Raw genomic sequence first — 72089 nt, 5'->3', positions numbered from 1 at the left:
AATACTGCTGGACTCAGTAGAACCAGAACACAAAGTGACTCTAGAAATTGTAATGGACAGCTATCGTGTTGCAGAAGGAGCCAGTGTTTGGGACTTGGAAGGATCTAGGAGAGGACCCTGGGAGCTGGTCACTATTGTGAGAGTTGTGGGTGAAGGGAAACCCTACTGAAGACACACAGCAGCGGGGGCTAAGAAATCCAAGAATTCAAAAGATTGACCCTCCTTCCCACCATGGCTTTGTGTTTGCAAATAACAGTGTCCCTCCTGTATTCAGTGGAGGAGTGAAACGCTATGGCCTGTCAACTTTTCATGGAGGAGGGTCAGTAGTCATTTTCTAAAATTAAGGAATAAGCCAGTTTAGAAATTCAAGCTAGAATCTGGTCAGCGACATTCTAAAGGATTATGAGTATTTTGTCTGGGCTGGATGCAAAAGTTTTCTTTTCACATGCTCAATGTAATTAGTAAAGATGATGATAATGATGTTCATTTACATATGTTTATACACATCCACATCATTTTTATTCTAGTAGTACTTTGGCAATAAATAATGAGAACATATTAGGTGGCCTTAAGTAATATAAATTTTTTCCTCAAAACTGAGAACAGTTTCTCAGTTCAAATCTTGGTTCTAGCACTGAATAACTTTTCTCTGAGTCTTAATTTTGTCATCTAAAAATGAAGTGATAGAAGCAGGGGTTCTCAAGGTCACCTCCAGCTCTCATATTTTCTCCCTCTCCCTCCTTTCTCCCCTTCCTCTTCTTTCTCTTCCTCCTTTCTTCTCCTGCTTCTCTTCCTCCTTGTCCTCCTCTCTCTCTCTATCCCTACCTCCCACTGGATTTGAGCCCAGAGCTTTATAATGACAGGCATGTGTTCTCTCACTGAGCTATGCCCCAGCCCTCTCAGCCTCTGAGCAGACCACTCCATGACAAGGACATAAAATGTGGAAGCAAAGGCCTTTCCTGTTCCTCCTCAAATGTCTTTGGAATCTCTTCATATTTTACCTTCTTGTGTTTCCTCCACAATGAAATTCACCAAGGCTTCTCCCTCCCTTCACTTTGGCAATTTACTAAGGATTTAGATTCTGATACAACTCTGTTTTCAGACTGGTAGGTCATAGTCTCTGAGAAGTTGGAACTCATCTGCCTTCATTTAGCGAGCTACTCTTTAGACTGAAAGTGGATACACATACTCTCACAGTTCTGTTTTCCTAAAGCTTGAGTTTTCCTACAAAACATTAGCCCATATTTAGTCATTTCCTTCTTTAATGATTTGTCTTATTTTTCAACAAATGACCCTTTCCATGGTCATTTTCTCACATAAACTTAATTTTTTCTGAATTTCTTAATAAAATATTCCTTAAACACTTTTATTTTGTAAATTTTCAAAGTTATTTCAATCCTTTCATTTCTTTTCTTCTTGATTACACACCAATAACTGAGAGGAAATGGGAATAGAAAGATATTATTTGTTCACCCCAAAATAACCTTACATATCAAACAATAAAGACCTCAGAAAGAATACTACTGCTTTCCTATAAAATCAAGATTGTCAGGTAGAAGTGGATTATACATGTTTGTCGTGGAACTAGAGATCACAATTAGGAAAAATAAAAGTTAGTGTTCTATTGTTTACAGTACAGGGAATACCTACATTAACCATTATACCTACATGCTTGAAGAGTTGTTTCATAGGCTCTTCAAGCGCAGAAGGGGGATTTGAATGCAATGACCTTCCAAATCAGTCTGCAACAGCTCAGATAACCCAAAGCAGTTTGACCTAATAGAAAAGAAGAATAAATAGATGAGTGATTTAAACTTACCACTCAGAGTTTCTTTTTCCAGTTGGAAGAAAATCATTGTAGGATTGGACACAGGATTCAGGTAGATTCAATATGATCATCTGAGTTTATGTCCTAAAAGAAAAAAAAGACTATTGGTTGAAATGTGCAGATCTCCTGAGAATGACTGAAGAGAGGTCAGTGAAGTGATGACGCAGGAGCAGTGAACAAGCAGGGAGCACTGATGTGGGTGAGGCTCTGGAGATGTTGGTTACGGCTGTTGGATGTGGTTTGCCCCAAAATGTTCGTGTGTTACCATTTTGATTCCCAGGATGGGGATAATGAGAAATGATGTGGATCAAGGCAGAGGTTTTAAGTCATTAGGGGCCCTTGGTGTCCCATAATTATAAATATGTCTTAGAGTCTTTATTCTCAGCATGGGTTGCACTAAAAGTGGTAGATTGGAATTTCAATGATATTTCCATGGGATTACAAATCTAAACTTCCTTCACCATGATGAGGATGGGAAAGGGCCCTCTGTAATATCCTACACATAGCACAGCCATTGTGATGCCTTTGACTATGAGGTCTTTACCAGACCCAAGATGTTGGGGCCATGCCCTAAAGTATCCAGAACTGTAAATTGAATACATCTCTTTTCTTTTATAAAGTTAGCCTACTTCCAGTACTTCATTTCAGTAACAGAAAAAGAATCATACAATAGAATCCACTGTAAAAGCAGTATTTAGGTAGAACACAGATAACCTAGTGGCCAAAGGCTTTTCAAAACCTAGAAGATCTGCCAAGCATGGCAGTGCACACCTGTAATGCCAGCGTTAGGAAGCTGAAGCAGGAGGATTGCCAAGAATTTGAGGCCAGCCTGGGCTACACAGTGAGTTTAAGGCTAACTTGAACCACAGAGCAAGACCTTGTGTCAAGAAACAAAAACAAAAAAACTGAACAGAATCAAAACGTAGAAGATCTATAAGCAAGAGAAATACAAGGTCTTCCTATGGCCATGAAATCAAAACAAAGTGATAAGTGTGTCTTGATTTTAGTAGGCAATGCCACTCCACTTGCAACTACTTTTTACCCCTTCTCTGAATCTTAAGCCACAAACAACATCTTTGAAAGGATTTGTGGGAATTAAGAGAAATTGTATATATAAAAAACCTTGCACCTGACAACTGCTCAAACTGAGAGTTCATGCTGCATTCCCTCTCTTGGCTTCTGAGGGTTTGAGTGTACAGCCTTCACTTACATGAGAAAAGTGCTCAACTTGGTTGGTTTCTCAATGTCACCAGTAACGTCTCTTGCTACTGAAATTCAGTCTACCCTTTGCAGTGCTCTTCACGATCTCCTCTCCTGCCATTCTGTTGCTTCTCTTTCCTAGTTTATCTCTACCTCTTTTCATCTTCCCCTTCTCTTATTTCTGGTTTAAATATTAATACTTCGGCCGGGGACTTAGCTCAGCGGCATAAACGCCTGCCTGGAAAGTGGAAGGAAGGTCTTTAGAGTTTGACCCCCTGTACAAAATATATATATATACTTCCCAGAGCTCTGTGCTCATTTTGATTACACCCTCATGACTTTCTTTAAACCTATGAATTCAAACACTACTTCGACAAATTTCTATACCTATATTATCATTAAGATTGCCTGTCTCTGGCCTATGAATTTAACTGCCAAATGGACAGATCGACTGGAATGCCCTACAAACAACTCAAATTTACTATATTCTCAAATTCTCACCTCCTCTGTGTTCCCATGGCCTTTTGCAGATGCATCACCCTAGCACTTAGCACGCTATACTACCGGAGTTCAGACATTCATTACCATTATTATTTCACTAAAGATAAGGACTATTTCTGAGTAAGCCTGGCATACAATAGGCACCTACTAGCTATGACTGAGAAGCACACTGTTGTTATACCTCTGAATTAGCCCCAGCAGAGCACAGTCCCTGGAGTGCTCCCTCTTTCCATAGCCCCATGTTTGTAGGTGTATGCTTTGGTTACTGAGTTGCTTTGTTTTTTACTTTCTGATTGCTGCTGGGTGATTTTCCTGTACCTCTCTCCTGGTTGCCATGCTTCACATACTCTGTGATTCTCATTTGTAGCAAAAGGGTCACATTTTTTAAATGAGCCTCTGTGGTGGCTAACAGGGCTACAGCCACTAACGTCACCTGCAGTTCTACCACTTTGTCCCGGCAGAGGATAACCCTGACCCTACCTCACAGGAAACAAGAAACCACCAGAAGCTCTCAGGAACTTCCTCACCGTCCTAATAAAAACCAGCAGCCTACACATACGCTTTTTACTCTGTTCTAGTACAATAAAGGAACTATTCTTTTGTTACACAAGGCAAATCCCCATAGTCTGAAGGAGCTCTGCTCTCTTCTCAGAATTCTTTTTTCTCTTTTCAGAATTCTTTAACAGAGTTATTCTTTTTCTTCTTTCATTTATTTATTATTTTTTAATTTTTTTTAGTACTTGAACCAACATTTGCACTGAACTATATCTCCAACCTTTTTTATTCTTTGAGACGGGGTCTTACTAAATTGAGTTTGGCTCAAACTTGCAAACACCTTGCCTAAGTTTCCCAGAGTGCTAGGATTACAGATGTGTGTCATCACACCAGACTGGGTTACCTATTCTTTCTCCAGAATTTCCTAATAGTTTTTATACATCTTCAAAACTTGCAATGAAAAATCACTTTTCTCTTGTCCAAATGAAAGCGGTAGTGGTGTATTAATATCAGACAAATGAATTTTACAAAACTTGTACCAAGAGGTAAAAAAATTGCTATTTAGAAATGATGAAAGGTCAATCCACCAGAAAAGGCAACAGACACTTACATGTACCAGAAACTCTATATAGGAAACAGAAATTGATAACTTTGAAGGAACAAATACATAATTCAATGATTCCAGTTAGGGATGGATGATTCACCTGCTATACTTGACAGACAAATAGACCAAACACTGTATACTAACTAGACTCAACAAACTAATATTCTGTTTCACACAATGACAGCAGAGTAACACTTTTCTCAAACGCTCATAAAACATTCATGAAGATAGGCTATATTTTAGAATATTAAACAACTCACTATATTTAAAATGGTTGAAATCATAGAAGCTATGTCCTTTTGACATTTGAATGAAGGTGAAAATCTAAAACAGAAGGAAATTTGGAAAATTACCACATATGTGGAAGTTATACAACATACATCTAAAGAACCAGTAATTCAAAGCAGAAACCACAAGGGAAATTAGAAAATACTTTGGGATAAATGAAAGTGCAAATACAACATACCAAAACTTATGGGGTATAATGAAAGCAGTGATCAGAAGGAAATTTCTAGCTGTATTTAAAAAGAAGAATTATTTTCATTAAATAGCCTAAACTCACACTATGAGAAGTCAGCAAACTGAACTTAAAGCTGGTAGGAGAATTAAGCAACAAAGACTAAAGTTGAAATAAACAAAACACAGAACAGAAAAATATCCCAGAAAATGAATAAAACAAAAAGTTCTTCGAAGACAGAAAAAGAACTGACAAACATTTACTATACTGACTAATAAAAAAGGAACTCAAATCGCTAAAATCAAGAAAAGACTTGGAATTGCAGCTCGCTGCTCTTGCTTGCCTGCTTGCTGTGAACCATTTCTCCTTTGCAATGTCCTTCTGCCATGACACCCTGCCTTGGAGCCAACCAGCTATGGACTGAAACCTCTACAAACTATCTTGTTATAGACTTCCGGGAAGATGGCAGGGTGATGAATAGCAGAGAAAAAGCCTCTCCAAGACTGAGTATCCAGACACTGGAAAATGGCAATGTGAGGAATAAAAGAAGGAAGGAAGTGGGTTCCCTCGATCCAGCAAGGAACTGAAGTGAGAACTGAAGCCTACAGAAAGAATGAATAGAGATCTCAATGCAGAAGGCAGAGGTGGCGAGCCATCTCCCAGAGCGCTGACTCACTCACTGCATGGGAGGGATGGTTCAAACTTGCATGTTGAGTACTGACAATCCCAGAGACCTGTATGGAGAAATGCACTAGTGCACTGGAGCACTGAACACAGCGGACTGCGGTGGCTGCTAAGTTATTCCAGTTCAAACAACCCCCACGAAAGGGCAACTGTCTGACTGCATCTTGGTGAAGGGCAAGGGAGCTCAGAACTTACAGCCGATTCTGGTTAACTCCTATCTAGTGGCTCCCAGGATTAGGATGAGGTAGAACCCAGTTCAAGTTGACAGGACATCAAGGAGTCAAGTTCAAGCCTCTATGGAGTCAAGTTCAAACAGGCAAGAGGCACACTGAGTACTGCAGGGTAAACAAATGACATTCTAGTCTCACAGCCAAAAACCAGCCTGAATTTCACTGGAACTAAAGGAGCAGGCTTGCTGGGATTACTCAGTACCACCACACACATCTACAACTGGTTCCCTAGAATTAATCAACATGGATCTGGGAAGTACCAGTGACAGCAGAGACATGCCCTGAACTAGATATTTTTTCTACCTTTCTTTTTTTTGCTCCTTTTTTCTTTATTGTTTCTTTTTTTTATACGAATGTGAATATTGTTTCTAGTATTTTTGATGTTTTTATTTCTTCTTTATCTCTCTCCCTCTTATCTTTTGAATCAATTTCAAAAAGTTCATGTAACCGTTCTTTGTCCTTAGTCTTGCTTTTAATTACTTCCTCTTTTTCTATTTCTCAATTTTTCCTTTTAAATTTTCTCCTAAAGGTAAAATCACCAATATTGAGGCATATGTACTGTATACAATTTTCTGGTTGGTTTTAGATTTTTTTATATAACCACAAATCTAATTTACAGTTAAAAGTGGCAAATGACTAGTTATCATGGTTTGTCATTTTCCAGGCTGTGTGACTGATGTTACTGTTATTATTATTTTACTGCTATAGCCAGTGGCATAATTGTTCTAATCAGTTGTTCTTCCCAGTATGCTGAGACTGAAATTGCCTCAGGGTCATAAACATACCATAGTCTGGTGCCAAAAAAATCAAAGGCTAAGCAAAATAGGTAGTAACTTCTCATTTCCAATAAATTGAAGATAGGAATTTTGTGACAGACTAAAATCCAAAAGCCAGCAACACCTGGAAGACATCTCTGAAAAGCAGTCATTTCCTAATGGTTCTAAATGCTAGTAATAAAGCCGTCTGCCACAAGCAATTTACAAGAATCCACCCAAGAATGAAACTTGAAAAAAAATCAAAAATGAGAAGACACAGAAGCAAAATGCAACCCCAGACCTCAAGCTCATGCAGTGCAAACCAATGGGCAATGAGGTGGAAGAATTTGAAAGTTATCCAACTGTACATTCTTAAATGGTAACAGCAGAAGTAACAAAGCAGATCAGTGAGACTCTAGAAAAAAATCAAATTAGTAATAATTTCTCAGATAACCATTGAGACAATGACCACAATGAAGGACATGGTTAGTATCAGATACAGATACATAGTCAGAGTGGCTACCGATTTAAAATATTGAGAAGCTTGGGAAAATGATGGAAACCATGAATGCATAGGGAAGAAATGGAATCCATGAAACATATTCAAATAGATATGCAGGAGATTAAAAATTCCACTTAAAGTATATGCAGCAGAATGAGGCAATGTCAGAACAGAATATCAGATCTAGAAAACAGGATTGTGGTTGGTGACTTTGAAAAGAAAAAGTTCTTAAAAATAGAAGAACATCATAAAATCCACCAGCTGCAATATGATGCAAAGAAAAATAACACAAGGTTGATCAGAATTGAGGAAAAATCAGGATAGCACAAATGATATAAAACTCCTGTTCAAAGAAGTAATGGCAGAAAACTTCCCAAAAGTTGACACAAACATAAGTGAGGGATATAGAATTCCAATTAGCGATTATAAAAAAAAATCTACACCAAGGAATATAATATTCAAGATTCCAGAAATCCAACACAAGAACAGAAAATTAAGTAGGGCATGGTGGCACACGCCTGTAATACTAGCACTCGGGAGGCTGAGGTAGGAGGATTACTGTGAGTTTAAGACCAGCCTGAACTACAAAGTAAGCCCAAGACTAGCCTGAACTACAGGTGAGACCTTGTCTCAAAAAGACAAAAAAAAAAAACACAGAATATTCAAAGCTGTTGGAGAAGTGGAGAAGTATAGATACAAAATATCCATAAAGGAAAGCCCATAAGAATTACAACAGATTTCTCAACACAAAGCCTCAAGTCAAGGAGACCTTGGAGTAAAGTATTTAAAGATCTAAAACGAAAACAACCTCTGACCCTGACTGGTGTACCCCACAAAGCTAACTTTCAAAATTGGAAGGGAAATAAGATACTTCCATGACAAAGACCACCTGAAGAAATTCAGGACCACAAACCACCATTCCAAAGTGTTCTGAAGGACATTCTATAAAAAGATAACAATGTATACCATTCTAGAACCCCCATACAGTAAATCTCAAAGGCAAACCAAGCAATTAAACAGGGAGAGAAAAGTAGAACTAACAAAATAAAAAAAGCATGACAAGGGTAAGTCAGCACATATCAGTTTTCACCATCAATGTAAATGGTCTCAATTCCCCAGTTGAAAGAAAGAAGCAAGCTAGGACAATCACTCAAGCAAGCTCCAGTAATATGATGCATACAAGAAACACATTTAATTCAAAAAGAAGTTCAAAGACTGAAAGTCAAAAGGTAAAAAACAATACTCCATACAAAAGGAACCCAGAAAAAAGTAAGTAAGGCTATTTTACTTTCATATAAAGTGGATTGCAAGCCAAGACTGATTAAGAAGCACAAAAGTCACTACACCCTTGTAAAGGGAACAATTCAACAGGAAAATATAACAATCATAAATATATATGCACCAAATACCAGTGCACCCAACTATATAAAACAAGTATTAATGAACATGAAAAATCAAATAAGCATCAATATCATTGTAATGGGAGACCCCAATACCCAACTGTCACACACAGATCAATTAGACAGAAAATCAAGAAAGTAATATCAGAGCTGAACAAAACTCTTGAACAAATGGATTTAGTCGAGGTCTACAGAATGTTCCACTCAACATCAGAATACATGTTATTTTCAGTTGCACATGGAACATTCTCCAAAATAGACCACATACTAGCTCCTAGAATATGAGCTAGTAAATGCAAAGGAGTTGAAATTATGCCATGCATATTATTTAACCATACTGCAATGAAACTGGAAACCAATGATTAAAAGAAAACCACACATGGAATTTCCATGGACACATGGAAATTAAATAATACCCTCTCAAACAACCAATCAGTCAAAGATGAAATTGAAGAAATTAGGCACTTTCTACAATTAAACAATACTGCCAATACAACATAACAGAACTCAAGGGATGCAATGAAAGCGGTCCCATAAGAGAAATTTATAGCAGTGAGTTCCTATAACAGTAAAACAGAAAGTTCAAATAACCTAATGTTGAACCTCAAGCTTCTAGAAAAAGAAGAACAAGTTAAGTCCAAGGCTTGTATGAGAGATGAAATTATAAAAATACTAAGAAAACAATAATCAATGTATTGAAGAGTTGTTCTTTGAAAGATTAAATACAATTGACAAACCATTAAGGAACCTCATCAAAAAATGGAAAGAAATGACTTAAACCCATACAATTAAGAAAGAAAATAATAGGTCCAGCAGAAAATAACAGATCCTGCAGAAATTCAGATCATCAATACCTACTTTGAGAATCTGTACTCTAATAAAATGGAAAACACAGAAGAAATGGACAGATTTCTAGATACATATGAATTGCCAAAACTAAATCAAAAAGATATAAAAATTCTAAATAAAATAATATTAATCAATGAAACTGAAATTAAAAACCTACCAACAAAGAAAAGCCCAGGTCCCAATGGATTCACTGCTGCATTCTATGAGAAATTTAGAGATGATCTAATGCCACTATTTCTCCAATTCTTTAATGAATTTCAAAGAGAAGCAATATTCCCAAACTCATTCTTGGAAGCAAGTATTAATCTTGATATGAAAACCAGATAAGGATCCAACCAAAAAAGAGATCTATCAGCTAATCTCCCTCATGAACACAGATGCAAAAATCCTCAATAATATACTAGCAAATAGAATGCAACATAACCTCAATATTATACGCCATGATAAAGTAAGATTCATCCCAAAGATGCAGGGATGCTTCAACATACAGAAATCAACAAATATACTACACCATATTAACACAGCCAAGAATAATTATCTCAATAGCTGCAGAAAAAGTATTTGACAAAGTCTAACACCCATTCACGACAAAAAAAAAAACCTACAGGAAATTGCAATAGATGATCTTTATCTTAATCTGATTAAAAGCCATCTATGACAAACCAACAGCAAACATCATACCAAATAGACAAAACTGAGAGCTTTCACTCTAAAATCAGGAACAAGACAAGGATGTCCACTATCACCACTCCTATTCAATATCGTTCTGGAAACATTAGTCAGAGCAATTAGAAAAGAAAAAGAAATAAAAGGAATAAGGATAGGAAAGAAGTTGTTAAATTACCATTGTTTGCAGATGACATGATTCTCTACATAGAAGGCCCCCAAAACTCCACCAAAAGACTTCTAGACTTAATATTTCAGTGCATAGCTGGATATACAAGTCAACCCTCAAAAATCAATAGTGTTCCTATATATGTATAATATGCTAGCTTCGAGAGAAATTAGGGAAACAACACATTTTATAATAGCATCCAAAGAGGGAAAAAAAATACCTAGGAATCAATCTAACGAAGGAAGTAAAACTAAACGTCAAAAAACAGTACACTGAAAAAGGAGATCAAAAATCAGATAATAGGAAAATACTTCTTGTTTCAGGGTAGGAAGAACAAATATAAATAGTGCTGTATTTGATTCATTTGAGGATATAGACAACTACTTTGAAGGCAATAAGATTCACTATGATGCCCATTCTGGTTTGACTATTATCTTCTTTTGAAGTCCTGTAATGTTTACAATGTTTAAGTTTTATTGGTCTTGTTCTGTACTGTTTTGTTCAACTTTATTATACCTAATGATATAGGCAATTCTTTTTAAGGAAGCAAGAGGCATTATGGTAAACATTGTTGATAACCTTGTACTCTGTTTTTACATCATGTGCTACGTCTACACTTGGTTTTGACTGACAGCTTTGTTTTGTCATATTTGGTTTTATTCTCTTCCAAACAAAAATGTAACAAGAACTATGGGAGCAATAAAACCCAAAATGTGTAAATTTTGTTGTAAAAAAGAGAGGGAAAAAAAAGTGCTCTAAAGGATACAACTACAAGTGTGTTTAGGTGTGTTAGGATAGATGACCATATTACGGGAGTTTTTGTTGCATCATTGAACACAACTGTTTGCAGTCTCACTATTTGAATGTCCACTTTGTATGCTTTGATCCTGTGACTTGAGCAACTATTTCTAAGATGACAACGTGTAATATATTAACTGGTGATTTCTTACTGTTTTGAGTTTGTTGGGTTTTTTTTTTGTTTTTTTTTTTTTTTTTTTTTTTGTAGTTCTGTATTACTTGTACCCACTACACTGTTTTGTTTTGGTCTTTCTTTTTTTCCTTTTAATAAATAAATAAATAGTGCTGTAAAAACTGGCTTTCTACATGCTAAAGACTGAAACTAGACCCATATGTTTTACCATGCACTGAACTAAAATTGAAATGGATCAATGATTAAATATTAAAACAGAAACACTAAATCTGCTGCAAGATAGAATTGGTAGAACTCTTGAAGACACTGGTATAGACAAAGACTTTATAAACAAAATCCCTAATCACACAGAAAACATCACAAAGAATCAGCATCTGAGATGTCATTTTTTTTTAACTTTTTTTTTTTTTTATTGGTACCGGGCATCGAACTCACAACCGCCTGCTTGCAAGGCAGGTGCTTATGCCGCTGAGCTAAATCCACAGCCCCAAGATGTCATTTTTTTTTTAAAAAAAAACTTTTGCAGGCCGGGGATTTAGCTCAGTGGCACAAGCGCCTGCCTGGCAAGAACAAGGTTGTGAGTTTGATGCCTGGTAACAAATAAATGAATAGCTTTCGCACAGCAAAAGAAACCACTAACAGGGTGAAAAAGATAACCCACAGTATGGGTAAAAACTTTGCCAGATGTTCCTCAGACAAAGGACTAATATCTAGACTATATAAAGAACTAAAAAAAAAAAAAATCAGATTCCACTCAAAGTTAAAGACCCAATCTAAAAATGGGCACTGAAATGAATAGATGATTCTTAGATGAAACAGCAGAAACAGCAAATTTAAATATGAAAAAAATGCTACACATCACTGGTCATTCGAGAGATGCAAATTAAAACAACATTGAGATTCCATCTTACTCCAGAAAGAGTGGTTGGTATCAAGAAAACCACCAATAACAAATGCTGGAGGGGTTGGGAAAAAAGAACCCTTCTCCATTCATTGTTGGTAGGAATGTAGACTGGTGCAACCACAGTGGAAATCAGTGTGGAGATTCCTTAAAAAAAAACTAAAAATAGAGATTCCATTTGATACAGCTATTCCTCTTCTTGGTATCTTCCCAGAAGAATTAAAAACATCACATTGCATCAATATATGCACATTCATATTTAAAGTAGCAGAGATTATAATAGTTAAATGTTGGACATAGCTCAAAGTCCCATCAACTGATAAATGGATAATGATGTGGTGGTGTTTTTTTGTTTTGTTTTTTGTACTGAGGATCAAACTCATGACCTTGTGCTTACCAAGTAGGCACTTGTGCCACTGGCTAAATCCTTGGCCCAAAGATGTGGGGATTTTTTTATATATACAATGAAGTACTGTTCTGCCATAAAGAAAGATAAGCTTGAGACATTTCTAGCTAAATGGATGCACCATAAGACTATACACTAAAGTGAAATAAATTGCATGCACCTGTTTAAATACAATATTATTTCTCAGTATAAGAAACCTCTATCTCCTGTACTTCCAATGCTCTCACTCAACTTGACCCTTGTCCTTTGCTTTTAAATATGTTCAAGTCTTGCCTGTTGGGACAAACAGGCCTGTAACAAGAACACAATAAAAAGCTTCCTCTCCTTCTTGTTCCTTTGCCTTCTGCCTTAGCTGTTTTCAAGTGTGCGTAGCCTCTGTGGTCTCACCTTGCATTCATTCTGGCTTCTGCAGCTCTAGATACCAGACATGGACATTGTTAAAGCCAAAGGACACATCTGAGTAGTCATCTGACTTGTGCCTACAGAGGAGGTCCTGGAGGCCACACTGGGCTTCTGATTCGGCCCTTCCCTTGGGTCCAAGTCACCACATCCTCCCGCACTGTCACTTCTCTGCTAGCCCCCCTTCACCTTGGCTGTCTCCCCTTCCCAGTCTAATCCGCGTATGTAGCCATGCCTTTACACACAGCTACTCAGCTGAAGCCCTTGTCTCTCTGCAGCTGATTTCACCACACCACTGGCTTCCTGAGGTCTCAGTCTAGGGGCTGACGGCTCTGTTGGTTTGGGTCTGTAGTGAAGCAGAAATCAAAAAGGAAAGCAAGGCTGAGCACAGCTGCGCACTAAATGGAAGCCATCAATTTTTCAAATATGTCTACCAATATCTGTCTTTTAACTGGAGAATTTAACTCATATATGCATTTAATATATCAATTCTTCAAATAGCAGTTACATATGGTATTCTATTTGTTTTATATATGTGATTTTTTTGTTCAATTCCTTCATCATTTCTTTATGGTATATTAAACAGACAGTTCCAATATACTATTTTAATTCCCTTGTAGCCCTTTGCTTTTACCATATATTTCTGAGTTATTTTCCTAGCAGTTTTCTTTGTGATTGATATTAGTATCATAAAATAACATGACTAAGAACATTAATTCGATCTGTAACTTTAATTTCTCTTTGCTATGCACAATAATTTATTCACAGGTTCCAGACCCCAGATATGGACATTATTCTACATATCGCATGTATCTAAAAGTCATGATGTCAATGACCTTTCATTTAATGTGTGCACACAAACACATAATCATGTACAGCTTATAGACCCCACAAAATAAACAAACAAATGACAAGCTCCTAGTATTCTTCCAGTATTTACCTTTCTGTGTTAGACATCTTTTTGTTTTTGTTGTTGCCAGGACCAAATACCCAACACACACGACACAAAAGAGGAAGGATTTATATTTGCTTTTGGTGTCAGAGGACTTAGTTAGTTCATGGTGGGTGGCAAGCAGAGCAGCAGAACAGCACCACAGAAGAAGGGACAGGGACCAGATATAGTGTCCAAGGTCACACTTCCACAACCTACCCAGATACAGCCAAAAGTGTGCTTTACTATCACTAGGTGAGACCCAAACCAATCAAAGAGACAATTAAGCTTTAATGGTCACATTCTACCCTTGTCAACATGACATCTAAACACACCTCCTTAAACCATACTACACTCCTTTAGCACTGCTCTTCCTCTCCCTGCACCACACTTGTGCTACAGGGACTTTGTACACGCTGTCCTGCTGCCTGAAGTCTCCTCCCTGCCTTTCTTGGCTAAACCTGTTTCTCCAGACGTGGTTAATCACTCTTCACCAAGAAGTTGTTTATAACCCAATTTTATCAAATGTGCCTTTAATAAATTAATACTGCCAGATCTTTGCTTCAGTAGCATTCACCATAACTATAAATTAATATTTATTTGTGCTGTACATTTTGTAAATTCTAAGCTTTATCATTTCTTCTACTAATACCCTTCTACTATCTAGCACAGATTGGCACATACTAGGTGTCCAATTAAGTTTCTGAATGAATGTGTGATTGATTCACTATGTGTTTTTAAAAACTTCAGTAGTACAAAACAGAGTCATTGACAGCCATACCATGATAGTAGGAAAAGTAAAACAAACTACCACAAATATGAACTATAGTAACAAGCAATACGATTCTAGACCTCGTCTTCCAGAAATGTTATTATAAAGTCCAACTAAATAAGTCATGTTTGATTGACTGTTGTCATATGTCACCTGACATGTAGTAAATTGTTAAAAGTGTTCTGAATATGATTACTTGCTGATACGTCAGATCACAGCCCAAAACTTGCAGTGCCTTGGGGACATCACTGTGAACCACAATCAGCACAGCACAACTCAGTAGTCAGACAGGCTTTCAGGGTCTGTCAAAAATGCTGTCTCAGCATTTTGCTTCCCAGACTTCCATCTTCTGGGCTGAAGACAAGCAGGCTGGCCCAAGTAGTCTCATAAGCCTCAAGGTGTGAAAGCAACCACTAACTCCTACCCATAGAAAATACCTTCATGCCACAGAGCGCACAAGCATTTAATGTTGAACATGCTGAGGACAGCAATAATGTACTGAAATGTACAGAAGTTTTCGTATGAAGTTTGGGATTAAATGTTAACTCCATCATTAGCCAGTTGCCTCATTTTGGAAATCCATTTGACCCCTTTAGATCTCCATAGGATACTAAACTAGTAAGTAATTAAAATATTTTCACTACTTCCTCTCTTCCTAACAATCTGTAGCCATGAACCTTGCACAATATACTACGTTTAGAAATATGTACTTTTTGAGAAACAATTATTTCATTTTGTTTCATTTAAAAAAATTCTGACAAATTTCTAAGGAGGATTAGGAGTGTTAGGTGACCAAAAGGAGGCAGGCAAATGGCCTAGGAGATATTAATCTAATGTACTGTTTTTATGGAACAAAGACCTATGACTGAGACGATTTTAAGAAAAAAAAATCTAGCAAGTGTATGATTTTGTCTAGACTTTTTTGAAATACTGAAAATAGCTCACAATACCTCATTCTTACTTTTATAACTACTTAAAGACCTCAGGCTGAACATCAAGAGCACAAGATGATCCCTGAAGTTCCTATGAAGTGTGCCCCAAAGCAAATTCCTCTAAGATGTGTTGGCTTACTGTCCTGTCATCAAATTAGGGTAACCGGGGGCAGAGGGTTTACCCTTTGTGCATCTAAAATTCCATGTAAAAAGGCAAAAATTATACAACTCAAGGGCAAATATATCCACTATGCAATATTCAAAAAATTAATTTTGTAAACATTTGCTATCAATTACAGTTGTAGCTTGGTTCATTGATTCATTCTATGATTCTTTAAAAAATGGTCATATTTGTGTTTGTGTAAGAGATGGCCATGTTCATGTTTGTGCAGGAGAGATGGATATGGTTACGTTTGTCAATATAGAACTTGAAAACAAAAACAGAAGTTTGCCAAATGCTTCCATTTGCAAACCAAATTGTTCACACACAAAAGCATTTGTAAACTAAGGTAGCACTGTAGTGTTTAAATTACCAGTACGCATTCTCAGTGGGGCATAAATTATGACTTTGGAGATGTTTTTTAAAACCCTCAGTATTACAACTGTATGTGGTCCTCAAAAGCTCAATCCTATCTGATAGTGGGAGTGACCGCCTGTAACAACTTTTCTACATTTTATCTACAGTAAAAGAGCCATTATTTTAATTTTGCCATGTTGATGTAGGAGAAAGCAACAGGACACAAGGATTTACATGTCTGGCATCTGAAGCAAGACTGCATCTCCAATCTAAGCACACTGACCTATCATATACTTCACATTGAAAGAGGTCTCTATATGGGGAAAGGAGACAAAATAAATATTTTACAAAAGGGCGACCACAGTAGAGACAATGCTGATTCTCAGATTATGGACCACAATGCTGAAGTCCCACCTTCAAATTAAAATTTCTTAGTTTCTTTTAAGGTTAAAAACAAATGTGAAACTTCATTAGACTTTTTTTCTACACCAGGAAGAGTTGTTAAATAAACTAGTGTAAAATGCTGAAGTAGATCAAAGATCTGCGAAGGCGCTTAAGTTTCAAAGGCCCATGTTTGTAGTCCTTGTTTGGGGCACAAGTTACAAATTGCATAGAGCAAAGCAAAACATGTCTCTTTCTAAAGTGGTATGTTCTCACAAGTGACAAGTGAGGGACCCTTGTAGCAGAGGGGTTTGAACAGTGAAATACATGAGAAATAGAAAAATAATGATCTTTATTATTCTGAGGTAAATTTTTGGTGATTAGTCAACTACTCAACACTGTGATGAAATACTTGACACAGGCTACATATAAAGAAAAAGAGGTTTAGTGAACTTATGGTTTTAGAGGTTTAAGGGCACATATCTTCACTAGCCCTGTTCTAGAGAGGACAGCATGGAGAACAGGGGATGCCGATGGCAGAAGCATGCTTTGAAGCAAGTGTTGAGATCCTGAGCAACAAAACGGAGAAGACACAGGGGTTTCACAATCCCTTTGGAGGACGCAATCCCAATTAACTAACCAAAGGAATCCCCGTCAGGCCCCACCTCTTACAAGCTCCACAGCCCTGCCCAATACCACCGCCCAAGGATCAGGCCTCTAATCTCAGTGAACCCTTGGGGGACACTCAAACCACACTTAAACTATAGCAGGTAATACAGTAGCCGTAGTAGCTGTGACAAGCAGGACAAATAGGAAACACGTAGAAATTATCTTAGATGCTTTTAGATGCTTCCTGCTGCGTTCAGCAAAGTCAGATGAAGAGAAGATGACTTTGGTTAGAACTGAACGTAGAACTGAATGTAATGGGAGTGTAGGAAGAAAAAACTATAGCTTGGCTAAGAGAGACAGGGCTCTACCTGTAGCTTGCAAACTAATTTGGTAGAGTCTGTTCAAACACAATTTTTGCAGTAGTGCTCGGCTATGAATCAACGGTCAGTTCTGAAGATGAAACTATGGCCTCGAGTCTTAATTTTTAAAGAAATTTCTATTAAGAATTATCTTCCATGGCTGGGGATTTAGCTCAGTGGCATAAGCACCTGCCTTGCAAGCGCACGGTTGTGAGTTTGATCCCCAGTACCGATAAAAAAAAAAAAAAAAAGAATTATCTTCCAAACAATGAAAATCATTTCATCAAAAATATCCAAATGAGAGTACTGTATTTTCTTCCTACCCAAGTCTGCTGTTTCATATATTCTCCACATAGCTATCATTTTGAGAAGCCAGAAAGACAAGAAGAGTATAAAGGCTAATACTTTTTTAAGGAAAAAAAAAAAGAGATAAACTTAACAATGAAATTGAAAGCAATCAGCTTTTTTTTTTAAAGAAAACAGAAAACTCCAGAAACAAACAAACATAACAAAAACAAAATGGTAAGGACCACAAAAACAACAAAACAGTGGCAATACAGGATTTCAAACCAAGATGATAGAATTTAACATTGGTTGTTATAGTGGGATATATATATATATATATATATATAGTGTTATATTGTTAACCTCAAAGTAATTGCTCAAACTGTCAGATACAGACAGGTAAGACTGATCAAACAACAAAATTTCCCTTTGAGTAGTTTCCTTCCCTTTTACTATATCTATAGTTTTTTATATTAGCAAGGCAATACAGTGTTTACACACACAATCTGATTTTCAAAACCGTTGGACCATTACAATAGTTGATACGTTGTGTAGAGTCTTTGTAGTTGTTCAGAATGTAACATACAGGCATGATATCTTGTCCAAACAATATTAGCATAAACTTTTCCAAGGAACTAAGAGAAGCTAGTTGTATAACTATCTTACCCATCTTGTGTATACACATACTTTCCCCTTTCCCCATAAGAGTTTATCTTTCCTTACTTTCCCCTTTCCCCCATAAGAGTTTATCTTTTCTTTTGAATTTCTTCCCAATTCACAATATCTATACTTTTTCATTCTATTTGTTCAGTTTTTCACACAAGTGAGACAATATGAGGTTTACACATATTGGTCTGATTAATTTCACTTATGAGGATGGTCTAAAGTTGTATCCATTTAACTATAAAAGTCTCAAGTTTATCCTTCTTTATGGTTGAGTAGTACTCAATTATATTTTTTAAAAGCACAAGGAAAAGTCAGCATCTCCTGAGAATCTGCCACGCTGGGACCCGGGGAAACAACCAAGAAGCCAGCCTGCCTGGTAAGCTGCACAAGCCTTGCGTGCTCCAGGGAGAGAAAAGTTACTGTCTCTCAAGAATCTGCCATGCTGGGACTTGAGGGACCAACTAAGAAATCAACCAGCCAGCCTTCCTGGTAAGCTGTGCACACGCTGCGGGGAAAGAAAGAACAGCACCTCCCTGAGCCTACCAGCGCATGGGCTTAGAATCGAACACCATTCATATCCAACCCCCACCCTTAGCAACCGGATGGTTCTGAGGACAGGCAGGAGTTGACAGCAATTAATGTACATAAAGCAACTAAAGGCTTGTATTGTTTGGCTGATTATGCTGACCTGGGGCCAGCAGTCTGAGCATCTCTTGGGAGGATGACAGTATGCAATATAGCAAATATAGGGGATTTCCTTCTATCTTCTCTTTGAAGGCAAACATTGTTTTCACTGTTTTGCTGTGTTCTGATTAATTGTTTTGCTTTATTCAATACTCTGTTTTGATTGGTTTTATAGTGTTTTGTTTTTGGTTTGATTTTGCTATACCTGATGGAATGGACAACTATTTTGAGGACAACAAATATACTATGGTAGCTTTTATCATTTTCCTGGTACCCTGCTCTGAAGTTCTGTACCAAACTTGCTGTTTTGTTTTGATTGGCTTTGTTCTGTCTTGTTTTGTTGGATTTTACTATCTTTAAAACAAAAACAAAACACATCTTTTTTATTCATTCTCAGTTGGTGGGCACCTGGGTTGTTTTTAAGATTTAGCTATTACAAATTGTTCCAGTATGAACATGGATGTACATACATCACTGTGATGTTTTTAATTCTTCTGGGAAGATATCTACAAGGGAAATAGTTGGTTCAAATGCAACCTCTAATCCTAGTTTTCTTGAGGAATCTCCACACTGATTTCCAGAGTGGCTGCACCAGTCTACACTCCCACCAACAGTGGAGAAGGATTCCTTTTTGTTCCCAGCCTCACTAGCTTTTGTTATCAGCCGAATTTTTTTTATGATAGCCATTCTTTCTAGGGTGACATGGAATCTCAGTGCTGTTTTAATTTGCATCTCTTGAATGTCCAATGATGTTAAACATTTTTTTATGTATTTATATGCCATTTGTATATATATTTTTTTTAATCTGAGAAGTGTATATTCATCTGAGATGCCCATTCATGGATTGGGTCTTTGAATTTGTGGGGTCTGATTTTTTTCAATTCTTTATATTTTTTCGATGTAAGTTCTTTGTATGAGGAGCAACTGGTTATAGTTTTTCCCACACTGTGAGTTGTCTTTTCACTCTGTTGGTGATTTCTTTTGTTGTATAAAAGCTTTTTAATAACCTAAGATCTCATTTGTTGATTCTTTGTACTATTTCCTTACCAGTCTGAGTTTTATCCACGAAGTCTCTGCCTACATGTATGTCTTAGAAATTTCTGCCAATCTTCTCTTCCAGTAGATTTAGTGTTTCTGCTTCAATATTTAGATATTTGATCTATTTTTACTTTTAGTGCATGGTGACAGACATGGCTCTAGTTTTAGTCTTCAACATGTAGAGCGCCAATTTTCCCTGCACCATTTGTTAGAGACTTTCTTCCAGTGAACATGTTTGGCTCCTTTGTCAAAGATAAGGTTCTGAGTATGTTTGGTAATGTATCTGCATCTTTTATTCTGTTCCACTAATCCTCAGGCCTGGTTCTTTGTCATACCAAGTTGTTTTCATTACAGTAGCTTTTTAGTATAATTTCAGGTCTGGGATTATGATGTCCCTTGATCTGTAAAGGCCAATATTTAAAAGAATCCTATGCCTAGTATTCTTTTAATACATAATAAAAATTATTCTTTTAATACATAATAAAAATTATGTCTTGACAAGATCTGGCTATTGTAATTACGCAAAACAGGCAGAAAGTAAATTAACTGGAAGCATACCAAATTTGGGAAAGGGTTATACTGCCAAAGAAATCATGAACTCAGAAATTTTGGAAATTTCAAAACTATTTCCAATCCTCAAAGCAATCCTTGGGCACTCAAATCCGGTGTGATACCAGTCTGGCAGCTTCCAAATTGGAAGGTCTCTTCAATGCCCACTTCATACTGCCCAGGAGGATACAGGACAAGAACTCCAAAGTACAGAGGAAAGGGTACGCAGGCAAGTGGACATGTAAAACATCATCAGGGCTACCCGATGAATGTGTCTGATGTCCACAAGTCAAAGAACTTCATGTTGGTAGAGACTCAAGTCAAGGAACTTCACGATTGTTGGGTTTTATACCTGATGGAAATGACTAAATATTTCCTGGAGGTCCTAGACTTTGAGCTGGACACTTTAATTGGGAAAAAAGGACAAAATCTGAAGATTTTCTCTCTTGAAAGAAAATAGATCCATAGCACATGTGAAAAAAACAATGTGCCAGTATTTAAATGAGTGACCATTAGGGGGCACAGTGGCTGAGACTGCTAGTAAATTAATTTTCTATTGCTTCCATAACAAATTACCTTAAATTTAATGGTTTAAAACAACAAAAATGTATTACCTTTCAATTGCATACATTATAAATTCAACACAGCTCTCATTGGGTTAAAATGAAGGTGCTGGCTTGACTGTGTCCTTGTCTGCAGACCCCAGAGAAACCTGTTCCTTTGCTTCTTCCAGGTTCTAATGCCACTTACATTCTTTGGCTCATGGCTCCTCTTCTTTATTTTCAAAGGCAGCAGTGGTGGGCAGGTCCTTCTTATATGTAATTTCTCTGCACTTTCTTCTATATTGATGTCTCCCTTCTGATCACAGATGAGAAAAATCCTCTGCTTTTACGAATTCATATGATTAGATAGGATCAACTTGGATAACCCAGGATATATCACCACCCCAGAATTCTCACCTTAATCACATCTTCATAATCCCTTACTCACATGAATATTTTGGGAATCACAGTATCTATCTCTGGGGGATAGTTATTCTGCTCACTATAGATAGTTACAGTTCAATAGCAATTTCCTTCTTCGAAAGTAGAACCTTCCTGTTATTTACTGAAAGCTGAGAACACCACTGCCCAGAATAAAAACTATGTTTCCTTAGCTTCCTTTGATGTATCTAATGTGACTATATTCTATTCTAGGATGTAAAGAGAAGTGATATATGCAGCCTCTAGAAATTGTCTTAAAGGCTGTTTCTTTTTCTTCCATCCCTCCTGCTGGCCAAAATGTACATATGAGGAATGAAGGATGATCTGGCACTTTAACCGTGATACAGAAGGTACATAGTAAGTGCAAGAGTGCAATGAGAGAAGAAACTGTTCCATCTGGGCATGAACCACCATGTCAATTATCCTAATGAGGAAGAGGTAACTTCTATCTTTTTAATCACTGTGAACTAAGAGTTCTGATGCTTATAATCAGACTTCACACAAAGTGCAATGCAGTTCACAAGTACAGAAGAAAAAAAACTAGATGGGTAGGAAATGAGACGGGGAGGTTTGGAATTTCTCCAGGTTTTGGGCAGTTAAAGGAGAAGCTATGGATATGGCCATGACTATACACACTAAAAACCAAACCAGGAAATCTCAAAGAAGATATAACTGAGCAAGGCACGGGAGGACATACAGCGCTCAGGTACAGCACCCCACATCCTACGAGTCCTTGTTAAAGTTCTTCTCTACAAACTTTAGAAGAGTCCAATATTAATTTTGAACTTTTCCTCGGTTTTCACTGGGAAAAAAGAACTTCCAACCTCGGCAGCTTAAAGCAAAGACTTGTTTCTCACAGGCCCTGATCCCATAATTACACAAAGGCACACACAATCTCCATGCTAACATCCATTTCAGTAGTCAGCTTCTAAAGGGAAAGAGTACATCTCTTATAGCTGGACACACACAGAAAGCAGTTCCAATAGAAGTTCCACTGCCCTGGGCTCCACTGAAGAGAACAGAAATCACTCTATCCAATGTAAAGAGGCCAAATTTAAGAATTTAATGGCTTACAGGCTAGTTGGGAGAACTAAAGAAACAGACTCCTCTAGATTAAAAGGAAAGTAATGAAATAGACTTTAGGTTATAGGGAAGTCTCCCAGAGACACATCCAGAACCAGCTCATTGGAGGAGTCACACCTCTTTTGTGATCAGGAATCCAGTAGTTGGTAGGACGCTGAGAATAAAAACACTTTCTCAGTAAGCAAGTACTACCATTGCGAGTTCCAAATCACACTTGCAACAGTCTGTGCCTACAGAATGGATGTGGGGAGATTTGTCTCTTAAAACTCAACAAGATGGTTCCGGTTTTGCGCTGTTATTATAGAAAACAAGAAGCAGCAGACATAGCAGAGGTAGCTCCAGTGCACCTCTCTCCAGCCTCCATTTACTAATCTCATGCTTGCCCAAACACAAATCCCAGCTGCGATAGTATAAGGAGCCACACAATGTATGACAAAGACAAATCTGAACAATAATCCAACATTTCCCTTAAAATACAGCAATAGGCTATTATTGTGAAGCACTACATTCTGCAACAATAAACCCTTTTGTAAAAAATCAGTTTTATTCTTGGCTACTTTAAATAATGTAATCAGGGTGGGTCTCAGGGATTCAGAAAAAGCTAAATTTTTCTGGACTCTCCCTCTCTTATCAAAAGATGTAATACGCTTCAGACAGATGTGGATCCCAGATTTGCATTCCCAGGTTAGTAGTGGATCACCTTCAGTTCACCAGTTCTGTAAAGTAGTGCATAGATTAGGGACTGTGTTTATTGCTATCATGTTTAGCTGCACTCACAGTGACTTGATCAGGTAAAGTATTTATTTTCCACATAAAATCAGTGGTCTGAAGCCAGGACAATGATTCTTTCTGTCTTTTTGTTCTTTTGTCCTTAATTTGTAGTCTTCCTCTTTAGGGATATAAAATGACTATTCCAATTCCAGGCATTGTGCACAACTTTCAGGATGTTTGAAGGGAAAGAATACAGGGAAATAGTTGGGTCTGCCGCAGTTATAAGCAGTGGTTACCACTTAGTGACCTCCACATATATCTCTTGAGCACAAATGTTATCACATAGCAACTTCTATGGGGAACTAGGGAACTAAAGGGTTTTATTTTGGCCAGGAGTACTGATGAAATCAAATTTCTATTAGAACGGAAGAAAGTTAGCGTGAATATCAGGCAGTAACCAGCAGTATCTGCCTCAGATAAACATTATATTCTTCATTTTACAACAAGAAAACCAAAGTTCAAAGAGACAAAGTTGTGTGATTACACCTTATCGACTTGGATTTGAATTCATTCCTGTGATTACAAATCCAGAACATGTGATAAGCATTTACTTAACACATAGATAAAACTTTTAAAAACTTTTTGACATATAACAGGTTAAGAGATTATTTTTATAAGTTTTTTTTCTTCAGATTCTGGAAAGCAGTAGTGAGAGTAGGAATGGAAAGAGTGAAAAAAAAAAGATGAGATTTCCTTTGGGATATCATGATCTCATGTTTAAAAAACAAAGCTAAAAATCCTATGGTTAAAAGCAACTTTAAAGATTATGGCACAAGGGAGCTGGGGATTTAGCTCAGCGGCATAAACGCCTGCCTTGCAAGCAGGCAGTCGTGAGTTCAATCTCTGGTACCGAAAAAGACAAAAAAAAAAAAAAAAAAGATTATGGCACATTTTCAGACTGTTTTCCTTTCCCCTGTTGGTTAACAATATAGATATAGTCTTGTGTCTAGAATTTGTTTTGACCCAGAAAACTCATTTTATTGCCTCTATTAAACTCTTATCCAGGGGTTTAGAATTACAATACCTATTAAAGAGCTAACTGAAAAATCAAATCATCTCTGGTAACTATAGGAAGGTTTCCAGAATGATGAATTTGATTCTCATATTTATAAACCTGGGTTTTGTTTTCTCTTTCATGGAGAAAAGGGAAATGGTACCCTCTCCTCTGAAAGGCAGGGTGGCTACAAACAGTGACAGGGATGGAGCTCTTACAAGCCTCCTTCAATCACAGAAACTGGGTAACCGAGACTGCCAGCTTGGAAATCAAGGTGTGACTGTGAGGAGGGTAAGCTGGCAATGGCTGTCATACCCAAGAAGGTATAACTTAGGCCCAGAGCTTTGAAGCAACTACTAACTCACCTTTGGCATCTTGTGTATTTTTCCCTAGGACGATGGGAGTCTTCCTTACTTTGATGTGTCCTCACTGTGAACCCTGGGGATTTCCCTCCCTTAATTTTGCCTCCTTGAACCTGGCTGAATCTTGACACAGCATATGTCAGCAATCTGGCAGAAAGAGATGGTTAGACAAATATAGTGCAATCCCTGGTTCTCGCTACTGATAATATCTAACTCATCCCATAATACAGTAGTCATTTGGGAGCTATAAAAAGCAGGTGAATTACACTCCTATGAGTTTAAGCAGCAACAAGAAAGAGGTAAGCAACATAAAGTAACCCTAAAAGACTGAGGATGGGAAAACTGTGTAAAACACTGGGGGTAAAGAATCTGCACATAGATTAAATTTGATTAAGCCTGGAAAACAAAGAGTTCCTGTTGGAAAGTCACAGAATAATCTAGCCTTTCTTGCTATTTATAGTTATAAAGCCAGGTGTGGTGATGCATGCCTGTAATCCAAGCACTCAGGAGGCTTAAGAAGGAAAATAGTCACAAGCTTGAGGTCACCCTGGGCTGTATATACACAGTGAGTTCAAAACCAGCCTGAACTACATGGCAAGACCTTGTCTCAAAAAAAAAAAAAAAAAAAAAAAGAGTTATGTCCAGTTATTCACATAATACTGTGAAAGGGAGTGGCTTACAGGATTTTGGCTTACTTTAGGTTCCCTTAAAAGATTTGGGGATCAAGGATTTTATTTTATCTCATGGGAGCTCAAGAAGTTGCCTGGAGCAGTTCTTGGATAGATGAAAGAAGTGCTCTTCTAGGTACCTGCATGGTTAAAGCTTTTAATCACCCTTCAAGGAAGAATTAAAATAACGAGCTAGTGCCCAGCAAGCAGACTTCAACTGAGAGATGGAGCACAAAGTCAGGTCTCTGGGGAGAGTTCTGCCTAAGGAATTTTGTTTCTGCTTTGGAAGTATATTAAAAAATCAAAAAGATTTCATAGATCTATATCATCAGAATCTAAGTACAGTTGGCCCTTTGTACCCACCGTTTCCACACTGACCATTTCAATCAAACAAGGACCAAAAATAGTAGGAAAAAACTATCTGTACTAAACATACACATACACACACACACACACACACACACACACACACACACACATATATACCTTTTTTCTTGTTCTCTAAACAATATAATATAACAACTACTTCATAACATTTACATTGTGTTAGGTACAAGAAGATGATTTAAAGTATACAGGAGCAGGAGAAGCCACGTTGAACACATCAAGAGGGCAGTTTGCTCTACTGGTAGGCTGTGCAAATCATGAGGGGTCCAGGAAGACGGAAGCCAGGATGCCTTCCACTTGATTTGGCAGCAGCTGGGTCTGGGAGGAGCACATCAAGAAGCCAGTTTGCCTTTCCCATAAACTGTGCAAACCATGCAGGGCTCAGAAAAGAGAAACCAGTTCACCCTTCCTGTGAGCCAACTGGTGCATGGACTGAGAATCAAGAACCCCCCAACATCCCATAAGCAACCAGCTAGTTTAGAGGACAGGCTGAATTGCTAGCAACTGAGGTACAAAAACAATTAAATGCTTGTATTGTTTGATTGAGTCTGCAGGCCTAAAGCCAGTAGTCTGAGCATCTATCTACCAGGTGGAGAGCCGTATGCAATATAGCAAATATGGGGGATTTTCTTCTGTCTTATTTTTTAAATCCAATATTGTTTTCACTGATTTGTTTTGTTCTGATTTATTGGTTTGTTTTATTCAATGTTCTGTTTTGATTGGTTTTATTCTGTTTTGTTTTATTTGATTATACTATGTCTAATGGAATGGACAACTATTGTTACAACTATTGTAACTATTGTAATATATATTATGGTAGCCATTGATTTTTTTTAATTTCATTTTAAAGAGAATAAAACAAAGCAAAAATAAAACAATAAAGCCAATCAAAATAAGACAGTGTAAGTGACACAGCATTTCAAAACAATAGGAAATCACCAATGGTTACCATAATGTTTCTTGTTGTCTTCAAAATAGCTGCCCATACCTTCAGATACAGTAAAATCAAACAGAATAGAATAAAATAGAACCAATAAAAAATAAAATAATGAATGTAATAGGACTTCAAAACAAGGTAATAGTAATCCGAAATGGCTACCAGAATTTATCTTATTATCTTTGAAATGGCAAATATCAAACAAGATAAAACAGAATTAAACCCAACCAAACAAAACAAAGAGAATGATACAGGGTTTCAAAACAAGATAATAGGGAATTAATAATGCCTTCCACCTTCAGAAGGAGATTCCTCATATATGCTATATTGCATATTGTTATTCTCTTAATAGATGATCAGACTACTGGGTTTAAGCCTGCAAAGTCAGTGAAACACTAAACTCTACAAGCATTAAATTGTATTGTACCTCATTAGCTATCATCACAGCCTGTGTTACTCTGGATTAGCTGGCAGCATGAGGGAAGGGGGGTTTCCCTGCCTATACCAGAAGGGGCTGGCATCTGGCTCTCCCCCAGTCAGCCTATACATGGTACCAACTCACTGGAGGTCATAGCTTTTGTTGACTTCTTGTTCTCCTCTCTTTCGCAGCCCACAAAAGGTGCCAACTCACAGGAGGGCTGGTGTCTGGCTCTATCCCAGTCAGCCCATGTATGGTGGCAACTTACAGGTTTTTAATTTCTTGTTGACTTCTTGGTATCCTCCAGAAGCCATTGTTGATTTCCTATTATCCTGCTTTGAAGTTCTATACCATTTTCACTGCTTGTTTTGATTGGCTTTACTCTGTGTTGTTGGGTTTTATTCTCTTTAAAATAAAAAAAAATAAAAGTACTCAAGAGGATACACATAGGTTACATGCAAATATTATCCCATTTTATAAAGGGACTTTGAGTATCCACAGATTTCAGTACTTACAGAAACCCTAGAAGCAGGGAAGACTGTACCAGTATTGAGCATGCATGTGTTGAGATCAGAAGCCTACTTTAGTAATCTCAAAATCTACTGTAAGAATAGTGTAAAACACAGGTTCCCCAGACCATTCACACAATTCTGATTTCGTATTTTGAAGCTGGGACAGAGGAATCTGTATTATTATCAGGTAGCCATGTGATTTGAGAGCAGTAGCTCTTGGAACATCCTGATTGCTTTGTAAAAACTAATGCTGGTCTTTTCAAAAATTAGTAAATAATCAAATTAGAAACTATGATAGAATATAAACAAAATAGAGTATTAGTATTCTCTTGCCACCTCTTATTTGTTGTTGTTCATGCTGTTTTGTCACACTCCTAAATTCACTTTGGAATTCTTTGTTCTATTTCCTGAGGACTCTGGAATTATAAAGCCATCTATCAACAGCAACAAATTCTAGATCTGACTTCTCCAGCAAGTTGCCATTATTTAGAGCAAAAGTCTGGGCATTCCTCAAAGGGAAGCGGGGAGGATCATATGAAGGGGAGATGATTTGCAAAATGTTTTCCTTTCAAATTTTCGAGACTTGAAGAGTACCTGTTTTCCAGAAGGACAAACTGCTGGAACCACAAAAATCATCTACAAGGTTTATTAGTATTATGTAGAAGCTTTAAATTTTTTTTCATGAGTATCAGTGGCAAAACTGCATTTCATATCACAACCCAGCACACACACACACACACACACACACACACACACACACACACACATCCCTCACATACATACCAAGTGTGTTTTTGCCCATGGAAATAATCATTGTATAATACCGTACTTACCTCTACCAAGTGAGATGCACTAGTATTTTTTATGCTCAGCCTCTTCCTTTCTCTTTCCCTTGCCTTGTTATTTCTTTCTCTACTTCTTTCTCTCTTCTTATCTCCATGATAGTCAGGACACTGTAAACGAATGCATCATTATTTGAAAAATGCTGGGGTAAGTGTAAGACTCCAACAGCTTTGAGGAGAAAAGGCCCAAGAAGGGAATGGAAATGGAAAAGAAGTTTGTTCAAGTTTCCTCAAAATCAGCTTTATCTTAGTCAGAAGCTTCAGTTGCACTACAACCATTTTATTATGTGCAGTAAAAATGATCATAATTTTGTTTGCTATTGTTAGTTTAGCATTTGGCCTTGAAAATTATCAACTAAAAGGTCAATTTTGAGTCACTTTTCATCACAGAGCAGTGAAAATTTACCTTAGCCCTATCTTTGTCCATCACTTTGAATTTCCATGAAGCAAAACAATTTAATGTGGATTTCAAATGCTGTCCAACATATTTCCCACATATATTATTTAAAAATTTCTCCCTGGCTTTTTTAAAACTATCAAGCACTTGAGCAAGTGAATTAAAAAAAACTCTTCCAAGACATCTTCATTACAAATAGTATTTTTTACTAATAAAGCCTCTATATTTTTATGCAGCTGTAAACCAATGAGCTGGTTTTATTTTACTTCTTTTCAATACAATATACTATCATCCACTGAATGCCTCAGAGCAAGGAATGTATCAGAGACAATTTGGAAGCTAGGTGTGGTGGCTCACATTGCAACTCCAGCAGTCAGGAGGCTGAAGCAGGTTACCAGTTCAAGGCTGCTCTGAGCTCCATAGTGAATTCTAGGCCAGCCTGGACTACCAAAAACAGTAACAACAACAAAACATATCTAAAACATAAAAAGACAATTTGGATCAGAACACAGACACTACTTTGACTAAAGGTAGGGAAATATGAGTATGAAAAATAATAATGAAACATGGAAAACTGAAAACAAATAATCGAAATTTTGGTGGAATGACCAAGTAAAGCAAAGCATAACATTCAACAATAAAAAAAAAAAGATGGTATTTCCTAAGTGCACCAACTTCATAGAATGTTATGAAGTTTAAATAAATCACTGCATGGAAATCAGAAACTCATAACTCACATAAAATGAATAAAAGCATCATAATTGTGCATGACAACAGATGGTCTGTAGAAAAAAGAACAGGAATGATTGTAAGCAAGGAGATATGAAAAAATAATAATATTCAGATCAAAATTTTTTTTTCCTTTATGTTGGTATGAAAACCAGGAGCTTGTGCATATTGTTTCAACAGATACAGGATGGGTAAACAAATTATAATAAGAATACAATTGAACAATAACAATATGGTTGATTTTCAGATACTAAACCAACTTTGCATTCTGAGGATAAACTATTGGTTATGTATTATCTGTTCAAGTGGTGTTGCGTTTGATTTACTAAAATTCATTCACTACTTACTTCTGTGTCTATATTTATATGGAATATTGAGCTGTAATTTTCTTTTCAGGTCTTTCACTAGTTTTGGTATCAGGGTAAAACTGGTCTTATGAAATCAGATATTTTTGCAATGTAGAAATTTGAGAAACATTAAATTATTTAAAAATGACAAGATAGGGTCATTTACATATGTATTTGAAATGTAAAATAAACCATTCTTGTTCATTTTCCCAATTTCCTTAAGAAATATACTCTATTCAATTTTACACCTAGTTTAAAATTGGATAAATTACTGAGTGATATTTTAGAACATCAGAGATAAGCGACTTAAGGGATTGTTGTCACTAAATTTACAGAGGAGAAAACCCAGACCCTTAAGAGATAGGCATACGCTTCCAGAAGAGTATTTTCCTTCCTTTACAGACCTCCATTACACAGCACACAAGATTTTATGAGTAACTGTCTACTCTTACCCTTTCTCCTTCCTATGAAGATACACACTGCTCTGCTTGAGACCAGCCCAAACAGGAGGCTTCATACAATGCACCTCCAGGAGCGCGCGGCCCAAGGCTCCAGTGGAACTGGGCATGCTCAGTCGCCAGGCAGATTTCTCAACGAAGTGCAAACTCCAGCCGCACGTCCCGGGAGCACGGCGGTGAGGCGTTCCCTCGCGGAATTTAGAAGGCCGCCTCAGCCAATGGAGCGTCGCAACTGGCTGGCGGGGCTCCTGATTGGATGTCTCGGAGGCGGGCCGAAGGCGGCCCTGCGCGGGAGAGGCGGCGCGGCTAAGAGGCATCCGGGGGGCCACAGTCCCAGCCTGTCGCTTTACTTTCCGCTGACCCGACAGTCATTATGCCGAAGAGAAAGGTTAGTCTTTCCTCGAGGATGTTGTTGGGTGCTCGGTAGCGCGCAGAGCAAACCCTGACCTCGGAACGGGCTCGCGGCGGCCGCCGGGGTGCGGGGTCTTGGCGCGGCCGCCTGTTGCAGCTGTCCCTCTCCCCCTCCCTCCCCTTCTCCGGCTTCTCCCCCGCTCCCGGGTCTGTGTCCGGGTCTCCCTCTTCTCTCCGTCCTTCACCCCCACCCGCGGTCCCTGGGCACCCTTGCGCGCAGCTGAAGCCGAGTCCCTGGGCGTCCTCTGGCCGTGGACAGAGCAGCGTGGGTCGGCGATAGGGGAGGCCCGGGCAGGTGATACGGAAGGCCCGCGGGCAGAGGCGGGGACAGCGCGGGTCCGGCGGGGTTGTGTGGGTCACCCTCTGCTTCGCGGGCTCTCGCCGCTCCCCCGGTTAAGGCTGGACTTGGTACTGTCTTCCAACACATTTTTAAGGAAATGCTTGGCATCTTCTGACCCCGGGGTTGCAAGTCAACCAGAGTGCGTATTACATTTAAAGTAAAACCAAGAGTAGTAACCTACTCTACCTGTGAAAGACGGTGGACCCATTGGTGTGTGCGAAGACTACATTATTGTAAACTATTGAAGTTTTAACGAATCAGAGGCTTTTTCTTTAGCGCTAATAATTTGGTGCAAATATGTCTCCTCTCTAAAAATCAGAACGTTATTTAAATCCTTTCGAGTTTAATGCACATATACTGTGCACCTCGTGCTGTGCACTTGACTTGCACTGTTTCGTTTAATCTGTACACGTGTTGAGCAAGTGGTATCCCATCGAACCTGGTCTTCAAGTTCCACCAACCATAGCTAATAACAAAGGTTGAATCAGATGTTGTAGAACGGGGAGTCCTTACTCTCTCAATCTTTATTTACTTACTTAGGAGAATCCAGACTGACTTTTGGATTGTACAGTGCTTTAAGAATACCGATACTTGAGGCTTGTTATTGAAAGTAATTTTTATGGCAATATTGTCTTCCTAATACTGTTGTGCTAGAAATGAGGGTGTTCAAATGACATCACCATTTTCAGCATTTTCTCTGAGGATTAATGATGAGTTGGAGATTCTCGTGGAATCAAGTGAACTAATCATCAAGAAAGGGGTCACAGAGAGTTGTAGAATTAACATGTTTAGATAGAACAACTGATTAAATGTGCAGCCTTTATGTATAGTGGAGCCGAACTTGGTAAAACCAACAATCCTGCCTTTCCGTCACTGTCTCCTTCAGTTTCAGAAAAGAGCTATTGGAGTCACTGGCTTTAGATCATGGTTTTATTTTTCTGGAAACTAGGGAACTCACAAGAATGAGCTAGCCAAGACTCCTGGCACTGATGACAAGCCTTTGAACAGACACGTGTGTGATCCTTCAAGACACCTGAGAGTTCTTTAAAGATTGGAAAACTCTCCTTGATTAATAGGAAGGCTTTGTAGGTAGGTGTGGAGCCCAAAAACCAAGTTGGTACCTGGGCAGGGATATCCACAAATGAAACATGGTTGATAGTCATTTCATCTGTCAAACCCTAGAGCTAGCTGTCTCATGAAATCTTGAAGTTCATGTGACTTTATGTTAGGAACCAATGTCATCAGGAAAAAAAACATGTAGGTGGAAAAAAAAAACTGGAGACAGTCCATACATAGCATTTGGAGATCTGTAGAGCTGGGGTAACTACCAAAGCACTTGTGTACCACTCCATAATATTTCCATTGATTAAATAACTGCCTGTTCTACATCACAGTCAGCTTTAACAGTTCCCTTTGGCCTTTTTAGCTGTTTGTTTCACCTTTTCCTAGAAATCAGGAAATCTTCAGGGAACTTCTAAATTTTGCAAAGCAAGAAGTGGTACTAAAAGTCAATGAAAATATCTAGAGTCCGAGGACTGTTAATGTTGTGGGAACACAGTTTGTTCTTTTGGAACTTACGTTTAATGCAATGACTTGTTAACACTAGCAGGCACAAAACAATTGAATAACATTTAGGCTGTTCATGTTCCAGAATGTATAGCTAAAGATTCCCAAAGTTACAGGATAAAGAAATGAGATTGAATTTGGGCCGATCTTGAACATGTAGGTAGGACTCAAATACACAAACATGAAATTACATATTCTATCTGGCATTTAATACCTCTTCTGAACACTTGTGGGCCTTAAGTATACAAATTTAAGACCATAATCTCATCATATGAATATAAAAGTCTTATGATACTTCTTTTTAAAGTTTTATTTATACATTTGTTTGATAGTAACAGTTGCATTAAATCTAATGGGATTTTTTTTAAGTAATTGCTGAATTCTTTTTTAAATCTGTACAGTATTTTTGGTTTATAAGATTTAAAGTTGAGTTGCCTATGTTACGCAATAAGTGACTGAGTAAGTGAGTGAGTGAAGTAGGGAAAAGAAAACATTCATGGACTCAGGTGGTAGGGAACAGTGAATGACTGAATTCTAGACTGTTCTGGTCAAACATCCACAAATGCCGGCTGTCGTCCTGTTTTTATGTGATGATTGGATGTTGTACAAAGAGACATAAACCAGCAAGGCCTAGAATCACAGTCCTGGCATGATTAGCAAACACATTTTTATATCTTTTTTATTTTTCCAGTTCCTGATCAGATATTCTCTAGTGAGGCAATTTCCATTAATTTGACAAATAAACAGTAATGTCTCTTTCCACTGAGAGGCTTAAGGAAGAAAACTCTGTCATCCTTTAGGCTTCAGACTTTTGAATGAACTTGTTTTCCTCAGATGGAAAATCCAGGTGCATTAGGTGTGGTATAGGGGGAATATCACTTATAGCTGAGCATATGCTATAATCCCAGCTACTCAGGAGGCCAAGGCAAGATGATTGCAAATTTTAGGCCAGTCTAATAGCAAGTTTCAAAATATAGCACTTAACAATGTAATGTTTTTCTTAGTTTTTGAGATTTAAATGAAGTTCAGTTTCTTGTGCTACATAATGAGTGGTGAGTGAAATAAGAGAAAAAATAATACTCATTTTAGTTCAGAATGAAACCAAAGGGACTGGGGATATAGTTCATACTCCTTGGGCTCAATCTCCACTGCTGGGGTGGGATGGTATAGATATATAGATAGAGATAAATGTATGTGTTTACATAAGTATACATACATATACTTTTCATAACACCAAAGACGGAAATTGTAAAGGAAACAGTTAAATTTGGCTGCATGAAAATGAATATTTCAGTATGACAATAAAGTAGTTAAAAATGTAAAATATATGAAAATTTTTATATAAGATATCATTAAAAATGTTTTGCTATTTTAGAGTCTCACATGTCCTTATTAAAAATAGATACTTTTATTAGACAAATAACTGACTCAAAAGATGAAAATATTTATCTTTTCTAGAAATCAAAGATGCACATTATTAAGAATAATGAGGTTTTTTTTTTAACCAATCTGGTTTAAAAAAGATTGAAAGTATCACTGCCTACTCTTGAGGAATACAGATTCCTCAAGCTCTCTCAATCTGTGTGGGTAGGAGTTAAATTTTCTTTTAAAAATGTATTGAAGATGCTTACCACAAGATCCATTCATCCATTTAAAGGATGCAGTTCAGTGATTTTTGTTAAGTTACAAAATTGTGCAACCATTCCCATAATCTAGTTTTAAAGCTTTTCCATGACCTCAGAAACATACCTTATCTAGTTTATATCCAATCTCTATTACTACCTCTACCACCACTTCACAAATCACTATTTTTTTTATTTTTCTCTTAATTTACCTTTTCTGGAAATTTTATATAAAAAGAAATCATACAATGTGTATTTTGTGTCTAATTTCTTTCACTTAACATGTTTTTGAGGTGCATCTATGTTATAGCATGTATCAGAACGTCATTATTTTTCTTCCCCAATAATATACCATTGTACAGATAAACTTTTTTTTAATCCTTTCACATATTGAGAAACATTTAGATTTTTCTAGATTTTGAACTTTTGTGAATATATGTAATCTATTATAGGGAGATATATTTTTACTTCTTTTGGGAAGATTCTAAAGAGAACAGGTAGGCGATACGGAAATCTACACTTGACATTTTAAGAAATCTTCCAACTATTTTCCAAAATGTATGAGGATTCCAGTTTTTCTACACCCTTGCTCATACTTGATCTTTGTCCAGGTTTTTTGGTTACAGACATTCTAATGACTCATTTATATTTCTGTAATAACTAATGAAGATGAGCATCTTTTCAGATGTTAACTAACAACGTTTTCTTGTAGTTTGTAGCTTTACAAATTTTTTCCTGTTATCTTTAGAAGAATAGAAGTTTATAATTGTGATACAATTTACTTAATGTCTAATACGTTGTTTTTTAATCCTAGGTCACAGATATTTTCTCCTAGAAATGCCACAGTTTTAACTTATCTTTAGGTCTGTGATTCATTTTAAGCAAATTGTGTGAGTGGGATAAGGATGTAAGTGGGTTTTTTTTTTTTTTTTTTTTTGGTTTGTTTCTTTTTTGTGAATACCCAGGTGTTTTAACACCATGTGTCAGAAGGACCATCTTTTCTCCACTCAAATTGACTGAGCACCTCTGTCAAAATTCAGTTCATTACAAATACAAAGCTGTCTTTCTGGGTTGTCAATTATGTTTCACTATCTGTAAGTCTATCCTTACACCAATACTACAGTACTCCTGATTACTAAGTAAGGATACAAAAACAGTACTCTTGATTACTAAGGTTTTGTAGTAAGATTTTAAATCTGATAGTGTCAGCCCTTTACTTTGTTCTCCTTTTCAGAATTATTTTTCCTCTTTGATGTTTTGTGTTTTCATGTAGCCTAATGAAACAGCTTGTAAATTTCTACAAAAAAGGCTGTCATGATTTTAATAGGGGATGAATTGAATCTATAGATCAGTTTACCTACCAGTCTGAATATGAAAGAGCCTCCATAAGTGCTTGCTGAGTTGGAGTTAAATATTGACGTGGAACCTATATTGAGACTAAAAAATGGCAGCACTGCACAGTTTTCTCTATTCACTCCATGTAAACATACATTGAACATCACCTTTGTGCAAGGTACGATCACCTTGGGAAATTCGGTGAAGTATTGTTTTTCAATGCTTTGTAGAGTGAGTGAGTGAATTTCCCTTGTCATTAAAAATCTTTTAGTCTAACAAGGTATGGAGACACACACACAAATATTTATAATTCATAGAACAAACTAATAATGATGTACAAAAATGCTGTGAGCTATGAGCATTCAGAGATTTGGCCAGACTGAACTTTCAAGGAAGAAGAGCTCACGAAGAATTGTTTGGCTAACAGCGTTAGGAGTTGTAACTCTTAATAATTCTCTTATTTTCTAAAAGTTGTTACCTGGCACCATGCTTCTAAATCAGAATATTACTTGATTATCCTTTTTTTTATAGTCCTGGAGATTGAACCTAAGACTTTCCTACTGAACTACATCCCCAGGACATTTATAAAATTAAATTTATGTACTTATATATGTATTTATTTTTATTTTGAAACAAGGTTTTCCTAAGTTGCTCAGACTGGGTTTGAACTTGCGGTGCTGCAACAGCCTCCTAGAGTGCTGGGATTACAGGCATGTGCCAACACGCCCAGCCTTTATTATCTGTTTTTCAATTAGCTTTGTTTCATAATTCTTTTGACCTGACCATGAAATCAATGATGGTTCTGATCTTTCTTTTACTTCCCATAGTACCTACCAGAGAAAAGCACTGTAACTGTTAGACAAGGAAAGAAATTAGTAAGTTTAAATATTTCACATGCTCTTGAGGAAAAAAACATTCAGCATGATTTGGCACTCGCCATTTACAAGCTATATGAGTTAGAGCTTACATCTGTGTTCCTAATTCTCTTGAACTCAGTTCCCTCACCTGTATAGCAGGATATGTTCTTTCTCACTGAGTTGGGGGAATGAAGTGAGAGGGTGAATATGGAAGGCTCAACCATAGTACCTGAAAGGAATAAAATAGCCAATGGACAGTCACTATTGTCATGCTATTAATTACAAAGAAAACCACAATGAAAGAATAGGCTTACAATAAACCACAGGCTTCCATTTTGTGGAAGGACAGATGGCCTATTTAGTGGATAGGCAGCAAGTAGGTCCTACCCCAATGTCTAGTTAACTGCATTTGTGTGAATAGGTATTCCGTGGTCGAATAGCAAATGTAGTGTTTTTGAAAGAACATAAGCTTTAATCTTAAGCATTTTTACACAGTTGATTTTTCTCACTGAAAAATATGTTTAAAAATATCTTCATACAGCATTAAAATTCCCTTGGCAAATCAGTTAAGTGTCTTCTTTTCCTGTGTCTCCCCCTAAAACACTGCTTTTGTTTACATCGAAGTTAAATATATTTTTCTTTCCTGAAGGGTACAGTTTGGAAATGGTGACTGAAATAAATGCCATTTAAGCTGTCTGCTTTCACAGTACCAAATATGTTGAAATACGATGTTAGTCTCCTGAGTAATTTAAAGATCAGTTTGAAGATAAACCAAATAAAAAATGTTGTATTTCTTTTCCTCTGGCTGCTTATTTATTGTGCATCTTACAGTCTTCTTATGAGAATTCAGTCAAATCACATAGTGCTTGTTGGTCAAGATTATTTATCGAGTTGAATAATCTTATATCTTGTGGCCATGTCCAGAAGTAAATCCATTTATATATGCCCAAGGTAAATGCTTTTTCTTGTCATACATAAAATAAATGATTTGCACATTCAGAAATAAGACAGTGGTTTTAAATTTCAAAATAGGTTACAAATTTTAATATTTTAAGAGGAATTTATATCAATAATTAATATAAATACATGTATTAAAATTAAAATGTAAATAGTTACTATTATTGAATACTTGTATATACCCGATCTGAGGTAAGTATTTTATATTCATTAGGTAGCTTGATTAAGTAAAAGTATGTAAAGTTAAAAATATATGGGAAGGCCTGGAGATATAGCTCAGTGGCATAAGAACCTGCCTAACAAATGCAAGGTCCTGAGTTCAATTCCTGGTGTATATATATACATATCGTATTATATTTACATTATTAATGTAAATTTGAATCTCACCTCAGTTTGGTGAAAGCTATCCTCATCTCGCAGGTAAGTGTTATTCATTGTGACTATCTAACATGTGTGGAACATTCTATGTATCAGACAGTGTTTTACCTTGCACTAGTAATCTAAACTCAACTATTCAATAAGATGTGCTCTGCTTTATCTCCGTTTTACAGATGAGGAAATTGAGGTACCAAGAGGTTACTAGATTTCCCAAAGGTCTCTATGATCTGGGATTTCATTCCTCAAAGTCTGAATTTCATTCTAGAAGTCTGACTCCAAAGCTTGTGACTGGAACCAGTGAACCTGGAGGCATAGGAAAGGGGTGTAGGAAGAAAGAGAATTTCATCTGGGTCACACAAATAGGAAGTGGAAGAGCTAGCACTCTAACTCAGGCGTCTTTTACTAAGACATTTACTCTTAACCTTTGTATTACCAGCCACTGAGGTTCAAATCTGCGCATAACTGACTGAATCCAAGGAGGTCATATATTTGAGGAAAAAGGAGTTACTCAAAGCTAGATCTGAGAAGATGGAGGGGCTCAAAGCACCATCCCTCCATGTACAGTGTGTTAGGGTATTTTATAACAAAGAACAGTGTAGGAGAAATATAAAGTAATAATAGGTGTTTTCAAGCTACTTCTATCCCTTTCAGGATAACAGACCTTTCCTTCCCATCCTCGGGGAAGGAAATTGGGCCTGCTGTCCTGGCCGAAATCTGCCAGGATCTGTGTATTCTGTCCTTTCCTTTCCTGTGGGCTGAGGAGAGGTGAGGGAGCCATTTCTGCCCTAGGCCTAAAGAAGTTTGGAAGCTGCTTGACTCCAAAGGAAAAAAAATTTTAACTTTTAAGATTCCTTTTGCAGTGCTGATTACAATTGCACTATAATGCTTCCCATATATGTTTAATCTCTCATAGCTTCATACATTTTTAAGGTAAGGCATTTAGAGAATGAAACAGGAATCAAAAGTTACATAAATTTGTGAGTGTTCATTTATTTAAAATGCTATCTCTATTAAGATATAGGCTGGTGCCATCACTTCTTCATATCAGTCATAGAACGTTACCCAGCAAGTGGCTATTATCTGTGACCATGCCCTCAGGCTCACCTCAGGGTCCAAGCTTGTGGTTGGTAGTGAGTGCACATTATCATGGAGCCCTCTGGGTATGTTGTGACTGTCTGGGTATTTCAGTAACTAATGGTCTGTAGTGTTATATACAGACGATGGAGAGCCACATAATTCCCTAACCCAAATATTGACATTTTTAAGCATCAAAAGTCTGCTTTCTCCAATCCCACCTTGAACTGTTCAGTTTGATATTTCCAAGATACATCATGGCTTCCTTAATTTGTTATATATAATAATATATTCCCTTTATGCCCAGGAATATGTAAATACTTTCATATTACACATTATATTCAGAGATTTGAATATAAATACTGAGCCACCATATTGGTATTTAAAAATGAACAGGTACCTTTATTTTTAGAATTTATCAAGTAAGGATTAAGTGTAATAACTGAAAATCTGTTAGATGCATAACCAGATAAGTTTTTATTCAAATGCTCTGGAATATCAACTGATTGAGTACAAACACGGTTTTAAAATATACAAAATGACATTTTCAAATTATATCTTAATTAGTTTGACCCCATATATAGAAATAAAAAATCTATCCCAAAAAGGCTTAGTCCCTTTTTTTTCTCATGTGTGTGGGTCTCTCTCTCTCCCCTTCCCCGTTACCCCTCTTTTTGTTCTTCCTCTCCTTCTCTTTTACCTCCTTATGTTTCTCCTCCCTCTCCCTCTTTCTGCCTCTTTTGTTTTAGGTGTAAATAGTGTTCTTTTTGCTATTTGACAATTTTAAAATTTCTGTTTTGTGAGACATCATGAGTACTAGTAATGGTGCATGTGAGAGATAAATGAACCAAAGACTTGAGATGATCAAAATGTGAAGTTTTAGACTCCTTTTGAAGTTCTGTGTGTATTCCATATGTATACTTTTTAAAACTATGTAATCTTCCTGTTAATTTATTTTACCTTCTCATTGTAATTTTTAATCTATTCTAGTGATCACATACAGATCTCATCAAAGTTAGGTGATTAGTTCTCAAAAAGAAGGAACAGAACTGTGTTTGCTATTTGCTAGAAGTCAATTTTATGCCTGGACAAATAGGAAAATAGCTCTTTGACAATCTGGTAGCCATCCTTGACAACTCTCGTGTAAGAGTTCAGAGTCTTGGGTCTAATGTAAGCTCTACCACTCTATCTAGGCAGGTTCATTTCGTTGCTTTGAACCTCTATTCTTTATCTGTAAAATGGTAATATTAAGACTGTTCTTGTTTATTTCAGCAGTATAGAGAGGATCAAATGCAATAATGAGGAAAAATTGTATTGAAAATCTTAAGGTGCCATAAAAATATTAGTAATGACTCAGTATTTGTCTTTAGTTCTCATTGAGAAGAAATATACTTAGGTTATATATGACTATTAAAAACCTCAGAATACGGTAGTAAAAATTATGTGCAAATCAATATAGATATTTTTAATGAGTCACTTATTATTTCAAAAGGCTCATAAGTGAAGGAAAATACTCTGTGTGTATCATATGCTTCTTGGCTGGGGTTACAGATTATAGTGTATCCCAAATCGTGTTGGTTAGAATTCCTTTGCTCAGAGGCATAAACACCTACCTGAAAAGTGCAGGATCCAGAGTTTGATTCCCATACCACACACACACACACACAAAAATTCCTTTGCTGTAATAGAATGTCTGAGAGTAATGACGTGCAGGAGAAGGGTTTATTTGGGCTCACAGTCTCAGAGTTTTAGCGTATTATCATCTGGCTCCATTGCTTGGGGCCTGTGGCAAGGCAGAAATATGATAGAAGAACATGTTGAAGAAAAGCTTCTCACCTTCCAGCAATTGGGAAGCAGGAAGAGAGAAAAGGCACTGACTTTTGCGTGGTGAATGGTGCTGCCCACATTCAGGTTTGAGCTCCCTTTGTGACCGGAGCCGCGGGAGACAGGAGACCAAACTCGAGCAGGATCAGCTCTCAAACTTTATTGCGTACAGCGAACCGGACCTAACAAGGTCCGCCACCCTCAGTGTTGGTTCCTCTTCCGCCCGTTGGGGGCAGGAACAGCCTCTTATAAGGGGAAGCAGTATCCAATCACAGAGAAGCGCGTCTAACAAGCTGATAGGCTAGCGTCACGGGTAACTGGGCAGACATGACAATTTGGCGGGCTTGTTCAGGCCGGGAAGAACCCGGAAGCAGGAAATGGGCGCCATCATAGGCGGCTTCCCACACCTTTGTTGGTTTGCGTGCACACATCCAGGAGGGTGCTTTTTCCCCAGTGATTCTCAGCCTGACCAAGTAGGCAGCCAAAATTAACCATCACACAAACTGAAAGCTCTTTGATACCTCCCATTCCAGATCTGCAGCCAGTTTTGGAATTTGTAGGCTAATACAAACAACTTTGAGTAGTGTACTGTTAAGAGCATGGGCAGGAGTTGCCTGGGCAGTACCTCCATTTATGAAGGAAGTTAACCTTCTGTGAATCCAGTATAGCTATGTGTTAATTTTAGCTGAAGAATGACAAGAGTAAAGAATAGATGCATTTCAGCCTCTCTGGTTGAGTTTTGGGTTTTTGGCCCTGAAAATTTTCTTGTGCAACCAAGGATACAATTGGACTACTTTTTTTCTCCAACCTTGGATTTATAACATAACAAAAAAATTAATTACTAAGGAAGTTTTGAATAAAAATATTTAAAATATTGGCCAGCAACTCAAAGACAGGTTACCTCAATGTGATACATTCTCTAGATTAAAAGAAATGATTGTTGACATATTTGCACCATTGTATCTGCTGCCAGCTTTAGCATATTGTCATGGGTAACCCAGGGGTTGTTGAGACTGAATTTATTCTATGACTGCTGCCAAGTGAGTATTGGAGTTTCATTAGTACTCTAGACTTTGAGCTAATGTATTGAGGTAATAAAGCAATGGTCCTTGCAACCTAAATTCTTAGAAGTAAAACTTTTAAGAGCCTACACTCCACCATAAACACGATTTAGAACTTAATATTATAAGATCTGGTTCTGCCTGCTGAGAACCTTTAGCCCTCTTCGGTATGGCTGAGGACTGTGCAACAGCGTACCATACTCGTGTTCTTCACAGCTTCATTCCGTCTTTCTCAGAATGACAAATCTCAGTAAGCAACTCCTGAGGATTGTAAGCATTTTTCTATCTTTTCTGAGGCCTTCTTGAGTTTGGAGGGTGAAAATGGGCTCATTATTCTGCAGTGTTCCTCTGGGATAGTCACCATTTGATTTAAGAGAAGCTGAGCAGTTCTTCCTGTTGACTCCTAATACGTGGTTTGTAGAGTAAAAACTCCAAGTTGCTTTTCATAGTTTCTCAATCAGGACTGCTAGAAGGACTTAGGGAATTACAGTTGTGTTTCCTTCTGAACACGTGAGTGTCCTGCTGATGCAGGTGAAGTGAGGCTGAAGATAGCACCAGTGGTCTGCTGCCCAGGGTGTCAATGCTGCCTCTGCCTACACCTCCCACACCAGCTGGAATGAGTGGTTTAGAATCTAGTTCCTTTAAGTTATATGTGGGAAGCAGTTCTAATATGTGTCTTAAGCAGAACCAGATTCCTAAGACATAAGAAATACACAAAATGCTAAGTGTTATCATGTGATTTGTGCCAGGGAATAGACGTGGCATTGTTTAACTGAACTTAAAGCATATTATTTCTAGTACTTTCTTCTCTGGTATCAACATTTTTATATGGAAAAAATTAAAGATATCTAGGAAATAATACATTTATTTACCCACTACCCAGAATTCACAAGTTTCAATATTTTTGTTATATTTACTTCAGATATTTTTTATAACAAAATAATTACAGATAGTTTCTCTTTGAGACACTGCCTTGGTCCCTTTCTTTTGTCATCCTCCCTAGAGACAACCATTATCATGCATTTGAAGTGCATTCTTCTTGACCATGTTTTATACATTTATATATATATACATCTGTAAAGTTTATTTGTGCATTTTTTTAAATCTGTAAAAGTAGAAGCACATACTGTATTTGTATTGCTCTGTTATGATATAATGAATGGATATGTTTTGTTTAGGTATATTGTAATTACTAATATAGTTGGACTTTTTCTAGTGATTTACTGTGTTTTCTACTCACCACGTTTTTCTTTTTTTTTCTTTTCTTCCTTCCCTACAATTTGCTTTATTCCACCCCCTCTGCTTTTGAAAGTTCATAGACCCTATTTCTGTACTTAAGAAATGGTAATCTTTACATTTTAACAACATCTTAATTTATTCAACATTTTGTTTATGGATTTTATCCAAGTTGATGTGCATAGCCATGGTCCATTTATTCTCACTGCCACATACTGTTTTTTTCAATCTACCACAATGTATTTAACTATCATTCTGATGATGGATTTTTTAAAAATTAATTTTACTTAGTATATGTTTTTGACATCTTTTTATTTTCATGCTTCTTGTCCTTGGATTTGGGGATGGCTCTTTTGAATGTCATCCTGCTATATAAGTATTAGTGTATTAGCTACAACTATATTGTTTATTCTGTTATTTTTAAACCTTATCTTCCAGAACAGAACCAGGATGTAGGAATGCTTTCATTTCTTATGTCTCTTCATTTGTCTCCCCCAGCTCTTGTAATTTTTACTATCCAGAGTTCTGCTTTCCTGTATGATGGCAACTAGCTACTTAAGTCTGTTAAGCATTGTTATTAGTTGAATATCTAACTGTATTTAATTTTAACTGTATTTAATTTAAATTCAACTTAGTATGATTCCATCGCTGGTAAAAATTTAAAATATTTGAACCAACTTAGGTGTAAATACTATAAAACTTATAAATTCTAAATACGGATCAGATGATAAAAATTAGTGTTTGAAGGGAGATGAAGGGCTGGGGATTTAGCTAAGTGGCATAGGGGCCTGTCTAGCAAGCACAAGGTCATGAGTTCAATCCCCGTACCAAACAAATAAATAAATAAATGAAGGGAAATGATCTGTAAATGTAAAATACACAACAGACTTTAAAGACAGTACAAAATTATTGTGAAATACGGCATTTAATAATTTGATTATATAATGAAATTACAACACATTAGTCAATTGAGTACATTGTTACAATTTACCTGTTCTATTTTTTAAATGTGACTATAACAAAATCTAAAATGAGTGTGTTTTATTTCTGTTGGATAGCACTGATCCAGGATTTCTTTTAAAACTTCATTAACAGCATACACAGTAGGTAGTATGACCTGCAGATAAAGATTAAAGTTATTTATTTTTGTTTTTGTTTTTGTTTTTTGGTACCAGGGATCGAACTCACAACTGTGTGCTTGGAAGGCAGGCACTTATGCTGCTGAGCTAAATCCCCAGCCCAAGATTAAAGTTATTAAATCAGTTTGTGCATTTCTTATACACTTACCTTCCATTTAGATTTATGTTTGTTTTGGCTACACTTGAACCTTTAGTGACAGATTCTTGCTGAAAGAAAGGTAATGAAATCTCTTAAAAATAGTATTCAGAAATTATTTTATTTTGACATGACGTTTGAGTGATACCTAGGTATAGAGTTTCCTTAACTCATCCTGCTTATAGTGCCTTATTTATTTGATTATTTATTTATTCCTTGATGTGAACTTCTAATATGGAACTTAGGAATTCAGTTGGGGGAAATTCTCAGGCATTCTGGTTTGCTTTTCTACTGATAGCCACTGTTCTCTGCTAAAAGTCTGTTAGGTATGAGACTCCTCAATGAACCATATGTGTTCTAGCCTTTTGTACATTGTTCTCTCTTGTTTGCTGTCTGTTGTATTCTGGGTTAATTCCTTAGAGGTCTGACAGTGTGATTTCTTCTCCTGTTCCTTTCCTAGAGTTTATGCCTTTGAGTTTTTATTTCAATGAACTGCTTTTTCCACAATTTTAATTTTAAAAATGGACTACTGGCTTTTATAATGCCTATTTTGTTTCTCTTATATTTTTATAAATCAAGGACATTTTATATCATTTATATAGCATTTATATGCATAGTATCTACATAGTTTATATATATACATATATATATGATTTGAATGAGAACAACAAATCAATATAGTTACCATCCAGCTCAAGACTTCTGCCAGTCAAATCACCCTCCCTCTCCTCATCCAAAGGTAACCTGTGCTGATTTTACATTTACTACTTCTTTGCTTTATCATACATTTGTCACTTGCATGCATCTTTAAACTTTATTTAGAATAACTAGGTCTTTCTTTTTGGTCCAGCATTGTTTGTGAGTTTTCTCCAAGCTGATGTTATAGCCATGGTCCATTTGTTCTTACTGCCACATACTGTTTTGTCATCTGCCACAATGTATTTAACTATCGTCCTGATGATGGATATTTGGGAGTTGTTTTGTTTCATTTTGTTCTTAATTGGATTTTACTTAGTATATATTTTTGACATACTTTTATTTTTCATGCTTCTATGTCCTTGGATTTTCAGGTGGCTTTTTTGAGTATCGTTCTGCTATATAAGCATTAGCTACATCTGTATTGTTTATTCTTTTATTTTTAAATCTGATTGAGTAAGGATTCCCCATTTCCCAAATTTATTTTCATAGCGTGTGAAATGATACAGGTGTCAGAAAACAAAGCTTATTAGGACCGGTATGGGTGAGAGAGCAAACAAGAGTATCCTCTCACAAGAAAAAAGAAACTAACAAAAAGCTTAATTCACTTTTTTGAGAAAACAAATGAAGGATCATGACCATGTCAGCCTCAGCTCTGGCCAAGGTGAGGAAAGACTTCTCTGTTGGAGCAACGCTCCACAACACCTGTACATCCTAACAAGCTATACGCCTCTATTCTAACGGTGAACAGAGACACTTAGGCTACATGGCTTTCAGACAGACCCTATTTCTTCTGTGGAAGAAAAGCTCTTCTGTTTAGTGCAAGACAGTGGAGTCTACTAGACAGTTATTTTAGAACTCTTAGGACCTAGAACAAATTTATAAGCTTCTATCTGGGATTCACCAAATCCCTCTGGGACTCTTGAGCCCCCAGAATAGTAACCAATGGCATACTTAATGTGATACCTCTCAACTTATCCTGTGGAGTGTGACTTCATTCACTGAGAAAGATTTCTGGCTTGTTGCTAATCAAAAGCTGGCTGCCCTTTTGAGACTGCTGTGGATCAGCCATATTCATTTTAAATAATCCTCTCATGCTGAAATTCAGGTCCTTGAGACCAGTTCTGCCCTAGTCCAGTCACCAAGTGTTCATGATCTATCTTACAGCCTTTTGGGCCAAAGGCATTATTTCTGTTTCACATCATGCAGTCCTGCTCCCTCTCTCTGACCTCACAGTTAAGTATTTATGGTGGAGAAGGATAAGACAGCTTTAATGGTAGGCCTTTCCAAAACAGTATACCTGTTCCTCTCATGTAAGAAAAACAGATGAGCAGTTTCCCAAGAACCTGTATGTAAAGAAATACGCTTGTCTTAGTTTCTTTTTTACTCGTCACTGAGACAAAATACATGATGCACCAAGATGGGAAAAGAAAGGTTTATTTCTTACTGTTTTTGGAGGTTTCAGTCCATACTCAGTTGGCTCCAAGGGTGGCATGGCAGGGCTGCAGTTCATGGCGACTGTAAATAGCAAGCAGAAACCGTCAGGAGAAAGCAAGATACGCCTTCTTCCTGCCATTACATCACATCCTGGCTCCATCCCTATGTGGATATAGCACTGACATCATCAATCCAAGTACTATACAATGAACCAATCACAGATGCATAATGTAATCGCATGAGACCTGGGGGCCACTGACGAAATCATGACAATGCTCAGCATTAAAGCTCTATTAAATATAATTTTTATTTTGTAATTCAGAAGACACCTTGAGATCTTGTGTCTTTATGTTGCATAACATCTTGTATAACAGTTCACAGATGATAAAATGCTTTCTCCAACCTCTCACTTGATCATAACCATGGCCCTTTGAGTTAGCTGTCATTATCACCTGTCACTCACACATGAAGAAATTGACCCTCTGTGATCAAGTCACAGACCCTCTGTTTTAGAGATTTAGGCGGGTATCTTGAGCCCACATCCTGAATTCATATTGCAGTACCACACTTACTTCAGTGTAAATACTGGTTGTGCCTGACTGTAAATATGTACCTACTTGTTAATAGCCCTTGCAAAGGGAGTACCAGAAAAACTGCTTTGTCTTGAGTTTTACTTCTTCATATCTAGTGTTTCATATCCATCTGAAAGCATTAGCATTTTCATTATACCTTTTGTTTTTGTTTTTGTTGCAGTGTCTTTCAGGTTTATTCTTTTGAATAATTTACATCTAACACAGATATTATTAGATCATTATTGAGAGATTGGTCTGTTGGTTATATTGCCTGTGTCTGATCCACTGCCTTGAAAGACTGAAAATAATGTTATTACCATCAGTTAATCAGATGATAACTAGGTGCTGCTTGCTTAGTGGTGTATCAATTCTAAGTAGAGGGTACCGTGGACTGAAATCTGCTGAAGGACTTTACAATTATAGATAGAGCTTAGCACCTCTACAAAATCAGAAGGTATTTAAAAAAAAAAAAAAAAAGGTATGTTGGATGGCCAGAAGTATTGAGTTTGTAACCATGAATGTAAGCAAAGCCAACAGCCCATGTCAGAATTATGTTAATATGCTCAGAAGTGCTGAGATTTTGCTAACTGTAATAAGACGGAGCACAAAGTCTGGAAAGCAAACTTTGCAGTTGCTTTCTGTGAAAAGAAAGCTGTTTTCTTTCAAGTTAGAGAAGGTTCCATGGTGGAAGAGAAAGGGGTTGTTTAGGGAAACAGGAGAAAACTTCATAAACAGGAGAGGTTTTGGAGAATGGGAAATGTCAAACTGTGGGTAACAGATACAGTTCTGGGGAGTAAAGAAGGTTCTGTGTGTCCTTTGGTTTGAAAAGTTTTTTTTTGTTGTTTTTCCCCAGAATGTTACATATACTTAAGATTTGTGTTTTGCTTGCTGTTTTACTGTTTTTTAATTTTGCCTTATTTTATGTAGACTGTGTACCTATTCTATTTTTAATGTCCATGCAAATACATAGTTTAAATATTTCTCTATTTGTTGACTATTTATATTATTTCTAGTTATTCCTTATTAAAAATAGTACAAATGAAATTGTATTTTTACAAAGAATTTTTTGTCCTAGTTTCAAAAAATAGAATTACTGAATCATCATCTGATTAACCCTGTGTGTCTTATTCCTGTGGTGAAAGTGTTCTAGAGAAGATTATATCAATTTATAGTTTCACCAGCCCCACCAAGCAAGGAGTTTTATGATCTTGTAAATTTTGTTTATCAGATGAGGCATCACTGCATAGCTGTGTTATTTTGGTAAGCCAGATGTATCAAGTATCAGTTTGTTATTTGAATTTTTCTATTGGGAGCTCTATTCATATCAGTGACATATTTGTGCTATAGAAAGTATTTAGTGTATTGCCTCATGTGATTGTAAACTGTTAAATAATTTTCTAATTAGCTGAATTGTTTTAAACTTACTAATTTTTAACCAATAGAAACATATTGGCATACATGAAATGTTTTACGAACCTAAACTACATTTTATATTAGGAGAATATGAATTGTATTTTCAGGATAGTTGTGTGCAGCCTTTGTCAGGCTTGAGCTCTCACAGGACCTGGCAGGTGTGGCCCCAGGGAATGGATCACCAGAATCTGGAAACAAACCAGTGGGGAGTGGCAAGGCCCCTGCCTGTCACTGTAAGGCTAGGAACATAGAAATGCTGGAGGTGATGGAAAAGTAACAATCCTTTATGAATTTGTAATGTTATATTAAGAAATGGGCTGGAGTTTGAAGCAAGACAAATGTGGAATGAAAACAGGCTTTTGTGGTTGACCTCATCTTTACCAGCATCCTACTCCTATCTTGAAGGAAGAGAGTGGCTAGAAAGAAACAAGTGGGTGGATCCCAGGCATCCCTGCCTCTGACTGCTGAATCTTGTTTTTTAACTGTAGTGGACTCATCTGAGACCAGTGTAAATTGCTGAGGGTGCATGTATTGAGAAAAAGGACTCAACTGTGTTCTTTCGCCATTTGTATTTTAAAAGTAAAGCAGTTATGTAGCTAAATGCTGGGGGACCATTTCACAAACATTTTTACCTACAAAACTTCTGTTGATTATATTTGGTCCAACTATCAACTATCAAAATAGTTTTATGTGTTTTAATTTTCTAGTATATGGTTTCCAATTTAAATGCAATTCACTGAAATATTTTCCTTCTAGTCTTCAGAGAATACAGAGGGCAAAGAAGGATCCAAAGTAACTAAACAGGAAGTAAGTATATTTACTCTTTAATATTTTCTAATTCTTTTTTTTATTTAAAGAGAAAAAAAGGAAATAAAATAAAAACAAAGCAGTAAAAGGATACAAATAATACAGAATTTCAAGAAAAAAATACAGTAAGATATCACTAGTTAATAGGTTACATATTGTCATCTTTGAAACAGTTGTCCAAATTATAAAATTAAAGCATATAAAGTGAACATTCATACAATGAGATTGCAGACAGTGCCGATCAATGATCCAACAAAAGTTCAGTAATATGGATTTCCATCCTACACGCTCAAACATGCATGCAGTTATATCCCTGAGACCCCCTTTCTTTCCTCTCTTTTTAATAATAATTACACTTTTTGGGTTTTTTTACTCCCACAATTCTTATTATTTTTTTGGAGAGAATAAAACCTAAAGTGGCTAAACAAAACAGAGTTAGAACAGGTTAGAACAAAAGGATGGGCATAGTACATGATGTAAAAGTAGAATATCAGGTGATCTAAAATGGTTACCATTGTGCAGTATTTTCTAATTCTTTAAGTGGAAATATTTTATACGGTTACAATTATCTACATCCAAATGGATTCTTTCATTCATCCATTGCATACAGTAGATACTTTGTTTTGTTTTGGTTTTGTTTTTTTTGGTACAAAAACAAAATGTCTGAGACCCCCTAAACCAGAGAGAGATGTGTGGTATACACTCACTTTGGCTGGCTGTGTATCATTCAGGTATACTGACAAACTGTTTTCCAGTTACTGTGTTGTTTGTATTTCTACCTGTTGGTCTGTCAGACTAGATACTGGGAATTCCTTCTGAGCAAAAAACAACATAATAAGTAAATATATCAAGGGAAACAAAGTCTACCTTTCATAAAAGGAAAACGAAATGCTAATTTCATAAATTTTCTGCTCCAGTGAGTGAATTGTAAGTTGTTTCTTAGATTCCAAATATTCAGCGAAAAGAATTCATCTCTAAAATCAAAAACTATGGAAAGATTACACAATATATCAAAATATTGAGGTTTTCTTGTTAACTAGGAAAATGCTTAGGGTTTTGGGATAACTATAAAATGATTTAAAGATGCTAACATTGAAATGCAGAAACCTTCACAAGTCTTAGAACTTGGAAGAGATACTCTAAAGATCTAAAAGGAGATAGTGTTAAAAAGCAGAAAATGAGATGTATCTGGAATGACAAAGACCATGCCCCTTCTCCACAGAGCTTTACATGCATGGAAAAGCGGCTCATACCCTTGAACTATAACTAAAAGGATCATGTAAGAGTCCAAAACCAAAAAACAATATCCGGTTAGTCAGATTGTCTGACTGGGTGATTCATATTGTAGTTAATAATTCAGAGCAATTTGTCAGGATACCAAAATCGCTACACAAGATTTGTACAAGGAAATTCTTTCTGACAAATGGAAAATCTTTAATAGGAACTGAAAGGAAATAATTTAAAAGCAAAACAAATAAAACTTGTTCCTACCATTTATTTACCTAGTATTCATTGTCTAACAGGGTTTGGGATAATTGTGAAGATTGTAATCCAAAGTCAGGCCACCAAACAAATGATAGAAACAAATAAAAATTAAGAACCAACCCCAAAATGATACATGCTTGAATTTCTTTGGAAAATAACAAGATACAGTTTTCGGGACAGTTGCCTAAATGGAACTAACCTTAAATGTTTTTGGATTTGGGTTTCCCCTTGATGACTAATATTTAAATTGATCCATCAGTTGGGCAACCTAGAGGGTATTGCATACAGTAGATACTTTGTTTTGGTTTGGTTTGTTTTGGCTTGGTTTTTTTGGTACTGGTGATCAAACTCACAACCTTGCACTTGCCAGGCAGGTGCTTGTACCACTGAGCTAAACCCCTGGCCCTCACAATAGGTATTTGATAACAGAAAATCTTCCCAGTCTCTGTATGCTAAAAGCAAATCAAGATGACTAGAATATATATAAAAGATATGCTTTTGATTCTTTAGCTATCTTATGTGTACAATTTAAGATTTTTATTACTGCTTGTTTTATTATATTTTATATTGTTTATATATCTTTTATGTATTATTATATTATTGGCAAAAGTGTTTTCTAGACAAAACTCCACATGTCATTTAAACCAAGGCTGGATTAACATTCATAAGTCTTCAGTTGTTTGAAGAGTGAGAAGTCAGCTGGCAACTTATAAAGACTGTTAGTACATTGATTAATTGAGTTTCATTGAATTGAAATTTAATTCACAGGGCTGAGGATTTAGCTCAGTGGCATAAGCACCTGACTTGGAAGCAGGCAGTTGTGAGTTCGATCCCCGGTACTGATAAAAAAAAAAAAAAAGAAAAGAAAGAAATTTAATTCAGACTGAATTTGCCAGTTGTGTCATTGAATTTGCATGCCCTTGACCATGGTAAACAGATTGCAGTTTTAAAGGGGGACTTTTTTGAAAATTCTTCACCACTGCTATAGTATTTGAAGGGCATTGAGAGAGTACAGTACTTCAGGAGACTTGAACAATAAATGAACAAAACAATATATTACAATCATTACTCTCAATAGTTTACAAAGCCTTTTCACATCCATTGTTTTGTCTGATCCAAACAATAATTCTAAGATTCATGCATTTTTCTTCTTTTTCTTGTAGTGCTAGGAATTGAACCCAGAGCCTTATACTCTAGTACTGAGCTATACCCCAAACCCCAAATTTGTTTCTTACCAAAAGCTTGAGTGTCTATAATGCACCAAGTACTATTCTAGGCCCTGTGAATCTCACAGTGAGCAAAAGAAGCAAAGCTCTCAATTTAGTAGGTAAGGGTAAGAATAAAATAAAATAAAATAGATATATGTTACATAGAAAAATAAAGCAAGGAAAAGGAATAGTGTCAGAGAAGTGTTGTTTTTGATAGAGAAAGGCAAATGTTGTCCCTGTTTTAACTAGAGCAAGTTAGATCCTAGGAGAAACACTTGATTTTCTCAACTGTTGCAACTTGTAAGTATCAGAACTAGGAAAGATACCGGAATCTCCTGAGCTACAGTCCTCAGCCTGAATGTGCCTTTTGTGGCAGTCAGAAAAATCTGGGAATCTGGTTTACATTTCTTAGTCTTCTCTGTTGTCCAGCCAGTGCTGTAGTATGTATCTTTCTCTGCTTCCTAGGTTAGAAAAGACATTGCTACTTCTTACTTTTAAAAGCAACTTGACTTTTCGGTTTTGCTTGTAACTACATGGTCAGGCTCAGAAGCAAAAGAACATCTTGTAAAAATAAGAGTACTTCCAGACTCCAGCAGAATGGTCCATATGTCTGAAGCAACATTCAACAGAGTCCTGTGATTCTATTTGAATCTACCTGTCCCTTGAACCTTGTCCCTGTGGGATTAGACTTGCATGCCGCTTCTGCAACTTGGACCTTAAAATGAGAAATGCCATGTCTTTCAGCATAGCCTTCAATGGAATTTCCTCCAATACAGGGGATGATGAGTTAATCAGTAAATGCTTATTGGACAATTCTAATGTATCCACCTCCTATAAACCACAATGACAAACCCTAACTTGTTATCTGTCCCTCTAATGGTGACTTGTCACTTCCTTCTCCCCTTGAGAGTGATTGTTTTGAGCAGTTTCCTGAAATTTCACATTTAAAGGAATTTTTTTTTAATTAATCTTCTCCCTTAGTCTTACTCAATCAACCTGAGTTTTAAATGATTACTTTAAATCCTAGTGGTTCAAAGAGGGAAAATAACGTATAGCCTATTTCATATCCAATAAATGTCCTATATTTATAGATTTTAAGGCTGTGGAAGCTGATGGATCTTTCCAGGAAGGGTCCACACTTGCATACATAATCAGTACTACTGACTGAGTGAAAGGTTAGTCAAGGTCTTCACTGTTTGCATGAAAAGCAAATCTCTGTGGTGGTTACTGGAAAGGAAATGTTAGGAAAAGTCTTTTTATGGCATAGAAACAAAAGTAGTAATTTTAATATAGGAAGTCATAAAATGATTTTACAGTGAAAGATTTGCTTTTTGAGGACTTATTTAGACAGCTTATAGAGGCAAAGATAAACTTTGTTTTTATATTAATTTCCTATGCTTTTTGTTTTAGAATTCAGTACTAAGTTGATATATATAGAGATATTATTTTAAAAAGAATAAAACCAAACAAAACAGAATAAAGCTAATCAGAACAATGAAAGTGATGCAGGATTTCAAAACAAGATAATAGGAAACCAACTATGGCTACCATAATGTGTCTTGTTTTCTTCAAAATAGCTGCCCGTACTATCAGACGTAATAAAATCAAACAAAACAGAATAAAACCAATCAAAACAAAAGAATGAAATCAATACAGGACTTCTTATACCAATCTGAATTAAGTCCTTTGGCTCAAACAGCTTTTAGGCCCTGCCTAGCAGTGCTTTGACTGGAATGTCTGGGACTTTGAATGGAAGTTTGGGACTCCAAAGACCTTGCTGATGTTACTCAGCCTATTCATGTGTTTAGGTGTTGTCACAGGAAGGAGAGGACAGGAGCAAGAGTGTTGCCACTGGGGGACTTTTCACACCTCATGCAGTAGGGGATGCAAATAGGAGTCAGAGGTGATAAACAGGGAGATAGAGCCTGCTGGGTTCATACCTAATGACCACTGAGTGGGAGGCAGTCAGATGAGGGTCCTTCACTTCTCTGTATTTTATTAGTACATTTTATGGTACATAATGTTTACATTGCCAGGGAGTTGGTGCACGTATATAACCCAGGCTGCCACTTTTCCTTTCGGAGGGTACTGTTCCTGCCTGCTGCTCTTATGAAACATGTTTGAGGTTGTGAAGGCTACACAGAAGCTTCGAAGCTGAGCTCTGCTTGGTAATTGATGGGTCACATTTGCTCTTCCACATTCAACACATATTGAAAAAGCACAAAATTCCCACTTATGTGGTTTGAGTGATCATGTTGCCTTTTCTTCAGTTACATGCAATTAGTGTGATGTATTACATCTAGAATGAGAAAAACATTCTAAAATTTGAATTGCTAGGGTTCATGGGTGCATCATGCTTCTCATAGCAGGGCTGTAGTATTTGCTGTGGAGAATCTAATGCCTGCCCTCTTCCTCTACAGTTCCACAGGGCTTAAATCAAGCTGCATGCTAAATGACCATATGCCCTCCTGCTCTGGGCAAAGGTGTCCCAGTCAACCACTTAACTCACACAGTTTCCTGTTCTCAGCACATTATGCTGGCCAGCCGTAAGTCCAGCTGTGAGCTTAGCTTGAGATCTCAAAGTTAAAATTATTCCTGAAGGCATTATTTCCTTCTGTAATTTAAAGACATGAGTTTAGCTTCTCTGTTTTCAGAAAAAAAAAAATTTTTTTTATTTTACAGAGGGTAAAATTGAACACAATAGAACATAACAAAACAGAACATAAGAAAGCAATGTAAGAGACATAAATTTCAAGGCAAGACCATCAGAGATCTTCACTATCTATTGTATTGTCTGTTTTGTTCCAAATATGTTGGGAGCCGCAGCCCCGAGCCCGGTCGCCTCACTTGGCGGACGTGAGGCCTGTAGTAAAGAGTGAGGCCTGAGGTAGATTACCCCTCCCATCGAATATGCTAGTTTCCTGCTTACCGCGTAAACAACCCGCTCAACAATATAGTCTGCCTAGCAACTGATGATGTTAGCCAATCAGCTTGCCTTGCTTACTTTAACATGATTGGACACTGTATCCGTATATATACCGGTGCCACCCCTGGGAGGAAGTAGAAGCCAGATAGAAGCCCGGAAGTAGAAGCCCAAAAGGAGCCGCGGAGAGCGGACCAAAGGAGGCTTCAGCTGGGAGAACCCAGGGCAGGCTGTACGGAGAAGAAGAATAAAAAGAAAAGGTTGTCCACTACCAGACTTTGTCGTGTGTCCTTCCTGCCGGCCGGGAGCGGACATCGACATTTGGAGGCCCGCCCGGGGACTGATCACCCCCGAGACGTGACAGTGGACAACGCTCCAGTACAGAGCTGCGAGACAGGTGAGTTGGGGATAAGCCTGGGCTCTGGGTGGCGCGCACCTACAGGGCTTTTAGACTCCCCTCAGGCTCACGCGTAAGTGGCGGATTCCTTGGGCCTCACGCGGTGAGTAACATATTAAAAAATGGGAAACATGCTAGGTAGCGGCACTAAGAGCGAGGGTGGTTGTGGAGAAAGCTCTCAAGAGCTTACAAAAGTATGCAGGGTATCTGAGCAGGCCCAGTCAGGGAGCTCCCGAGAGGTGTCTGTCAAGGGGAACAAGGATGCTAAGGAGGAGGACGGGGCTCTAGCCTCGGAGTCGTCTGACTCCGAGGACGAGGGAAAGTTGAATGGCAGGGAGGCCAAAGAGACTAGCTGTCAGGAGCCTAAGTCGCTCCATAAGGAGTCGGGTCTGCGGAAGAGTAGAGAGCTCCTGAGTGCGCCCCGGCGCGAGAGGGAGGCGAAGCCTTCCGCCCCACCTTGGGGGCCGTTTCCGGAGGCGATCCCTCGCCGCGGGGCGGCCGCCCGGGAGCTCCCTTCCTCTTCGCCAGAACAGGAAGTGATGCACGGGCCCCCATTTTCCGCCCAATCACGGCCGCTGTCTTATGCTCCGCCGCCGGCAGGTCGGTATTTTTACAGGCGGCTTTGGCAGGGGGGACGCTTGTCTCATGAGGTACATCCACCTGGGATAGATAGTGGCCCCTACGAGATATTTCCTGTACAAGTAGCTATGGGCCAGGGACGCAATGTATGGGAGCCTTTTGAGATAAAGCAGATTAGAGAACTTAAAAATGCAGTTACAACCTTTGGGCCGACTGCGCCTTACACCATTGCCATGCTGGAGAATCTGTCTTCTGGGCCCCTCACCCCCGCGGACTGGATTCAGCTGGCGGGGGCGTGTCTGCCCTCGGGCAGTTACCTGGATTGGCGAGCCTGGTATGCAGAGTCCTCTGCAGAGCAGGCTGAGAGAAACGCCAATCGGGGAGACCGGGGGTGGAACAAGAGAATGCTTGTGGGAGAGGGTCGGCGCGCTGATGGTCAGACTCGGTTCCCCGGCGCTCTCTGGCGGGGAGGAGATAGAGAGCCATCCGCTCCGCCCTGGAGCTCTTTTCTAAAAGCGGCTCCCCGCCGAGAGGCCGCCACAGGAAACCCTCCCTTCCCTCAGCCGGCACAGGAAGTGACGCCCCGTTTCACTCTGTCGCGACCGCAGTCTTATGACGTCGCGCCGCTGGGCAGACGGTATTTTCATGGGCGGCTACTCTGCCGAGCAGGCTGAGAAAAACGCCGGTCGAGGAAAAAAGGGGCTGGGGATTTAGCTCAGCGGCTTAAGCGCCTGCCTTGCAAGTGTGCAGTTGTTAGTTCGATCCCTGGTACCACTAAAAAAAAAAAAAAAAAAAAAAAAAAATAAAATAAAAAAAAAAAAAAAAAAAAACGAAAAAGATAAAAATAAAAAATAAAAAACAAAAAGGGGGAGTAAACCCTCGAGGTTTGATCCCTGGTGATGTTTGGCAGATGGACATCACACATATACAGGAGTTTGGGACTCTTAAATATGTTCATGTTTCCACAGACACCTGTTCTCGCGTCATATTTGCAACAGCAGAAACAGGTGAAAAAGTGTCTAATGTGATCAATCATTGCCTGGCGGCTTGGGCCGCATGGGGCAAACCAAAAATATTAAAAACTGATAATGGACCAGCCTATATAGGCAAAGCTTTCAATGAGTTCTGCAAAATGATGGAGGTTCAATTAAAACATGGTATCCCATACAATCCCCAAGGTCAAGGAATCATTGAGAGGGCTCATAGAAGCCTCAAAGAAATTTTACAAAAACAAAAAGGGGGAGTAGGCCAAGGCCTGGCCCCAAAGGCACGATTATCCATGGCACTATTCACACACAATTTTTTAAATTTAAATAATGATAATCGCTCCCCAGCTGTGGAGCACTGCAACCCTTCCCCCAACCATAAAGGGTGGGTGAAGTGGAAAGATGTCCTGACAGGACAATGGATGGGCCCGGATCCGGTAATCAGCTGGAACCGAGGCGCGGTTTGTGTTTTCCCACAGGAACTGGGACGAGAACCACTGTGGATACCGGAGAGACTGACACGGGCAACAAAGCCCTCGACTGAAGATCAGACCTGCCCTACTGGAGATCCATCACAGACCAACCAACAAGATGAATAGAAATAGCGGTAGCCCGAAATGGACAAAAAGATCCTCAGGCATATGCATGGCTTGCTCGATTGGCCCACGACCGAGTCTAGATATGGCGGGCATCCTTCATTCTCCTCCATAAGGTGACAATACACAGCAGGGTAGATGAGTCAATGACGGGTAAGAGCGTGCCTCCCCAGCACGACTCGACCTAAGCCAGGCCCTACCCCATCCTGCACGTAAGCCGCTGGACTGTTAGATGCTGCCCAGGTCTAAATTTCTCTCCGAGGGGATTTCTTTACGGAGAGGAAATGAGTGCAAGCTTGTGTGCATCCAGGTTCCGTCCAGTTTGTGCCTGGCCCTAGAAAAAGGACGAGGGCCTCAGGGCCTTGGCAGACCATGGGACGGCCGACCAGGGTCTAAGCCAAGGACCTACGGTGGGCCTACGCATAGGGCATAAGCCTCTGCACCCAGTCCAGGAAGGGCTACGATGCGCACATTCATAAAAAATAAAAAAGGGGGAGATGTTGGGAGCCGCAGCCCCGAGCCCGGTCGCCTCACTTGGCGGACGTGAGGCCTGTAGTAAAGAGTGAGGCCTGAGGTAGATTACCCCTCCCATCGAATATGCTAGTTTCCTGCTTACCGCGTAAACAACCCGCTCAACAATATAGTCTGCCTAGCAACTGATGATGTTAGCCAATCAGCTTGCCTTGCTTACTTTAACATGATTGGACACTGTATCCGTATATATACCGGTGCCACCCCTGGGAGGAAGTAGAAGCCAGATAGAAGCCCGGAAGTAGAAGCCCAAAAGGAGCCGCGGAGAGCGGACCAAAGGAGGCTTCAGCTGGGAGAACCCAGGGCAGGCTGTACGGAGAAGAAGAATAAAAAGAAAAGGTTGTCCACTACCAGACTTTGTCGTGTGTCCTTCCTGCCGGCCGGGAGCGGACATCGACACAAATAGTTGACCGTATCTTCACATACAGAGAATTCACATGAAACAACATACTATAGAACTGATCTAAACAAGATGAGGAAGGTATTTTATGTCTTCAAGGTGAGACAACAGGGAAGTCACCAATGGCTGTCATTGTGTCTCTCATTCTCTTCAAAATAGCTGTTCATTCCTTCATGTATGTTAAGATAAACAAAACAGGCTAAAATCACTCTGAACAAAGAATAACAGTATTGCTAGATTTCACATCATGATGCTACAGGATCAGCACTGGGTACTATAGTGTCTCTTTTTTCTTAAAAGTAATTGTTCATTCATCATGCATTATATGATCAGTTCTCATAAACTGTGTATAGTTCTATGCATGCATGAGTCTCTACATGTATTTCTGTCCTTTCTGTATTAGAGGGAGAAGCAAGACAAAACAAAACATATTCCTGTAAAAACATGAAATGAAAAAGTCATATAAAACCACAGTACAAGGTGATCTACAATGGTTACTGTGTTGTCTCTTGTTATCTTCAATAGAATTGTCTATATTGTCAGGCATAGTATAATTGAATATAGCAGTACATAACAATATTGATAAAAACAGAACATTGTAGATAGTGTAAAACTTCAAAGCAGGTAATAATCAAACCAGAATGGGTTCCTAATGAATCTTGTCATCTTCAGTGTAGTTGCCTACACTCTCAGACTTGATACTATCAATCATAACAGATTTGAATAAAATCTGTCAATACCAAACAGCAATCTGACAAACCAGATTCAACTAAGATCATTCATGGTAAAAACAGTATAAGTTATATAGGGCTTCAGATTAAGTTAATTGGAAGTTAAGGATGATTACTATATCCTGCTATTTTGGGTATAGCTTTCTGTGCCCTCAAATCTAGTGCAAGTAGACAAGCTGAAGCAGAATATAATCTATCTAAACAGAGTAGTGTGAGTAATGTGGATTTTAAATCCTGGTACATTCTTAACAATATCTGCTGCCTTTTTTAGACTGTTCCTCCCCTTTCACTCCTATAGGGTGCACTATGCATTTTGGGTTCCACCAACTCCCTCAGTTTTTAGATTTGGAGGGCCACCTACTATTTACCTAAGTGGTTCTAAACCTTCTCACTCCTGGTCTTAGTCTCAGGTTGTATTCCTTTACCTGCAAAACCCTGTCTTTCCAACCTATCTGCAGATGCTGGTCAAGTTGCCCATATTACACTCTGGTTCCCTGTCATGTAGAGCATTGTTTTCTCATATTGATTTTTGGTCCATAAACACTTTTTCAGGTTAATTATATTTCCCATACAGAGCATCTCGGTGAACCATACCTCCTGATCTACTCTGCCTGTTTCTTTCTTTTTTTTTTTTTTTTTTTTTTTTTTTTAGGGTATAAAAAAATTCCTAGTTGTGGAAATAGAAATATTTGGCTTGACCAAATGATCTAAGTATGATTTCAGGAATTTTCACAATTCCTCACAGTCATGTCACAGGTTCTCACTAACCAATTTTGCTGATCCTTTTAAGAAAAGCATTTCAAACATTTAAGCTGTTGTAATGAGGCACAGTCTACATATAGCAGTAGGAATTACACAAAAGCTTGAATTCATGTATTCAGCAAATACTATTGAGCATGTACCACATATTGGATAGTACAGTATTCTACTGGAAATACAGCAGTAAGTAAAACAAACAAATGTGTAGGGTATTTATTTCTGAAACATCTGTAAAGAAAAGTAATTGTTGGTTTGGGATGTGAGTCCCTTGGGCGGCCAACCCCTGCTGGGTGGGAAGTAGTAGACTATCAGTTTAAATGCCTCTGCTAAAGTGCCTAAGACACTTCTTCTGTATTTTCTTTATAGTCTCCTTTGCTATTAATTTGTACCATCGTTGAAGAAAATACTAATATCTAATCTCTGTACTTTCTCTGTTTTCTAAACTTTTAAATTAAAAGGTTAATGAACCTTTTACTCTGGTTAAATCTTTAAACATGTGCCTAAAACGTCAGTGTTTATATTGTTATAGGTAAAAAGAGGTCTTATTAACTATGTAAGATTTTTTTTTGTCATTCTATTCCAATGTAGCAGTAACTTGAGAAACTCTTTTGATTTCTATGTGTGTGTTTCTTCTTTTATTAACTTACAAAAGTTAGTCTAGTTTTTTATAAGAATCACACCGGAGACCATTTTTTAAATGACCTCAGTGTTTCCACTGTAATATTTTGTCACAAAGGAAACTTACAGTTTAGTGTAGTGCCAGAATTCATCTTCCTTTCCTTTTCTTACCCATCACACCCTTAACTGGTAGAGACCACTTATTTGAACAATTTATGCCTCTTTAGAAACACTTGCTGACCTGAGTACAGTGGTGCCCCCACTGTGATTCCAGCTCCTCAGAAAGCTCAGTGAGGCAGAAGGATCACAGATTCTAGGCCAACCTAGGCAACTTTTTAGCAAGGTCATCCTGGGTTCCATTCCTAGCCCTGAAAAAGGCAGCGGGGAAGGGGGGGCGCTTTGCCTAGGGAACTTGGGATGTGTTTCACTATGCTGCCAAAAGGTGATGGGAGTCGTACATTATGGTATAATAAGAATTAATTTTAGAAATCAGTTTAGTTGGGTTTAATTACAAAAACATTTCTCTCCATTCCTTTTGTAGCCCACGAGACGATCTGCCAGGTTGTCCACGGTAAGTGCCTTGAGCCCCTTTGCATCACATGCATGTTCCCTTCTTACAGAGGGAAGCAGCAAAAGGAAGATTAAGTTGGCATTTCCTTTGAGTCCATTTTCCCTTTGAAAATTTTCTGGAGTCACAACTTCTAGCAAATCCGACCCATGTTGCCAAGCAAGTCACTTGAATCAGATATGTCAGTGAAAAATAGCAGCCAGCCCCACTGCCAAGAACATGAGGTCCAGGCTGTCATTTGCTGTTGCTGGACATCCAAAGCAAAAAAGGTCCATTAAGCAAAGTCTGACTCTTTAGACCATGTATGTGATATGCTGCAGTGGGCAGATTATGATTTTCTATCCATACATTATAAGTTAGAATGTTTTACTCCATTATCAAATGTTCAGAAAGCTGTCTGAATCCATATGCTTTAGCTTAAATTTAGACTGAAAGTGTCTTTGAAAAAGTAGTCATTTTACCTTTGTCTCTTGGCATCTTCTCCTGTGGCTGATGTTCAAGGGAGAGAATTAGAATTAGAGCTGGGATGGACAGGTGTGGCCAGGGCTCCGCTGAGACCCCACTCTAGCGCTCTCTTGCCTGCCTTCAGTGCTCTTTGCTCGTACTTGTGCTCTTCTGAGCAAACCAGCATGACTGGTAAAAAAAACATTTTGGTAAAATTCATGCAACCCCAGCTGCCCATACTGGGTATTACAGTGAGGATTCCATTTTTAGCCCACGTGTGGTACTCAGAAGTGAGTATTAAGACCTTTCTCAAATTCGAAGTTGGGTTGGGTGGAGCCAGTGTTACTTACATGAGTCTCTTAGGGAAACAATGTCAGGGTCACCATGAAGGCTTAGAACTGGTAGTATCTAGCCAATTAAAGGAATTTCCCTTGTAAGTCATGGGTAAACCAAAATTTAAGACTTTTCCCGAGCACCAGAAACCAGCAGTATAGGTCCTTTCCACTGAGATCATTCTGAGGCAGCAGGATTATAGACCATTAAAATCTCCTTTCTTGGTTTCATCAAAACACTGACTACTGAGTCAGGGTGTAAAGTCTGTCTCGCAGGAAGTAATATAAAAAGATTTTATTTTCTGTAAATGAAAAACACATGTATATTACTATAATATGGCAGAACTAGAAATAAAATTTTTTAAATCATGAAAATTTAGAGCCATAAAAGCTGCCATATTTAGGAAATGAACTACAGATTTAGGATTCAAGAAGATTAACAAAAAGCATTCCTTCAGTTTTTTTATTTGAAAGGTAATCTTTAACAGTGGATCCTCTAGAATTAAACTGTCTATGGTTTCACTGTATGAAAAGGGCCAGATTCAAAAAGAACCTGAACCCTTTAGAGGCACTGGGGAGAACCATGCATTTTTCTCCACAAGAGGAGACTCTGACCAGTGTTTTCTATTTAAAAACCAACTTTCTAACATTGGAAGAGATGTACATTTTTTTTTCCCCTCGCGCCTTAACAGAAACGTTTGCCTTAAAATACTTACCAAAAATCCATGGTTTAAACTGGTTGTGTTTCCCACATCTTCAAGGTGCCACCTGGTCTCAGTCACCTGGTGACCAGGTCTGAAGTTCTGGAGGGAGGACCACAGCCACAGGGTTTGGCTCCCGGGAATGGGAGGAGGACCACTTGAGACAAGAGAAAGACAGTTTCTTAAGGGGCTCTTTAGCCAATAATATCTGTAAAATCTTAAACTTTAAGAGCTAACAGTGGACATGTTGTCACTATAATCATTTTTAGGGGGTTTTTGTGGTGGTTGTTTTTAGACGGTGTCTCACTATGTAGTTCAGTGGCCTTAAACTCACTGGCCTGGAACTTGCAGTGATCCTCCTACCTCAGTCTCCCAAGTGCTGAGATTTCAGGCGTGCATCACCATGCCTGACTTGTCACTATAATTGAATAAAGAGCACTAGAGATAAATGAGCCCAGTGTCTGGATGGGCAAGATTCTCATCTTCAGCTAGTGTTGGAGAGGAAGAAAACAGAAAGAAGGTTGCCTAAAGAGTCTAAGATGTGTGTGTTACAAGGAAGGACTTAGAAGTGGTTTTTAGCTACTTCCTAAACAGTAGTCTTCATTACCAGATGTGCCTTGCTTGTGATTGTGCTGTGAGTTCTAGACTTTTGAGAAGACCAATGCAACCAAAAATCATTGGAGTGCTTTGACCAGAGAGGCCTAAGTCATTCCCGCTGTACTGTAATAAAAGGAAGAACAGAAACAGCAGTGATGGAAATTTAAACCTGTCCCCAGAGCTACTGTATTCTGGATCGGGGAATCACAAGTTAGTTTTTCCGTAGCACCTGGCATTAACCTGCAAATGCAGAATGAAGAGAATTATGAAATTCTGCCATCTTTATCTGCTGCCTGATGCTGAATATAGGCTGAGATGGGCTTTGAGTAAACAGTCTCAGAATAGAGCTGTCTTTTGCCTTTTATGTTCCTCTTGGTGTTGATAATTGTCCTTGTCTGTATTTGTATAATTCACATTATCTTTGTAGAAACCTGCTCCACCAAAACCTGAACCTAAACCAAGAAAAACAGCTATTAAGGTAAGAGATACTCCCTTTCTCCTCCCATCGTTTGCTTTTTAAACAATGAATAGGGCCAGGGATTTAGCTCAGCGGCATAAGCACCTCCCTTGCAAGTGTGTGGGCATGAGTTCGATCCCCATACTAAAAGAAATTTTAAAAAATAAACAATGAGTAAATTATAATGCCATACCCAAAACTCATCCAAGAAAAGACCATGTTTAATCATTTGGGTTAAAAAAAGTAGTACCACAACCAGTTGTGGGTGGTACATGCCTGTAATCCCAGCACTCAGGAGGCTAAGGCAAGAGTAATGCCATGAGTTCAAGGCCAGCCTGGGCTACGTAGTGTGTCCAGGGTCAGCCTGAACTGCATAGCGAGACCCTGCCTCAAAACTAAATAAATAAATAAATAATCATTACTACTGTTTTGGGTTTTCTTAAAAAGCATAAGGCATTTTTATGAGTTAGCAGGAGTATTTTCCATTGGGTCTGTGAGGCACAGCTGAAACAAGTTACTATGAGAACCCCCATGTCCACAGGGGTGCTGGTACCAGCTTGGGTGGACTAGGGCTGGACCCTCGCAGTGCTATGGCCACCAGTACAGGATGTGGCAAGGGCCTTTGGACCTCATGTAGAGGGCCAGTCTGATGGTTAATGATAGCAATATAGCCATTAATACCAGCAGTAATACTAATCCTTACATTGTGCCACTATCCAGATTGCTTTTCTCATGCAATCCTCATGTCAAACCGTTGAAATACGTTACAAAAAACCTGTTTTGCATACTGAAATACATAATAATTGGGAATTGTACCCAAAATGACTTTTCTGCACTCTGCCCTCCAGAGCATCATCTCTGTTGTGAACTGTTTAAAACTGCGAATGTTATAAGTGATTCCAAAAGTGGAACTCATTTCTGTGGCTTTTAAAATTAGGAACTTTGTTTTCATCCAGTCATTCATTTTCAAGCACTATATCAGCCTTCGACTCATGCAAGCCATGTCTGCATGGCAAGGTGTCTCATCGGTTTCCCCTTATCTCTGCCGCCCTCTCCACAGAGACTGCTTCTCACTTCAGGAGATGTGGTCCACAGGACAGGTGACATTGTCCATGCTACATTTTCAGACACTTAGAGTAACTCAGTTAGAACGCAGCAAAATTGGATTCCCATTGTCCTTGAAGGCCTCCATTGTGGCTGTTTCTGTGGTTCACCTTGTGTTTGAAGGGTATGATTTTAGTCATCATGAGATGGTGTCTAACATGTTCTTTCCTGTGCTTCAATACCTCTGTTAGAAAGAACCTGGAACAAAGATTAACAGAGGTGCTAAAGGGAAGAAGGAAGAAAAGCAGGAAGCTGGAAAGGAAGGTACTACACCGTCCGAAAATGGTGAAACCAAAGCTGAAGAGGTACTTTCCCAACTGTCTCCCGCTGATTGAATCAGTGTCCTAAAAGAAATTGCTTGATCCTTGAGCCAGCGATAGCACGTTCATAATGTCTCTTTTTATTGCCTGTAATGTTATTGCAGATCCACATCTCTCGCTCAGCTGTTAGTGTCTCAGCCTCCAGAAGTACCCCACCCAGCACCCTGTCAGTAAAGGGGCAGATTGAAACAGTGAGAGTTAAGGGTACAGTAGAAAATTCTGCATGTTTGCAGTGACTAGAATGAGATAGTAGTGTGGTGCTTTTTATTATGAACAGTGGGGAGTTTCAGGTAAGGCTTCTGTGGTTGTTTGAAAAGCAGAAAACAAAAGATGCGGCAGTGTCACCATAATACATTCCTGCCTTGTCTGTTCTCCACCCAGAGCTGAAGTAGGTTTGCAGTAGAGCTACCAAATAACACATATTAGAAGTGTGTGCACTGGTGGGTAGACTTTTTATTATTATTATTATTGTAGTTTTAGTAATAACTATATCTTTTTATTTTTCACAGGCACAGAAAACTGAATCTGTAGATAACAAGGGAGAATGAATTGTCACAAAAAGTTGGGGGTGATTTTATGTACCTCTTGGGAAACCTTTTAAAAGCTATTTTTACCAAGTATTTTGTAAAGGGTAATTTTTTAGGACTCTACTAGTTGGCATACAAAATATATAAGGATGGACATTTTACTCTCTCATAGTCATGCTGTTGGGAAGTTTTCATCATTATCAAGTAAAATAAATACCATCTTAATATTGGAAGTTGTGTATAAACCTGATTGAGCAGTCCATGCACCTGCTTTAAGAATTTAGTCCTGTGCATAATGTGGTGTTTTTACTGTGCATATTTGAATTTTTCATGCACTTTTTCTAGAGCAATAATCAGTGGTGCTTTTGTACCTAGGTTTTATGTGATTTTAATGAAACATGGATAGTTGTGGCCACCTGCTGACTATTTGTAGTTTAAAATAAAAGGTTTTCCTGTCTGCAAAATACCTGTCTCTTAGTCTCTTTATTAAATTTTAGAATGTTTCATATTAGTATTGCAGATGATGGGAAAAATTTCATCAGTCTGTCATACAGTTATTTAATTTTCTGGCCTTTAACATTATTATTTTTGTAAAAATCTATGCTAGTGTAGAAAAATTGTATCCAGCTCACTTTATGGCAGAAGTGGCCAGCAATATACAATAAAAATTAAAGTACTGATGTTTTAAAAGTTCTTAAAAATAAGATAAAGCTCCGCTAAAGCAGATCTAGTTTTCTTAAAATTAAGGAAGAAAAAGCCTACCAATGTGGGCTCATCTTTGAAAGTCTCCCACTTTCAAAATAATTGTGACATTCATACTAAAATACTTTCCCATTCTTTGAGGACTTCACCCCTTTGAAAGGTCTTCATCCAGTATGACCACACTGTGGCTTTACCATTAGCTGAGAAGGAAGTTGGCAGAGATATTATTAGAGCTCCCATTTCTCGGCTAGGAAATGGAAGTATGGATAGGATGTGATGTCCTCGAAGGGGAAGAAACAGGCATGAGCCGCCTTCTGAATTTTAAATAGTGTCCTCCTCTCTGTGGAAGGACATAGCAATGCCAGAAACAGAAATTATTCTGTAAATGTGATTTTTTTTGTTGTTGTGTTCTTCATGAGTTTGGTAAACTATGTAAGCTCCCTGGGGAGGCTGGATTCTCTGGATTCTGTTTAGATGAAAGCTAGCATCTTTTCAAACACAAAGAACTGCTCAGGGAATCCTACAAAAAAAGAGTGCCATTCGTCAGGACTTTCCATGCTTTTATGTCAGAGTTGTCAACAAAATAAGGTCTTTTCTCCAGTGCATATTTTGTGGCTAAGAACTTAAACATGTATCATTGCCCTATATCTGTCATTAGTCAGTTATAGATATCAGCTGTATTAAGTCCAAAATAATCTTATCTCTAGTTTCCTGGGCTTCTGACTATGAAGTGGACCATAATTCATGAGTTTTGGGTATGCTGAAGATCACTTGGACTGAAAGAACAATGTCTGGTACCCTGAGAACAGGTTATTAAGCATATGTTAAACATGCGGTTACTACACAATGGAAATACAAATGGCGATTGAAAAGTAGGGTGTGTTGGGGTTGGGGATTTAGCTCAGCGGCATAAGCACCTGCCTTGCAAGCAGGCGGTCGTGAGTTCGATCCCTGGTACTGATAAAAATGAAAAAGACAAAAGAAAAAAAGAAAAGTAGGGTGTGTGTTTAGGTTTTTAAAATTTATTAGAGTAAAAGACATTGTCATTAATTCCCCTCAGAATACTTCCCCTCACTTGAAGCACATTTATCCTGTCATTCTTGCTGTCGCAGTTCCGAAAATTCTCTTTCATGAGTGTCTTTATACAAGGTGTCATAAAAAATACAGCAAATGCTATTGCCAAGTGCCATCTAATGGAAAGGCAAGCTCCTAAAAGCATAAGGTGTGTCTTCTCCACCTTATTCACTGAATCTCTGGTATCTTATAACTTCTCATTCCTCCTCAAAATCAAACTGACCGCAAGGTAATTTTAAATCAGTTCAGAACATCAAGGCAGCCGTGATATAACGAATCTTTGTAGTATCTTAGTACTGACGGTGAAACTGCAGTAAACATTGTTGTATACAAAACTTTGCCTGCTTATGTATTTCTGCTCAGTTGAGTAACGTCCTAGAAATGCAATGTCTGAATCAAAAGAAATGTACATTTGACATTTTGACTATTGCCAAAAAAGCTCATACCAGTTTCCATTCTCATCAACAGGTTATGAATGTCATCTTGCCAGCTCTATTATTTTGGCCAGTCTAGTAAATAAAAAATATCTCTGCCTTATTTTTACATTTATTGCATTACTAGTAAAATTGAATTTTTCTTTAATGGCCATTTGAATTTCTTCTGAGATTTGCTTTTTATATTTTTCTATTGAGGAATCAGTATATTTTAAATAGTTATTTATAATGAGCATTCATGCCATTAGGTTTACTTCAGACACAGTGAACAAGAGTTCTGTGTAGGCCATTGATTGGTTTATGTCTGTTTAAACATACAGGTTTTATTGTCACATAGGCAATGCATGTAAATATGGTAGAGCTGGAAGCTACCGAAAATAACCTAGGAACTCAGATTGATACCCCAGAGCTTCACACCTGTTACATACAATGCCAAAGTACCATATGGAAGATGTAAGAATACCCATCCACCACCCTACAGCTGCGCCTTTGGTGAACTCTCTAAGGGACACTTTATCCGAGACACTCACTTGCTAGTCTGAAAAATCAACCCTATGGATCCACAATAACTTTATGTCAAATAGTGTCCTGTAGAATTGAGCTGTATGAATCAGAAGTGGTAGTTTGCATATTTAAAATTCTCCTAGGAGGATATGCAATGGATTGTGGTGAAATAAGAATGGGCTTCAAGAGGCCCATGGCCCTGAAATCCCCAAATATAAGTTCTGCAATAAAATAACCTGAACCAAAAATCCAAATGGATTAGAGGTCTGATCTAACAACAGCTAAACCATGTCTTAAGCTTTCAGGTGTACATTTACATAATTTGAAATAAGATATGAAATGAAGGTTTCTTTCTATTCCCAGATTTTTGGAGACTTGGCTAGAGGTAGAGTATGATTCCATATGCTACCAAGTGAACAGGCTTAGAGAAGTCACCTCAACACTTACTGTCACATGTTAATGTGTCCCTTCTTTGAGTATATTTCTCTTAATCATGAATTCCAAACTTTTATTCAGAACACAACACTGATTTTTAAATTTCAGAATAATTATGGTTAATACAATAATAGATAGAAGTTATTTAATACAATTATATAAGCTATCAATTAGGAAATAATTTATGAATAATTTTTAATACCTCATTCCTGTCCCCCAGTAAAAGTAATTTTTCAACACCAAATAGAGGCTCTGACTCACTTAAAACTATAAAGAGAACTTCGTGTTTATGACTGTCTTCCATTTGAGAGAAAAGAAAATCTGAAACTCTAGTTCTAAAATTATATTCACATGTGAATTCAGTGATGATTTTTTTGGGTGTGACACCAGAAATACAAGAAGCCAAATAAAAGATAAGTTGGATGACATCAAAATTAATAACTGAGAAAGTGAAGACACCTACAGATGGGAGAAAATATCCTCCAATTATATATCCGATTAGGGTCTAGAATCCAAATGCATAAATAATTTAAAAGACAACTCACTTTAAAAGGGGGCAAAGGATTTGAATGGACATTTCTGAGAAACATACTGATGGTCAGTAAGCACATGAAGAAATGGTAAACATTAATCTTTAGGAAAATGCAGCTCATAACCATGACAGTAGTTTATGCCCACTGGGATGGAATAACAATAATAGGAAAATAACACATTGGAGAGTGATAGGTCTGTCTCCAAAGGATAAAAGATGCTTCCAAAAGTTGAGGAGTATAAGACAAAAGAGGCCTTTATTCCGGGAACACGGGAAAGGAGACCGGCGTACTGGCCACTGGAATCTGGAGGTCTCTCTCGGACACGTGGCGTGGGGGAATCTAAATAGCCTAAGCTTAGGGCAGCACCCTAATGCCATTAGAGATGCACAGGTATCTCATTGGCGCACAGGTCCTTAAGGATGGGGATATAGGGTTACAATCAAGTGCATGGGGGGCAGGGGGGGAGGAGTTTAGCTGCAGCCTTTTCTGGTTACAGTGTTCCATCTGGGCCGGCAACTCTTTCATATACCCCTGGTCAGGACTGGCAGATAGATTTTACACACATGCCCCACCACAAGACTCTCAAATATCTTCTCACTTTTGTTTGCACCTTTTCAGGATGGATAGAAGCCTTTCCCACAACCAGGGAAACTGCTGATGTAGTTACCAAAGTCATATTACAAGAAATCATTCCAAGGTTTGGTCTACCTCAGAGTATTCAGTCAGATAATGGTCCCGCCTTCATTTCTCGGATCACTCAACAGGTATCCTCGAGCTTACATATCACCTGGCACCTACACACCCCATACCATCCACAATCTTCAGGAAAAGTAGAAAAGGCAAATGGCCTCATAAAGACACACCTTACAAAACTCACTTTAGAACTACACCAACCTTGGCCTCAACTTTTGCCCTTAGCCTTGGCCAAGCTCAGGGCACTCCCCCGGGCTCCTACTTTCTTAAGTCCTTTTGAACTTATTTATGGCAGGCCATTCTTACTCCACAATCTTCCTGCTCCCCAAAATCTCCCTCCCCTGGCTGACTATGTCCCAGTCCTCTCCTTCCTCCGACACCTGTTGCGACAACATGCTGATCTCTGTCTTCCACAGCCCTCTGGAGAGGCCAAACCAGATCCTCCCATATCCCCAGGAGATCTAATTTATCTCAAATGTTCTAAATCCACAGGACTACAACCAAGGTGGAGTGGCCCTTACCTGGTCTACTTGGCTACCCCTACAGCGGTCAAAGTTGCTGGACTCCCATCCTGGTTTCACATCACTCAGGCTAAAAGGTGCCCTCCCAGCACCAAATCTGATCATTCTGAGTGGTCATCTCATCTTTTGTCGCCCACCCGTCTCCGTTTCACAAAGGCCTCGCAGCCACAGTTAACAGGCTAAGTCATGTTTTGTTATCCGATTTGGTTCCTAATTTCTTACACTCTATTAATGATCATTTTTGCAGCAGGACTCTTGACAGTCTTTCCTAGAGACTCCCACATCATGCGTAAGATCATCTTTATTATGTTCTATGTGATAACTGTCGTGGTTCTTTCCACCCTCAGCTGTCTGGTTAAACGTGAAATCCCTGAAAGCCTAAGCTCTCACCTTCCTTATATTGGTACAGCCACCGTCTCCCATACTCCCCCTATTTTATCCGGCTCAACTCCTCGACCGGAGACAAGTTTTACACACCCACCCTCCTGATGCTTTCAGATGGGGGAGTAATCACCTCTCATGATTTCAATAACCTCACACTTATTTTTCAGAGTTCTACCTCACCATGATGATGCTCCTACCTCAATCTACCTCACCTGGGTCCTTAAAAATAATAGTGCCATGTCTCCTAATAACATTATGTCTCTTTGTTTTTCCAGTCTGACATACGTACATTCACCAGTGAAGTTGTCCTGGCTAAAACACCTGGCATCAGTGTCTACCTGGGCATCAACCTTCATCCCGTCAAACTCCCCTAGACCCCCAATACAGCGCCCTCAGCCAGCAGGAAGTAGTTACAGAAAGAGATCTTCGCCCCTTTTCCTAATAACCAGAAGACGGGATATGAAAGAGTTGCCGGCCCAGATGGAACACTGTAACCAGAAAAGGCTGCAGCTAAACTCCTCCCCCCCCTGCCCCCCATGCACTTGATTGTAACCCTATATCCCCATCCTTAAGGACCTGTGCGCCAATGAGATACCTGTGCATCTCTAATGGCATTAGGGTGCTGCCCTAAGCTTAGGCTATTTAGATTCCCCCACGCCACGTGTCCGAGAGAGACCTCCAGATTCCAGTGGCCAGTACGCCGGTCTCCTTTCCCGTGTTCCCGGAATAAAGGCCTCTTTTGTCTTATACTCCTCAACTTTTGGAAGCATCTTTTATCCTTTGGAGACAGACCTATCAGAGAGGATGTGGGGAAATCTGAGACTTAATTCATTGTTAATGGGAATGTGAAATGATGCAAGCTTTTGGGAAAATTCTGACACCTCAGAAGATTAAAGATATCTTATCACCTATCAGTGTATACCCGAGGTATACACCCAAGAGAACTGAACTTACACAAAACTTTGACATTAGAGTTCAGAACCACATTTCTTATAATAGCTGAAAAGTGGGAACTGAGCTATGCATCGACATTGTAATGAGTAGATAAAACAGTGCAGTAAGTCTATACAATGAAATAGTATTGAGCCGCGGAAATA

The 72089-nt window shown here is 38.2% G+C and overlaps 1 protein-coding gene across 7 annotated transcripts; it reads left to right on the top strand.

Moving 5' to 3' along the window:
- The first annotated feature begins 30846 nt into the window (after window positions 1-30846).
- Window positions 30847-66176, top strand: Hmgn3 (high mobility group nucleosomal binding domain 3). 7 transcript variants are annotated; one of them, XM_013141881.2, is made up of 7 exons: window positions 30847-30976; window positions 49399-49449; window positions 61204-61233; window positions 63732-63782; window positions 65057-65170; window positions 65290-65389; window positions 65695-66176. In XM_013141881.2, exons 1-7 carry the CDS (start codon window positions 30962-30964, stop codon window positions 65706-65708), a joined length of 375 nt encoding a protein of 124 aa, XP_012997335.1. In that variant the 5' UTR covers window positions 30847-30961; the 3' UTR covers window positions 65709-66176. The 7 variants fall into 7 exon arrangements, 6 of the variants coding, with proteins under 6 accessions (XP_012997335.1, XP_003477955.1, XP_012997333.1 ...); XM_003477907.5 differs by lacking the exon at window positions 65290-65389; XM_013141879.2 differs by lacking the exon at window positions 65695-66176 and having other exon boundaries at window positions 65290-65688.
- Window positions 66177-72089: the final 5913 nt, after the last annotated feature.

The sequence above is a fragment of the Cavia porcellus genome, unplaced genomic scaffold (genome assembly GCF_034190915.1).
Source record: "Cavia porcellus strain 051 isolate PalLab524CR breed Dunkin Hartley unplaced genomic scaffold, mCavPor4.1 scaffold_16, whole genome shotgun sequence".
NCBI lineage: Eukaryota > Metazoa > Chordata > Mammalia > Rodentia > Caviidae > Cavia > Cavia porcellus.
Note: the sequence above shows the minus strand (reverse complement) of the source record. Positions and strands in the feature narration are given on the sequence as shown.

Coding starts and splice junctions, on each gene's coding strand:
- Hmgn3 (XM_013141879.2), top strand. Junction 49,450..61,203: donor CCAAAGTAACTAAACAGGAA/GTAAGTATATTT, acceptor TTCCTTTTGTAG/CCCACGAGACGATCTGCCAG. Junction 65,171..65,289: donor GTGAAACCAAAGCTGAAGAG/GTACTTTCCCAA, acceptor ATGTTATTGCAG/ATCCACATCTCTCGCTCAGC.